Genomic DNA, 70,306 nt, shown 5'->3' on the forward strand with positions numbered 1-70,306 from the left:
TGTGTGTCGTTAGCGAAGAATAGTGAGGCGGAGAGATGCTCAAGCTTCGACTGTCTATGGGGTCGTATTTACACTCTGTCATCAAGTGTCCTTTCCCAGGTCCACGATAGCAGAGCATCCTCTCACCTGTCTGCCCCAACGAAACAACATTCAACCATAAGTGACCTTCCAAAGGAAGCAGAAGTTCTCACCTCAGACTTTCATTTGGGCCTCACGCCTTGCTCAACATGAGAAAAGCCATTAAAGAAACTCTGTAAATGTTAAGAATGTAGGAGGACCTTCCTTCGGGGCTCAGAGGTTGGCATCAGAAAATCCTTACTGGAGAAAGAAAGTTAGGGCAAGGATTGTAGAAAGATCTGTTGTCATGATTCAGAATTTAGTATCAGAAAATGCCCAGTATGAGGAGTCCCTGCAAATGTGAAGATGGTGGGAACGTGTTTCTGTAGCTCACAACTTCCTTGACATTAGGGGATGCTCAATAGTGAGGAAACTCCCAAAGAACGGGAAGTCCTTTCTCTGGGACGACAGCTTACATAGCATAGAACAGACCATACTGATGACTCTCGTGTTTGGTGAATGGCAGAGAACTGGTCATCTCTTATTTTCATCAGGGTATGGGAGTGCTATTAATCATTCCTTGTTTTGCTCAAGCGTTTACACTTCCCTGGGTGGGTGGTGCTGAGTATGTAATCTAGCGTTCTGCGATCACTAAATGTGCTCTCTCCTAAGCTGTATCCTCATCTCCCAGAGTATTTACATTTTGAGGTATTCTGCAAACAGAAGGATGTCTGAGACACTCACTTTCGGTGTTGTGAAACCTTTTGGTATAAAACACAGATGGGCTGGGGGAGGCAGCTCAGCGGGTAACCCTGGGAGTTGCACAAGCTGGAGGACCTGGGTTCAAATCACTGGAATCCATGTAAGAAGCTAGTTGTCTGTCACCGTGCATGTGTCTATTTCCAGTGCTGTGGTGGAGAGGGGCCTGGGGACAAGACTTCTGGGAATTTCGCTTCCTCTATGTCTTAGTCACTGTTCTGTTGCTGTGAAGAGACACCATGACCAAGGCAATTCTTACCAAACAAAGCATTCAACTGGGGTCTTGCTTACAGTTACTATTATGTTGAGGAAAAATATGGCTCAAAATCAGGTAAGGTGTGGGAGCAGTAGCTGAGTCACATCCCGATATGTAGGCAGCAGGGACAGAGACAGACAGACAGACACTGGGTGTTGGAAGAGAAACAGGCTGGGCCTGGTGTGAGGTTTTTAAACTTCAAAGCCCACCCCTAGTGACACATCTCCTCTAACAAGGTCACACATCATCTTCCCCTGATTTAGGAGCCTATGGGGGCCAATCTCATTCAAACCACCATAACTATATTCTTTCCTTTCCAAAAATGGAATTATTGATGAATGTGGCGGTGCCTATCTGTAATCCCAGAACCAGGAAAAGGGAAGGGGGATAGGATTTGAGTTTGTGCCAATCCAGGTCCACGCTGATTGTGGCAATAGTTGGGATGGTATTACTGAAAGACTAGCCTACTCATTTTAAGGAGTCACACCAGCATCGGGAAAGTATACACAATGGGTAAACAGTACATGACTTGACTGGTGGCCCTATTGACTTTGAGAAAAAGAAGGCGGAGTTATGGCTTCACTGTCATCTTGGACAAGGGCAGTCTCATGGCTGGCAGCCATCTTTGTTATGGAGAAATTCTTACTTTCACCCGCAACTCTATGTATTCATGCCAAAATAAAAATAAGGTATATTTAATAATAAAGTATATGTTTTCAAGGTTAAGCCTAAGATGGGTAACTGGACTCAAGCTAAGTCGATCTATTCAAATATACTGTAAATAGATAGATGGTCCTTAAATCCTCAGACAGGAGTTGGTGGAAATGGCTTCTAAAATCTTTAATGTCCACAGAGTGACAGAGACAGAGCTTGGCTTGGTGGTACAGCTAGCTGTCTGATTGCTTGTGGATCTCAAGTCTTCACTGATCTTCACTGAGAGAAGCACAGCCAAGGACTTCTCTTGGTGTTCCTGTTGGTCCCTCCTGCTGACTCTTGCCAAAGTGGAGTCCTAGCTGTCTCTGCTAGGTTGGGTCACCAATATTGCTACCAAACTGAACTGCTGGTGTATCCATGCAGTGTTTGTTAGTGGATCGAGCTGCTGCTTCTGGCCTGTGAACTGAACTGCCGACTTCCAGACTACACAGACAGGAGTTGCTCTATAGAACCTTTCTAAACAGGTCCACTTCCCCCATATCCTTTCTTTCCCACTACCTCTGGTGGATGGTGGGCTAAAAGGGAGGTTAAAGCATTTAAGAACTATCATTAAAAATAAGGGTTGAAAAAAATTAAAGTTACAGAAAAGTTAATTATCTTTTTGTAAACTTAAAATTCTTATAAGCTTCAGGGAACCGGCCTCTCACAGGTCAAGGGACTCTATATACTATCAATTCACAGCCTGTCCTCCCCCTCCTGCCCTCCAACACACACACACATACATACCTGACTATCCCTGAGGGTGGGATTTAGTTCCCTTTCCCTGGTCCTGGGACCCACCCCACCCCCACCCCACCCCTCCTCTAACTACCAAGACCATGGGCCTAAGAGTTTCAGATGTACAACCAAGAAAAACTTTTCTTCCCGAACTCCTTAACTTTTATCTTCTGGCCCTAACACCCAGGTGTTCCCTCAAAGCCTGCATCCAGAATGGCTCCAACACAGTCACCCACAGGTGCTCTGGCCGGGCCTTACTGCTTCACCCGGGGTCACACACTCCTACCACCAGACGGCCCCACGACCTGGATGCAGTGAAACCACCAGCCTTTCTGGACTTGGTCAACATCATCCCACCTTTTTGCCCCTGCCCCAAACTGTGCCCCAATGTCAGCAGGAAGTAGACACAGATGATTTCGCCACCCTTTATTCAGTTATAACCAACAAAAGGTTGGGATGTTTTGTTTTGGACCGGGGACAAGGGATTGAGGTGCATATTTTACACATCAAAGCAGACCTGGCCTCCAGCTCCCCCAACCCCTCCCTCAGTCCCCACCTGGCATGCCCTGCCCCCAACCCTGAACCTGGGGGCTGGGCTGCCCTTCCCCCAGAGGCTCTTCCCTGTATAATCCAAACATTTTGGTCTCCTACTTTCTTTCTCCTTTCTCTTCTCTCTGTGCCCACACTTTCTCTCTCTCTCCCCTCTCTCTCCCCATGGTGACTCCTTGGCCTTGGTTCTTGGGGTCAGGGAACTCACCCAAGAGCAGCTTACAAGTAAACTATTCACCCAGTTCCTGCTAGGATGACCCTTAAGCTCTGGGTATAGCATTCATCTGCTTTTCTAGTCCAAAGTTCCAAAGTCTTCCACATTCCTCGAAAAACCTGCATAGGCTGTCTGTCAGCCATGGCCCAGCCCCTGGTACTGACTCGTGAGATAGCTACATTTCCAGGGCTGTGATAAAACACCGAGTCCAAGGAAACGTGTAAGAGGAAGGGTGTATCTGGGGCTCACGGTTCCAGAGGGATGAGAGTTCCAGGTAAGTGTGAGCAGACAGGCAGTGTCTGGAGCAGCAGCCGGCTTCGAGCTGAGGGCTCACATCTTAACAGTGCAAGCGCGAAGCCAGAGCAAATCAGCAATGGTAGGAATCTGAACTTTCAAAACCTGCTCCAGTGACAGAAGTTTGCCAGCAAGGCCACACCTCCTAAATATCCCCAAACAGCAGCACCAACTGGAGATCAAGTGTGCAAATGCCTGAGACTATGTGGCCATGTCCAAATATGACACCATGCACAACACACATAAACATGGGCTCATTCCCTTAAATCGTATAAACTGAAAGGTACCAGAAACTGAAATGATAAATCGTGACGGGAGCCGGTGGCTAAGAGGACTGGCTGCTCTTCCAGATGATCCTGGATCAATTCCCAGCACCCACCCAATAGCTACCAACCATCGGGAACTCCAGTTACCTGGATCCCACGGCCTTTTCCAGTGTCCCTGGGCATTAGGTAGCCACATGCAGAGGCACACGTGGTATACATACATACATACATACATACATACATACATACATACATACATGAAAAACCATACACATTAAAAATAATGAAAAAAAATGCAACCGAACTAAAACTTAACCATGTAAAATTTACTTAAAGAAAAGCTTTAACATTCCAGGTAAATTTCAAATCTATTGTAACACTGGGCTCATGTGTCCAGAAAAGAAACAAAGAGTTGGAGCCCAAGTCTTGAAGGCTTCTAGTCTGACAACTTAGATCCCTGAGACCCCCATCGTAGGAGAAAACCTAATCCTCCACGTGTACGTTGTAAAATACATAGTCCACACACACACACACCCCACACATACATACACACCGGCACACATGCACGTACATACAGACATGCATGCACCCACACATACACATGCATGCACACACAGGTGCACACGCAGGCACACATGTCCACACACACACACCCCACATACACATATGCATGCACACATATACATATGCACGCACACACAGATACATACGCATGCACACACACACCAATTTATACTTTTTCCAGGAACTTCCTGTTCAATGCTATCCTTATTTAATTCTGTTATGAGAATTATGCTAGCACGATATGGCAAATTTTAGGTAAGGCTTTCCGTTCCTTTATAGTACACCCTGATTTACTCTGACACCATTTTCAATTGAATTTTAAAATGCTTTTCCATTTTCTGTGGACTCTTGGAATGTTCCAGAAAAAAAAAATCATTAATGTTCACCTAGAAAATAAGCCACCAGCATATGACACTTGTCAAAATATAATTTTTGCACATATATTACCTTGAAATGTACCTTCTTTTTTTTTTTTTTTTTTTTTTTTTTGGTTCTTTTTTTCGGAGCTGGGGACCGAACCCAGGGCCTTGCGCTTCCTAGGTAAGCGCTCTACCACTGAGCTAAATCCCCAGCCCCGAAATGTACCTTCTAAATATATACTATTGCCTCTTTAATAGCGGATAACTGATGACCAATTAGTACCTTCTCGCTTTAAAAACCTTTTACAATTAAACCTCTGATTTTCTCAAAAAAAAAAAAAAAAAAAAAAAGGAATGTCATAAGCTATCAGTTCTCAACCTCAGAACACAACCATCAGAACGCATTTCCAGAGGTCTTCGGAACCCCCTTCTTGCTGCTGCTTGATGAGTAGAATGGAGCAGTGCCTCAGTGCCTAAGGCCATCAGGAATATGTATTTCCGACGGCTGTGACCTACAGGTGGGGAACCGCATGCAGCTCTAAGCCGTGAACCCCAGATAAAGAATTTCCCATATCCGTTACATATTAAGGTTCCTTGTTAAGATCTAAGCAGTGGACACCACAAAGTCACACCACGTGACAGGTCTCACCTGGGAGGTTTATTGGGGAGGGCGAATACAGAGGCTGCCTCTGGGCAAGGGTGGAGGGAAAAAGACCAGGGAGAGGAGGTGCAGCCTCAAGCTTTTCTACCTGGCCTGTTTCTAGAATGACTCTGAGACTTCATGTTTTAGGAATAAACCTATGCAGTAGGCTTGGGCTCGCTCCTTGACTGGCTTGTCACTTACTTAACTGTTAAACTACTCTGTCCCCCTCAGGGTTCGGAACCTGTCCTCAGTTTCATGCTGGGGGAATCTCCTGCCTCCATCTAACTCCCTAAGTTCAAATCTCTCTCTGCCAGATGCAGATTTCCCACGTTCTATTTTTTTTTTTTTTTTTTTTTTTTTACCAATTTCCTTCCATTTCAGCTAACAGGTAGTGCCCCCACACAGAGCACAAGGGATTCTCTCTACACGGAGCCACCAGCTTTTTATGAGGATGCAGTGCATGTGCATGGGGAAGATGTGGGGCCGTGGCAGTGGTGCAAATGTGTTGCATCTTGGACGTATCCTGCTGTCGCTGGGTACCTGAGGTAGATGGTGGAGATGCCTGGTTGCTAACCGTCCTCCACAGCTCATGTTTTCTGAGGTGATTTAGTATTCCTCGGATTACTTTGCTTCCCCAGGATGAAGGTTCTGGTGACGAGTAAGGCCTGCACCCCAGACTCAGGGCTTCCCACCAACGGGGATATCCTAGTGTGGGTATAACATACACCACGAACAAGGGTTTCCTACGTTCCGCGGACATCCCATCATTTCACACCAATATGGACTTTCTGATGTCAACATAGTTGTGGTCTTCGAGGAAAAACTTTACCACATTCTGACATTCATAAGGGCTTTCGCCAGTGTGAACTCTCTGATGTTTGGTAAGATGTGCTCTCTGACCAAAGTCCTTTCCACAGTCCCTGCATTTAAAAGGTTTGTCTCCAGCGTGGATTTTCTGATGGCGACTGAGATTTGAAAGGCAACCAAAACCCTTGCCGCATTCTTTACATTCGTACACTTTCTTGCCGGCGTTAACCACGTAGTAATGAATATTCTGGTGATTGGTCAGGCTTGAGCCACGACTGAAAGCCTTTCCGCAGACTCCACACACATAAGCTTTCTCTCCAGTGTGAATTTTCTGATGTGACGTGAGATGTGATTTCTGTGTAAATGCTTTCCCACATCCGTGGCACGCGTATGGCCTCTCGCCGGTGTGAACTCTGTGATGCCGCGTCAAGTTTGACCTCAAAGTAAAGGATTTTCCACATTCCTTACAGTCATAGGACCTCACGCCGGTGTGAATTCGTGTGTGCACCCGAAGATGTGAATGGAACCTAAAAGGCTTCCCACAGTGCTTACATTTAAAAGGTCTCTCTCCAGCATGGATTTTCTGATGATGACTGAGGTCTGAATAACAACCAAATTCCTTGTCACATATTTTACACTCGTACACTTTCCTCCCAGCATCGACCTCGTGATAATGACTATTCTGATGGCTGGTCAGGCTCGAGTCACAGTTAAAAGCTTTTCCACAGACTCTACACACATAAGCTCTTTTTCCAGTGTGAACTTTCTGATGTGACGTGAGATGTGATTTCTGTGTAAATGCTTTCCCACATCCGTGGCACATGTATGGCCTCTCGCCGGTGTGAATTCTGCGATGCCGCGTCAAGTTTGACTTCAAAGTAAAGGACTTTCCGCATTCCTTACAGTCATAGGACTTCTCGCCGGTGTGATCTCGCTGAAGGTCCGGCATTCCTGAAGGCAAACCAAATGGCCCTCTAGAGTCCTTCCCTCGCTGAGGTGTCTTATGACAGGGAACTTGCTGACCGTGAGTGCGCTCCCATCCCGGAACAAAGGTTTCCCCACACTCCTTGTTTTTGTTCAATTTGTTACCAGGGTGAGTTAGCTGATGAAGACCATGGACAGATCCCACACTAAGGGCTTTTTCACACTGAATTCCGATTGCTCTCTCTCCGGCATTAAGTCTCTGGTGATTAGAAACCTGGTTCTCAGTGATCATTCGTTCATAGGCGACTGCCAGTTGCTCACAATATTCTTGACTTTGATGCTTTTGAAACTGATTTTTGCCTTCCCGGTCGTCTCCAAAACGGAAATCTTCAAGACTTTGTTTTCTAAAATATTCCTTCATTTCCCATTGAGATAATTCTTCATATATGCTGGGTTTCCCCAGTAACTTCTTGTTCTGAGAACTGAAATCTATGTCTGAAAGATAAATTCATAATGTTTACCCAAAACCAGACAAAGCACCCAATATAAGCAGAGTAAATATTAGACTATGATACAGGAGATGAACGGCTTTAAAAATGGCAAAATTACGACTATGAAAAGGGAGCGAGATGTAAACACAAAATTAAAAGAGCTAATAAAACTGAGATGGGCCTGAAAGGCGTGACGTTCTCCTCTGACCACGTTCATCTGAGGAATCAAAGAAAAAACTGATTGCCGAGGAGTTGATTGAGAAGGGAAGAACAGACGTTAGGTTGTCTCACTCGGTGTGACCTACTCGAGTCAGCAAACTAATAATCATGACAAGAGTTCAGAGCGGATACATGACAGCAGGAGGAGGGCGTGCTTGAGATGACGCCAATGATGTCACACACACCAGGGACCGGCAAGCATGAGTGGACAGACCTGACCGTGTGTTAACAGTGCAGCATGCTACGCTGTCTCATCCTCTCCGTCTGCACAGGAATGACGATGTCCCTGACTCCACATGCCTTTTGCAGACTTTGCTATGCTTCCCTGTGGCCCCGCTCCCCCGCACTGTGAAGTTCTCCACTCTCCTTTCCTCCGCTGTGCACGGCCATGTTAATTTTCCCTCACGTTACCTTTTATATCTTGACTTTTTTTTCTGATTTTTTTTTCTCTGTAAGTACACAAGTATGCTTGTGCCAGTCTTTGCACAGACCCTTCCCCTTTTGAGGAGGAAAAAAAAAAAAAGTCACAACCTCAGAAACATGAGAGAAACAGAATCCTTTCACAGTGTGCGTAATACTCAATGCCTCCAAAAAGCCAACAGAGAAACCGCGCCGTGGGTAGCTGGGTGGCAGACCCTCTGTAGTGTGCAGCCCCTCACACAGAGGTTTAGGATCATGCTCCAGTCACAGGGATAACAAACTGTTTCATAATACATGAGGGGCACACGGTTAAAAGACTGAACCAACTGCATAATGGAAACACAAGCTAAAGGAGGAAGATAAAAAAGAATTAACAAGAGGGCTGGAGAGCTGGCTCAGTGGTTAGGAGCACTGGCAGCTCTTGCCAAGGATGTGGGTTTGGTATCCAGCACCCACAGGGTGGCTCACAACTGTCTGTAGCACCAGTTCTCGTGGAGTCGGCTGCCCTCTTCTGGCCTGCTCAGGCACTGCACCCCTGTGGCGCACACACAAACACAGGCAAACACTCACACTTACGAAACCTTTAAATATTCTGTTTTTTTAATTCACAAGGAAGTGGGTAAAATGGGGGTAGAGAGAGATCACAATTTCCTAAGAGAATGATGAAGCTTGTAACTATCTGAATGAAAATGATAGGGGATCAGAGGAAAGACTCGCTGTTGAGGTTGGTCTGTTGCTATGTGTTCAAATGTTCAGTACTGGGCCTGGTTGCCTCAGAGACAAGGGACTTCTCACACACACCAAGTGATGCTGTGTGACCTTGCTCCTTCATTTAAAACTACTGGTTGACTAAAGATGCAGACAGCCTATAGCTGGGCAGAAGAGAAGTAGGTGAGGTTTTTGGTTCCTGGGCTTTTCTCTGAGGAAAGACCATGAAGGGTAAGAGAAGATGTGGAGAGAGGAGACTTCATGGGGTAGATGAGTCATGAACCCATGGCCATGAGGGCTGGCCAACTGGATTTGAGTGGCCCAGATAGAACACACCAAGTTATATCTTGGGGTTATTGATAGAGTAATAGATACTAATAGCTTCTGGGATAGATGTCTGCCCAGCTCCAGTGCTATATATATATATACACACACATATGTATACATATACATATATATATATATATATATTTATTTATTTATTTATTTATTTGTGGTGTCTTTAATCTGGAAACTAAATGATCAAAGAGTTGGTAGAAACCTCTGATTGAGATTAAATATTTTATACAACTTGATCCAAACCATCCCCAGGATTGTGGCTAGTGGAGACACAGTGCAGCATGTCCTCTGTAACTAACGTGAGGACAGAGCATGTAAACAGAACGGAATCTCAAGTGGCAAGAGAGATAATCTGGAAAAGTTTTGCTCTAAAAGTCACGTCTCTCAAAGGCCTTTGGCCACTGAAAAGTTATTTCCACCATATCCTTGCCCACTCAGAAGCTAAGCTATTATGCAGGTTCCTTTTATGTCAACCTGACACAAGCTAGAGTCGCCTGAGAGGAGGGAGCCTCAATTGAGAAAACGCCTCCGTAAGATCAGGCTGTGGAGAACCTTCTTAATTAGTGACTGATGGGGGAGGGCCCAGCACGGTGTGGGTGGGGCCATCCTTGGACTGGTGGTTCTGAGTCCTAGAAAAAGGCAGGGTGAGCAAGCCATGATGAACAGGTCAGTAAGCAGCACCGCTCCCCTCCATGGCCTTTGTATCAGCTCCTGCCTCCAGGTTCATGCCCTAACTTCCTCCAATGACCGACTCTTGATGTGGAAGTGTAAGGCCAATAAACCCTTTCCTCCCCAGCTTGTTTTTTGGTCATGGTATCTCATCACAGCAACTGACACCCTACCTAAGGACAGCTATCATCTTTACTGATGACTGTCTCATTCTACCCCAGCTCTCACTCACCTGGATTAAGTCCTCTTGTCTCATCCCTCAAGATCATCCATGGGTCTTGTCCTTTTTCCAACAAGGAGAACAGCTGTGGCCGATAAACACAAAGTCCTGCCCAGAAGAGTTTTTTAAAAAGGAAATGAGCACGTGGGTAAGAACTGTACGTTTCTCGTCTGGTTCCTTGGTTATTATGAGAGAGACAATAGTAAGAATGACAAGAGAAAGTCAAAAACTATTTCTGAGGGGTGAGGGAGATGGAGGAACCCACCAGGAGTAACTATGGCTAATTCTGTAAAGTACAAGCCAACTTCAGAGGAACTGCTTTATCACTTTGAAAAAGACCCCGGTGCTGCTGCAAGAACATCTAGGGTTGAGCTCAGAATCTCACCCACGGAGACGAGGTGGCTGTAGTTCTCCAGCATCACGTCCGTGTATAGACTCCTCTGTTCCAGGCTCAGACACGCCCACTCCTCCGGAGAGAAGTCTACGGCCACATCTTTGAACGTCATCGGTCCCTAAAGGGATACACCAAAATAACACAGGTGAACGGGGGCTGGGGATTTAGCTCAGTGGTAGAGCGCTTACCTAGGAAGCGCAAGGCCCTGGGTTCGGTCCCCAGCTCCGAAAAAAAGAACCAAAAAAAAATAAAAAATAAAAAAAATAACACAGGTGAACTTAAAGAAAATGTTTAGATGAAAGAGAAAAAACTCTGAAAAAAGGAGAAGTCAGCAGAAAAAAATGAATGAGCATCTAGAGTTGGTAGTCTGGGGTAGGGCAGGAAGAGACATGGAAATGGATCCCCAGTCTGGTTATACAACAAACCTACAATAATAAAAACAGCATGGCACTGGCATAAAACCAGACACGTTGATCAAGAGAATTGCACTGATGACCCCGATATAAATCCATGTACCTGTGGACACCTGATTTTTGGTAAAGAAGCCAGAAACACACACTGGAAAAGAAGACAGCATCTTCAATAAATGGTGCTGATCAAACTGGATGGCTACATTAGAAGAATCCAAATAGATCCATGCTTATCCCCCCACAGGCTCAACTCCAAATGGACCAAAAACCTCAACACAAAGCCAGAATCGCTGAACCTGACGGAAGAGACAGTGAGGAACGGCCTTGAACTCCTCAGCACAGGAAAAAGACTCTCTGAACAGGACACTGTTAACACAGGCATGGAGATCAACTATTAATAAATGAGGTCTCAGGAGACTGAAAAGGACACTGTTACTCAAAGCCGCAGCCTAAAGAATGTGGAACGATTTTACCAACCGCACATCCCATAGAGGGCTAAAATCCAAACTGTATAAAGAACTCAAGAAACTAGGTATCAAGAAAACAAATAACTGAGTTAAAACTGGGACAAGGATCTAAACGGAATTCTCGAGAGCAAACCCAAATGGTTGGGAGACATTTAAAATGTCCAACATCCTTAGTTGTCATGATAACGTGAACCAAAAGCAACTCTGAGACTCACCTTACCCCTGTGAGAAGGGCTGGGATCAATAAAACAATGACAGTTCATGCTGGTGAGATGTGGAATAAGGGGGGACACTCACCATTGCTGGTGAGGTTGAAACCGTGTACAGCCACTGTGGAAATCAGTGTGGTGGTTCCTCAGGAAGATGGGCATCAATCTACCGAGACCCAGGTGTACCACTCACTCCTGGGCACATACCCAAAGATGCTTCATCCTATCACAAAGACACTCCCCCAACCATATTCACTGCTGCACAGTTCCTAATAGCCAGAAAACGCAAACAACCAGATGTCCCCCAACAGAAGAATCGATGAAGAAAATGTGGTATATTTACACAATGGAGTGTTACTCAGTCATTTAAAAAAAACGATTTCATGAAATCTGCAGGTAAATGGATGGAATTAAAAAAAAAAAAACATTGGGGTTGGGGATTTAGCTCAGTGGTAGAGTGTGTGCCTAGCAAACGCAAGGCCCTGGGTTCAGTTCCCAGCTCCAAAAAAAAGAAAAAAAAATCGTCTTTGAGGTATACCGGACCCTGAAAAACAACAATATGGTACGTATTTGCTTATATGTGGATATTGGCTATTATGTCAAGCTATCCCATAGAATCATAGAGGTCAGGTATAGAGGAAGGGACTAGAGGGGACAGAAAGATCTCATTTGGAAAGAGAAACAGAATAGACAGCTATGGATGACTAGGGGTTTTGCTGGCACAGAAAGATCAAGTGGGGAGGATAGGTAGAACTAGGGCCCATTTGAGGGGTAGCAGGGAACCCTGTATACAGTAGAAATGTCCTAAAATGCAAACATATATGTAGGCAATCTAAAAGAAATCACCAAATAATGGGGGAGGCAGAGTCCCAGTCGGCCATCTCTTGTCGCCAAACAAAGCGGCTGCTACTGGAACTGAATTACATCTAATTGACTTGTTGGCACCAGGGGAATTTCCAAACAACCCAGACTGTTGTCAAGCCCAGAGGCTGTTGCCCACAAACTGGTCTCATTGATGAAGACCACGCCTACCCAACTCAATCAACATAGAGAGGTCAGGCTGGTGCCTACACGGAGCCTTCCCTTCTGACACTGTTGGCACAGGAAGGAACTTGGTACACACCAAAAGAGAAACACAAACACGGAGCCAGCCACAAGCCCTTTGATCTACCATGCTGTCCCGCCGGCAAGACATGACAGCAATGGTGGCATGTTGTGGGAGTAACCAACCAACGTGTGCTCTGACTTAAGGCCCACTCCACAACATGGCGTCCATACCTAACACTGCTTGGGTGACCAAAAACCAGAGATTAGCCCGGGAACTGAGGGTAAAATCGAATATTACCATTCTTTAAAGAAAAAAATGTAGCAATAAAAGGACTCCTACTGACATCCTGTTCTTGCTCAGCGCCATCCCAGAAGCTTCCTCCTGCAGCAGATGGGAACAAATACAGAGACCCATGGCCAAAGAGGACACAGAGTGTGAGAGCCAGAGGGGACAGAGGACATCAAGACAACAAGGCCATCTGAATCAACATGAGCAAAGCTCGTATGAACTCACAGAGACTGAGGCAGCATGCACAGGGCACGCACAGGCCTGCACGACGGCCTCTGCACCCTTCATATATGATATACAGACATCGAGGCTTCCAGACTGGCAGGATGGCGACACAGTTTGTGAGAATAATGTGACAGAGCAAGACGGTGCAAAGAGGTTCCTCCATTTTATATTTGTTTGTTTTTGTTTCATTTTTTAAAGGACAGGGTTTCTCTGTGTAGCTCCGGCTATCCTAGAATTCACTCTGTAGACTAGGCTGGCCTCGGACTCAGAGATCCTTCTGCCTCTGCCTCTCGGGTGCTGGGATGAAAGGCGCTTGCCACCACTGCCCAGCTAGAACTTGATCTCCTAGTGAAGAACCCCGTGGAAAATTACCCAACTCTACTCTAGAAACCCAAGGTCAAAACGCCCCAGTTATCTGTGCAAAGACTTCTCCAGCTAAGAGTTTAACTTAGGAAAGTCCTTCCCCCCCACCAGACCTCCCCTCCCCACCACACCCCCTAACAGACTCTCCCCCCAACAGACCCTCCCACCCCCGCCACGCCCCCCAAGTCCTCCCACCCACCACTGAGCACCCCCCCCAATATGTCCGCCCACCCAGTCCACCTCTGCCTCACGGCTGCTGAGATGTCAGACATGGTCTCTGCCTTCAAACCACCCCACCCCACCCCACCCCACCCCACCCCACCCCCGTGCTCTGGACACTCCGTGCGACACTTAGGTCTGGAATATCTGAGTGTACTCCCAGCAGGTTGGAATAAAGGGTTCCAATTGGCAAACTTAAATTATAATAATTCCTTAGAGATCCACTCCTTAATACTTCATACTAAGTACCTTCCAATCAACATGTGCTCCGTGTGCCAGTAATACCCAAGTATAATAATAATAATAATAATAATGATATTATTATTATTATTATTATTATTAATAAACAGGCCACACTTCTCTGTCTCTGAACCGTCTTTCCTGTCCAAAGGCTCATGATGGAGATGTGACTTACAAAGCAGACCCTTTTTGGATAAACCTTTATGCTGCAGATACTACTCTTTCTGCGTTCTGGCTTATTCCTCATGCCACAGACAGATAAACGCAACACTCTAATCCCTGTGAACTCAGTGTCCCGTGGGTGATGTCTACCAAAGGCATCACCAAGGGCCACACCAGAGTCAATTCCAACCCCGTCTTGATTAACTGAAATGTCCTACTCTATGAATTCAACAAGAACACTCCTAGACTCTGTTCCCCCCGTTAGCCACGCAATTCCAACTTGTAAAACTATGGTTTGGAAAGGAAACTGTAGTGCTCCCTTGACAGAAGTGATTTTCTCCTACTTTGGTGCTTTGTCAGAAGGTTAAAACCCAGAAACCATGGGCGCCATATACTGCTTCACAACCATCCCTTAACAGCCAGAAGATACTCAGAAGGGCAGTTTAAGGACGAGTAACAACAGACATTCACAGGCCATTTTGGAAGGCAATTCCAACTTACCTGGGCCATGGCTTAAAACTTCAGGGGTTGACACGTTCTCTTCTGGGTTCCGCTGTCAACAAAGTAGGGCTTGAAAAAGCTATAGGGAAAGAACCATGAGAGGTTAGAGTTTCCTTCAAGTGTGTCTTAGTTACTGCTCTACTGCTGTGAATGGACACCATGATCAAGAAGGACCAAGACAACTCTTTTAAAGGAAGTATTTAATTGGGGCCTTACTTCAGTTTTAGAGTTTTAGAGTCCACAATCATCATGGCAGGAAACAGGCAGGTGTGGAGCAACGGCTGAGAGCTTTACATCCTAATCCAGCAGGCAGAATCACAGAGACAGACAGAAAACTGGGCCAGGCATGGGCTTTCTGAAACCTCAAAGCTCATCCGCAGTGACACACCTATTCCAACAAGGCCACACCTCCTAATCCTTCCCTAACATTCAAACATATGAGCCTATGGGGGACATTCTCGCCCACAAAGCTTTCAAAGGGAAAAATGTGAAGGGCCGTTTTCTTCCCCAGAGGAAAATCTTAGGGACTCTGAGGGAATTCTACCCCCTTGCAAAGCTAGAGTAACTCAATCAAAGAGCGATGATTTGAATTCGATTAGTTATATGCAAACCATGGCAAAGACCAGAATATGAAATGGGATCACTCTGTCTCTCCATAAACCTTCCCTATAACATCCCAGGCCTGAATTAGATACCCAACGGTCATTTCAAAGATGGTGGAAATCTCCCAGCTGAAAGCCCACCCAATCTGCCCAGGGCTCTCCTGTGTACATCCATAACCAGTGCCTTCTACCCAATTCATGGCTGACAACAGTCCAATACCTACAGAGTCACTTTCATTCAGAGCATACAACATGAGGCATACCATAAATTTAAAGCCTAAATAAACCCTGAACAGACTCACCAGACACTTACTGAGATCACTGAGGTGATGGTGTAGCTTTTGGTAAATGTTCCTTTTTTGTTCTTTCGTTTGTTTCTTTTATTTTTAATTACTTTGTTTGTGGGTTCTTGTTCTATCTGTCTCCTAACAATGTCTTCTCTGGACGAGCTCAGCTTCTCCAGGCTTAACTGTTACCTCAGTCTGCCAGCCCAATTCACTTTCAACTGCCTCTTATTTTCATTCTTCACAATCTCTCCTTTCTCCACCCCTACACAACCTTCTTTCTTCCTGCATCAACTGTCCTCTCTGACCCTTCTAGACCCTGCTTCTGCCTGCTCCCCAATCAGCCCCCCACCCCGCTCTCCTACCCACAACTCTCTCCAGCTTACTCTCTCCACTCAGCGCTCATCTTCTGCTGGATTGTGCTCCCAGAAGTCCAAGAGCCAACTGTCACTGACAAGCAAAGGGTCATTTAAAGGGCCAGGCACATAAAGTATTTCATACAGCATGTTGGTTTTTAAATAAAGATGGCCCCCACAGGCTCATACATAGCTGCTGATCAGTTTTGGGAAGGATTCGGAGCTGTGACATGCCTATTGGAAAAGAACATCCTTTTCACCTGTGTCTGCTTCAGTTCCTTCACCAGTCTGCCTTAGCCTTTCAGGTAAACATTCTTCCATATGTTTGCCCCAGCAAAACAACACCCAACTGACTTTCCGAAGAATCCTTATGTTTCCTCTTCAGATGATAGCAATAAAAATACTAAGCAAAATTATGTTTGTGTGCCTGGTGTAGAGACATGTATGTATGTGTGTTCTACTGGACAGATTCCACCCTACCTACAAGTAGGCACGATAGCATTTCCATTCTGTGTTCTTTTCCTTGAGACCAGTGATGTTTTTAGTCTGTTTTAACCTATACTCGCAAGTCAGCTCCGAAACCCAGTTATTACCTAATTAAAAAGACCAGAAAAAGTGTTCAGTGCTTGTCTTAGCTACTTTTCTAATTTACTTCTTAAAATGTGCTGGCACGATTTATGAAACTTGGTTTGCACGTCGAATGAAAATGCTCACATAAAACCCAACCCTGAATTTTTTTTTCTTTTTTTTTTTTTTGGAGCTGGGGACCGAACCCAGGGCCTTGCGCTTGCTAGGCAAGCGCTCTACCACTGAGCTAAATCCCCAACCCCATCCCTGAATCTTTTAACCATGGGTGGAAACTGAAATTTATTAAAAACAAACCTCAGGGATAAAAAGGTAGTTTAGAGCAATGAGCATGGGCTGCTCTTCAAGGAGACCCAGGCTCAATTCCTGGCACTCACATGAGAGCTCACAGCTGTCTCTACATTCAGTTCCAGGGGACCCAATGCCCTCTTCTGACTTTAGTGGGCCCTACACATACGGTCCACAAACATACATTTAGGCAAAATACCCATACACATAAAATAGTAGAATAATAATAAGTTTTAAAAAATGAAAACAAAACCTCATTTTGGTTTTCCATTTCCTACTCATGGGGAGTAGTGAAGGTTTGCAAAGAATGTATGTCCATAAAGAATTCAGTCCATAAAGAATTGAATTCTGGCTGGAGAGATGGCTCAGTGGTTAAGAGCACTGACTGCTCTTCCAGAGGTCCTGAGTTCAATTCCCAGCAACCACATGGTGGCTCACAACCATCTGTAATGGGATCTGATGCCCTCTTCTGGTGTGTCTGAAGACAGCAACAGTGTACTCACATACATGAAATAAATTTTAAAAATGATTAAAAAAAATCAAATTCGTATGTAAACTATGAAAATGAAAGAACCTTTTAGGACAAGCTGCAGAAAACAAACAAGCAAGCAAGCAAAAACCCAAGGTACTAACAGAGAATAAAATTACAACTAAAAAATTCACATTAATGAAAACTTAAAAGCAATACCTATTAGGAAGTCCTGAAAAAACACTTTAGTGGCGTCACTAAACACCTGCACCCTGCGTGCCTCTCCTTCACCGATAACCTTCTGTAGCTGGGCTTTGCTACTTTGCGGGTTCTTTTTTTCCTACCCTCTATCCCCCACCCCTGTTTCACCCCCTAACAATAGATAGGGAGAAAGAAGGAAAGAGGAGAGAGGGAGGGAGAGAGAGGGAGGGAAAGGGAGGGAGGGAGAGAGAGAGAGATCTTTGAATTTCTTCCTCTTGTTTCTTCTTTGAGCATGACTACTAAAAAACTGGGGGGATTGGTGGCAGTTGGTCACTTAGGGGGTAAAGACCAAACACCACCCACCTAAGGAGCTCTGGCATTTACATATGCTCTGAAAAATTCTCAGAATTCCAAACAGCACACAAGCCAGAAACTGGCTCCAACTGGTAAAACCATGCCTCTGCTGGAGCATTAGGCAAATCAGCACATCCACACACCCGGGATCAAAATGAAAACACAGTCTTATAATACTGCTGTGGTTTTTAGAGCCCCAAATTCCAGGATTCTCACTACAGGGTTTCTCTGTGTAGCCCTGGCTGTCCTGGAACTCACTCTGAACACCAGGCTGGCTTCAAACTCAGGGATCCACCTGCCTTTGCCTCCCAAGTGCTGAGATTAAAGGTGTGCTTCTCCTCCCCCTCCCCCTCATCCTCCTCCACCACCACCCCCAGGACCGCAAAGCCACAACCTTCTTTGTTTCTTCCAGCTACTATCATCTCCTCTTGTTTATGTTAGGTTAGGAATGTGGTCTTCTCTCTGTGAGAAAACAGTTAAGGCCCTAAATTTTAATTCAAATACCATCAAGAAACTGAACACCTTGAATTCTAGCAATGGAGTGGCAGAGGCAAGCATATTTTTGTGCTTTCAGGGTCATCCCGGTCTACTTAGTGAATTCCAGCACAGCCAGGGGGTACATAGTGAGAGCCTGTCTCAAAATAGAAGGAGGGGGGAGGAGAAGGAGGGGAAGGAGAAGGTAGAGGAGGAGGAGGAGGAAGAGGAGAAGAGGAGGAAGAGGAGGAAGAAGAGGAGAGGAGGAGGAGGAGGAGGAGGAGGAGGAGGAGGAGGAGGAGGAGGAGGAGGAGGAGGAGGAGGAGGAGGAGGAGGAGGAAAGAAAATGAAAAATATCTGAGCTGGAGAGATGGCTCAGTGGTTAAGAGCAACGACTGTTCTTCCAGAGGTCCTGAGTTCAATTCCCAGAAACCACATGGTGGTTCACAGCCATCTGTAGTGGGATTCGTTGCCCCTTTCTGGTGTGTGTTAAGAGAGCAACAGTGACGGGTGGGGATTTAGCTCAGTGGTAGAGCGCTTACCTAGGAAGCACAAGGCCCTGGGTTCGGTCCCCAGCTCCGAAAAAAAAAAAAGAACCAAAAAAAAAAAAAAAAAAAAAAAAAAAGGGCTGGAGAGATGGCTCAGTGGTTAAGAGCACTGACTGCTCTTCCAGAGGTCCTGAGTTCAAATCCCAGCAACCACATGGTGGCTCACAACCATCTGTAATGGGGTCTGATGCCCTCTTCTGGTGTGTCTGAAGACAGCTACAGTGTATATAATAAATAAATAAATCTTTAAAAAAAAAAAAAAAAAAAAAAAAAAAAAAAAAAGAGAGCAACAGTGTACTCATATACATAAAGTAAATAAATAAATCTCTTTTAAAAAAAGAAAAGAAAAAGTCCCCAAACTAACAGTATCTACAGCCCTTGGTATACAGACAGACAGACTGCAGGTGTGTACTGTGAACTATGGAGCAACCAAGTGCATGAAACCTCTCCTTTCCTGAGACCCCCACCCACCATGCCATCTCTCTGGAGTTGAGATCGCCTCTGCTCGCCTAAGCAAAAAGACAATAATCGGCCTTGAACCCAGGACTTTTCAGGTATTAATCATGATTTGAAGAGGAAATGAGATTTAGAGGGTTCAGGCTGTCCCACTCCCAGGTGATCCACATTCCGGGGCTAATACTTAGAATCATCACATGCACAGATCAAACAGGCACCTAATGAAGGTGAGGTGTTACCCTCACCTCCATTAGGCTACCCAGAACTTTGGTGCCTCCCCATTAATCCATCAATCTTATCCACGCCTAGTTTATCTTAATTCGCTTCCCTTCCACCCACCAGGTCTCACCAAGGTATCACACTCGGACTTCCATTGCTCACTGGTACCCACGGGGCTAGGCAGGCGGCTTCCTCTCATCAGACTGCGGGGTTGGTTTGGCAAACACTCAGGTCTCACACTGGGAATCGCTTTGGGGTTCGGGAACGCGCGACGTTCCTCATTTGATCACTCCACCCCCATTCCCACCCCCACCGCGGGCTCCCAGCCAGCAAGCAGGCGTGCAGACAGCTTCTAACCGGATTCTCTGTGTGTCTGATAACTCAAGCTTAGGGTCCACCACGAGACCCGTCGCTGGCTAAGCCTTGAACTACATTTCCCAGGAGGCCTTGCGACCCGTACGTCATCAGAGGGGGTAGCAGTATCCAACCTCGACTGGGTTGTATGAAAGAAAACTTGCCAGTGAAGTGACTTGCTGGCAAGGTGAGGATGAGCAGGCAAACAGTGAAAGTTTCAATCTTCCATGCCCTTATAGGCTTCCAGAAAAGAGTATGGCCCAGTTTAGAACTGGATTAAAGTTCTGGACCAAAGGTGTGTCTTGCTTATTCGAAGATCCAAAGTTGATCTTCCCATTTCAAATTAAGCAGAAACCCCTCAGAGGTGTCCCCTCTGTTTTGGAGTTTTAGTTAAGTCCAGATGTAACCAAGTTGACAACCAAGAATTATTGACTCTATTAATTGCATTGTATGAAGGAAAAGTTGTTCTCCAAAATAATGACAATAAATTTTATAAAAACAAAACGAAAATTGTCTTCTAAAATATAAGGTACTGATTAGTTAGATATTAAGCAATACTTAGTTATCTAACATGAATAAAATAAAGCTTACCATTCAATAGTTAAAAAACAATATTAAGGTAGAGTTATTAAATAAATGATATTGAAGATCGGGAGAGAGAGGATATGATATGTTTAGGCTTTCATCAAACAGGATAATTTTGAGATAAGTCCGTAGCAAGGTTCATGTCTTGGTTAGGGTTACTATTGGTGTAATGAAACACCATGACCAAAGGAACTTGGAGAGGAAAGGATTTATTCAGCCTATGCTTCCCCATTAAAGTTCATCACTGAGGGAAGGTAGGACAGGAACTCAAGCAGGGCAGTAACCTGGAGGCAGGAGCAGAGGCAGAGGCCATGGAGGAGTAATGCTTACTGGCTTGCTCAGCCTGCATTCTAATAGAACTCATGGCCACCTGCCCAGGGATGGCCCCACCCACAATAGGCTCCCCCATCAATCAATTAAGAAAATGACCTAAAGGCTTGCCTACAGCCAGGTCCCATGAAGGCACTTTCTCAGTTGAGGCTCCCTCCTTCCTGATGTCTCTAGCTCTGGAGTGGCAACTTGGCATAAGACCAGCCAGTACAGAACCACAAACAGGGAGTAACCATTTCAAAAATAAATATAGCATTAACCCCAAAATGAAATTCTCATTGTCAAACATAAAGGCCAAAGCTGGTATTTCACCTTTCGTAGTCACAAGTTTGAATTTTATAAAAATCGGTGTAGGAACATACAACTGGATCAGGCTGAGTTTGCTGAGTTCGGCCCTTTGAGTGGAGATTTTAAATTTAATATAGAAGCTCGCACAGTTTCTTTCTTTTTTTTTTTTTTTTTTTGGTTCTTTTTTTCGGAGCTGGGGACCGAACCCAGGGCCTTGTGCTTCCTAGGTAAGCGCTCTACCACTGAGCTAAATCCCCAGCCCCGAACAGTTTCTTTTTAACGCGGTAGGTCAAATGTTTATTCAAATGTTTGGCTGAAGAATTTATGAAAGCTAAGAGATGCTCGATATCCCTTCGCTTGGTGTCCGTGAAGTGATTTTAAAGCTCGGGAATTGCAATGCTAAAGTGGGTACGCTGTATAAAACCTAAGCCTTCATGGAGAGAAGGCCCGAAGACATGACCTCCACAAATCCTATACAACGTACCCTGGTGAGAAGGGGACCAGCATTTGAAGAGTTCTGTTCTTGCCCTTTTCCTCGTGCAGACCTTAGGGTTGGAGAAGCTGCTGCTCACCTGGAAGAATTCAGTGCAATGAGCTTAACTGAGCCCTGAGGTAGCAGAGGCCTGGTGGTCACATGTTACACGAGGAAGTTGCCCAAATGCTCACGGCTTCTACTCTTACAATGCTGTTTCCTGACAAGCATGCCCCTATAGCCTCATGGTGCGAGGCCTACGCTCTGCTGGCTAAGGAAGAGAAGACTAGGGCCTGGTTTACTGATGGTTCTGTACATGATGCATGTACCACTCAGAAGTGGACAGCTGCAGCATTACAACTCTTTCCTGGGACAACCCTGAAAGACACCACTGAAGGGGAACCTTCACAGGGGCAGAGCTTCCGGCAGGGCACATGGTCATACATTTTGTTTAGAAGGAGAAATGGCCAGATGCGGGATTGTTCACTGATTCATGGGCTTGTGGTCCGTGGACTGGCTGGATGGTCAGGGACTTGGAAAGATCACGATTGGAAAATCGTTGCGAAAGACATCTGGGGAAGAAATATATGGGTAGAGCTCTCTAAATGTGCAAAAGATGTGAAGATGATTGTGTCTCGTGTAAATGATTATTAAAAGGTGATTTTACCCAGGAGGAGTTCAATAATCAAGTAGATAAGATGACCTGTTCTGGGATTGGGGATTTAGCTCAGTGGTAGAGCGCTTGCCTAGCAAGCGCAAGGCCCTGGGTTCGGTCCCCAGCTCCGAAAAAAAGAAAAGGAAAAAAAAAAAAAAGAAGATGACCCGTTCTGTGAAGGCAGCCTCTTTCCCCAGCCATCCCTGTCATTACCCAATGGGCACATGAACAAAGTGGCCATGGTGGCCGAGATGGGGGTTATGCTTAGGCTCAACAACACAGACTTCCATTCATCAAGGCTGACCGGCTAACCTGGCTACAGTTGTGGCTGACTGCCAGATCTGCCAACAGCAAAGCCCCAGATATGGCATTATTCCCCCAGGGTGACCAGCCAATGACCTGGCAACAGATTGACTACACTGGAACACTTCCTTTGTGGAAAGGACACTTTGTCTTTTCTGGAGTAGATACTCATTCTGGTTATAAATTTGCCTTAATGATTCTCCCAAAACCAGCATCTGTCAACTTACAGAATGCCTTATCCAACATCATAGTACTCCACACAGTATTGCTTCTGACCAAGGAACTCATGTCACAGCCAGAGAAGTGCGGCAGTGGGCCCACGATCATGGGATCCACTGGTCTTACCATGTTCCCCACCATCCTGAAGCAGCTGGCCCGATAGAAAGATGGAGTGGCCTTTTGTAGCTACAGTTACAGTGACAATTAGGTGCAGTATCCTGGAGGACTAGTGCAGGGATCTCCAGAAGGTGGTGTATGCCTTGGGTCAGTATCCGGGACATGTCTCAGTTTCTTCCATAGCCATGATCCAAAGGTCCAGGAATCAACAAGTGGAAAAGGAAATACTTCCACTCACTATCACCCCTAGTGACCCACTAGGAAAATGTTTACTTCCTGTTCCTGTGACCTTAAATTCTGTGGGTCTAGAAGTTCTGGTTCCAGAGCGGGGAGTGCTCCCGCCAGAAGCCAATGACTATTCCATTGAACTGGAATCTCAGACTCCCCCCTGGCTACTTCAGGTTTCTGGTGCCCTTAAGTCAACAGCTTTCGATGGGCATAACGGTGTTCAGATGGGTGATTGATCTAGATTACCACGGAGAAATTGGACTGCTTCTCCACAATGGAGATGAGAAAGATTAGGTCTGGAGTGCAGGACATCCTTTAGGGTATCTCTTGGTGCTACCATGTCCTGTGATTAAAGTCAATGGGAAGCTACAACAGCCTAATCCAGACCGGATGACAAAGGGTGTGGACCCATCAGGAGTGAAGGGATACACCACTTGTCCATGAAAAATGCAAAGCCCAGCTGTGGTTTTTGCTAAGGATGGAGGAAATACAGAATGGGTAGTAGAGAAAGCTAGTTATAAATACCGGTTAAGGGCATGTGACCACTTACAGAAAATAGATTATAGTTGATATGTTTCTGTCAATTTTTGTTAGGATATTTGTGTTTCTTTCTCCAATTTTTTATAACAACAATTAAGAGACTATCCACGGTTATAATATTTAAGTTTGAGATACTAAAAGAATGTCCCTCAAGAGCACTGTCACCTATTCTAAATTTATAATGCATTTGCAGTTGCACAAGGTATAGTTTTATTAGACATAATTAAGACCTGCTTATTGCTTTTTAATTTAGAGATTAAGCAACGATATAAGGAGATATGAGTGTGTGTCAAGTTGACAAGCTGTGAGCTTGTGATGGCCATCTTTGGCTATCAACTTGACTACATCTGGAATTATCAAAAATCCCAGCTGCTGAGTGCACCTCGGAAGGATTTTTTTCCTTAACTAAATTACTTGAAGTGGGAAGACCCAATTTTAATCCAGATCTTTTGAGGTTGGAAGATCCACCTTCAATCTGGGCCACACAGCTTCTGCTAGAAGCCTATATAAAGACATAGAGGAATGAAGCCTTGCTCTTTGCTTGCTTGTTCTTGCTTGAAAGTCCATTCCTTTGCTGGATTCTGAAATATACTCATGACCAGACGAGACATCCAGCCTCATAAACTGAAGAACTCCTTGACTCTTGGAAGTTTCCATTGGAAGACCGCCATTGTTGGATGCGCTGGACCCCAGTCTGTAAGCCACTCTAATAAGTCGCGCGCGCGCGCGTGTGTGTGTGTGTGTGTGTGTGTGTGTGTTATAAGCTCTGTTCCTCTGAGAAGTACAGACTAGTACAGATTATAGGTAAAGCCGTGCTTCCCTTCAGCCTTCATTCGGGGTAACAGCTTCTTCCCAGAGGTAGGCAATGCATTTGTCTTAATTACTCTCCTATTGCTATGAGAAGACACTATGACTAAGGCAACACAGGAAAATGAAGTGGAAATTTCTGGTTTCTTTGGAGACTCAGTTGTGTCATGTGATGTGTCTCTGGAAACTGTCCTATGTTTGTGCTGAAGCAGACATGTGGGAGGACATTTTGCTGAGAACAGACATGGGATGTCTTTCTGGAAGCTGCCTGGAGAAGGGATCTGTGATGTTTTTTTTTTTTTTCTTTTTTTTCGGAGCTGGGGACCGAACCCAGGGCCTTGCACTTGCTAGGCAAGTGCTCTACCACTGAGCTAAATCCCCAACCCCGGGATCTGTGATGTTTTGCTAGAGCAGATGCTTGAGAGGACACGTGATGTTCGAAAGGGCATATATGTAACCCCACGGACAGAGGATGATGCTGTGTGGTATTGGCTTGCCTTGCCGTTCTCCGCTGATCATCGTTTGTTGTGATTTCATAGAAGGAAATTCACCAAAGAACTTCTGGTGCTGTTCCAGTGGTTTCTTGCAGCTTCTGCAAACTCCGGCCGATTTGGAAGAGCCTTGAGGTTTCTTCTGGATGGACAAAAGCCACTGCTATGGCTGATTCATGAATGTTGTTTATGAGTGGATTGAGCCAATCCGGGTGAACTAAATGGCTGATATCCTGACAATGAAATCACCCCAAAGAACTATTTCTCCTTTGCCCTATTAACCTTTCCTTTCTACCAACTCTGGTGTGTGGTGGGCTAGAAGGAAGGATACAGCATTTAAGAACACTTAAGTTGGTTTTTAAAAAAATATAAGCCTACAGGAAAAATTTATTTTATTTTTGTTCTTGTTCTTTGTCTTTTTTTTTTTTTTTTTTTTTTTTTTGAAACAGGGTCTTTCTGAACCCTGGCTAACCCTGGCTGTCCTAGAACTCACTCTATAGACCAGCAAACCCAGAGATTCACCTGCCTCTGCTTCCTGTAGGGAAAAAATACTTTCGTTTTTTCAAGACTCCTGTATGACCCTGGGTCTCCTCGAACTTGCTCTGTAGACCAGGCTGGCCTTGAATCTATAGATCTCCCGGTCTCTGCCTCCCAAGTGTTAGGATCAAACACTTCTGCCTGGTTTAAAAAAAAAAAAAAAACACTTTTGTTTGTTTTTTGTTTTTTTTTTTTCTGTGGCTGGGGACCGAAAAAAAAAAAAACACTTTTAATTAGGGGCTTACTGACAGTTTCTGAGAGTGAGCCCATGGCCATCATGGTGGGGAGTATGGCATCAGACAGGCCTGGCAGGTAGGTAAGAGCTCACATCTGATTCACTTGGGCTTTTGAACCCTCAAAGTCCACCCACTGTGACACGCCCCTCCAACAAGGCCACACCTCCTAATCTTTCCTAACAGCTCATGAAGTGGGAACCAAGACTCCCCATCTCCCTCATTTTTCACAGTCAACGTGATCACACTGTCCTTAGCTAATGGGAACCCTGGAAGTTAGTGTGTGTGTGTGTGTCACAAATCATCATGAACAACTACTCAATTACTCCAGAAATATGTAGTGACTCTTCACAAACAAATCTCATGGCTGAAGTCTTTGTTGAGCAACCCCACAGTGGTATAAAATCTCATTACCACAAGTATAAACCATCTCAAATATTGAGGGGGGAGGGAAGGAGAGGGGGAAGGGAGGGAAGAGGAGAGGAGAAAGAGAAGGAGGGAGGGGTGAGAGAAGGTGGGAGGGAGAGAGGGGAAAGGAGGGGATGAGAGAGAAGGTGGGAGGGAGGAGAGAAAGAGAGGAATGGCGGGAGAGGAAAGGGAAGGAGGTAGGGAGGAAGGGGGAGAGAGAGAAAGTGGGAGGAAGGAGGGGGAAGGGAAGGAGGGGGGAAAAGAGTAGAAGGAGGAAGGAAGAGAAGGGAAGAGGGAGAGAGGGAGAAAGGAAGAGAGAGAGGAGGGAGAGGGGAGGGAGAAAATGGGGAGAGAGGAGGAGGGAGGGGGAGGGGGAGAAGCAGTCTTGACCCCTGCCATTGGACTACATTTCCCAAAGTCACCCGGTGCAGAACGCCGCTTCACTTCCGTTTCCTCGCGAGACTTCGAGGTACTAGTGTCGCGAGAGGTTTGTGTCGACAAGTGCTCCGTAGGCACCCAGTGGAGCAGGTTGACTGAAGTCAGGTGTTGGAGCCCCGCGGTGGAGGCGGGACCCTGAACTTCGCTGCGGAGGTGAGAGTGTTGGGAACGCCTGGAGGACGTGTCTGTGGCATTAGGTGGCGGTGTCTCCCATGTGTACGATGCAAACCTGTGTTTCGGAGCCTGTAGCGACCCTGATTTGTAGTTGGCGTGATGTGTGTGAATGAGTTGTGACTCCAAGGGTGTGTGTGATTGTTGCTTATCTCACTGGAGATGTTTCTGGGACTGCGATGGCGTTGTTGGCCCACGCGTGTGGTGGAGCAACGGTGCTGTTATAGCGAGGTATTTGGATGTTTATGTCACTCTGAGGTTGTCAGATGTGCCTGGTATTCTGTGCATAACTGGCTTGCCTGGGAAGACATGTATGATAGTGTCACCGAGACTGCGATTGCTTGGTTCTTTTTTTTTTTTTTTTTTCTTTCTTTTTTTTTTTTTTTTTTTTTCTTTCTTTTTTTTTTTTTTTTTTTTTTTTTTTGGAGCTGGGGACCGAACCCAGGGCCTTGCGCTTCCTAGGGATTGCTTGGTTCTTGTTTCCGTCACTGGTGACTTTATTGTGTTTTCCCATCTGGGTGACCGTGCGTGTGTGTGTTTGTGTGTGCGTAGGATGGTATGTGCTGTTCTCATGATTGTAAAGAAAGTGGAAGTGCACCCTGGTAAAGGAATGTCGCTGACAGTATTTGTCCCTGACAGGATGTTCCGTTATTGTACATGTTTGGATCCTATATAAGAGATAGTGCTCCAACAATGTAGCTCTAACAATGTAATTTGTGATACTAGCAATGTGACTCTGGAAATTTTAGTGCATGTGTCTTCATGTGGCCATTAGTATATTTGTACCTGTAATCCTTCCCTAATGTAGTAGGGTGCAAAGCTGAAATTTTGTTTGGAATTCATAGGAGGTGAGGGCAGAGTCTGCCAAAGGATAGTGAGTTTCTTGTGACTTTGTGTCGCTTCCCAAATCACTCCCAGAATTAAGGACTTAACCTCTGTTTTGAGCACAGTGGCAGCTCATCCATCCATCCATCCATCCATCCATCCATCCATTCATCCAAGGCCAGCATTGAGTCAGTTCCACCATCCCTCCACTTTCCACCTGGGGATAGTTTTGTTGCTGGTTCCCTGTGCTCCCTAATTGTACAGCCAAGGAAGCTGGCAGGAAGGAAGCCAGAGAGTGGAGACAACTCCTGAAGAAGCTATCGGCCTAGGTTAAGATGAGACTTTGACGATGCGAGAGCACGCCTACCACTCTTGTAGAAGACGTGCTATAAAGGCTAGGACTTATGCCACAGCCATGCAGGCTGTCTCTAGTGGAAAGGTTTAAGGCAAGAAATAGAGCCTAAGACAGCCCAACCTTCTCCGTTTCCAATACCAGTGTCCTCACTGCTTTATATTAGATGATGGACGGACTGTGGGACGGAGGAAGAGGTTGTCTCTAATTCAGAGTATGTAGAGAACAACATAGCATCTGATTTAACTTTCTTATTTTCAGGCTATAACATAGAAGAGAAAAAATGGCCGTTGTCCATTTAGAAGGGAAGTTTGAGGTAAGTAGATATTTGTTCCCTCAACAGCCTTTATCATGTCAGAAAATAATCTTTGCTTTAAACTTTGTTGTTTTCCTGAATGTCTCCTACCCACGTCTTCTCTTATACTGGTGGAACAAGTCAATTTATTTATTCTTAGTTATTTTTGAGGCAGGATCTTTGCCTGGTTTGAACCGCCTTATGTAGAGCAGACCGACCTTGAAATCATAAAGACCCATCTTCCTCTTCCTCCCAAGTTCTGGATTAAAGGCAGGCACTCACCCAATGGCATTTGACTTTTATATTTTGAGAGTAATGAAAATGTGTAGCTTGTGATAGAAGTTTTCCAATAGTGGGTGTATTTATAAAGAATGGATTTGATGCTCAAATTCAAAATAAGAGCATTCTTGTACTATTTATGTTTCTTTAACCTTTGGGAGAATTTAGCTTTTGTTTAGTTTGTTTTCTTTTGTTTTGTTTTGTTTTTTTAGACAGTTTCTCTTTGCAGCCCTGCCTGTCCTAAAATTCATTCTGTAGACCTGAGTGGCCTTGAACTCAGACATCTACCTGCCTCTGCCCTCTGCCCTCTGCCCTCTGCCTCTGCATCCTGAGCACTGGATTAAAGGCATGCACCACCACCACCACCACCCAAGGTTTTAGCTTTTTTTAAAATTTTTATATTTATCAACACCATCTTGCTTTATAGCTCAAACTGGGTCAAATTCTTGCTTCAACCTTCAGTTTTGTCTTTCTGTCTATTTAATAGATGAAGTCTTACATTCACGTGTATTTGAGTGAATTTGTTCTGTGTGTGCAGGCACTCAGGGAGACCTCAAGAAGGCATTAGAACTGAAGTTACAGGCAGTTTCGAGCTGCCAGATATGGGAGCTTGGGACAAAACTGGGATCCTCTGCCACTGCAGATTTCATTTTATTTTGTTTTGAGATAGGGTCTTGAGTAGCCCTGGTGAGGATCACCTTGAACTCTTGGTCCTTTTGTCTCTACCCGCTAAGTGCTGAAAGAGTACGGGCCTGGGCTGCCACACCCAGCTCTGTTTTTTTAGATTTTGATTGGAATTTTAAAGTGAGAAAAAGTGTAATAAACCATTAGTACACACACAGCTCAAAAGTCATTACACACCAACCGTTTCCTTTCTTGAGCCTTCACTTAAAGGCTCCAAGGTTTGTCTCCTGATCTACAGTGGTGCGTCTTGGTAAACCTTCTGTGTGCAATAGAAAAGGCTGTACTGTGCTCTCCTGGCCTGAGGTAGAACAGATGTCATTGGGGTCAGGTAGAAGGCTGAGTTGTTTAAATCCTTGCGACCTTTCCTGATTTCTCTTCCTTTAATTTGTTTATTGGATTTGTCTTTTTATCTTCAAAGGTGATCCTGGTAAGCCTCTTAGGGGGAGCCGCCCTCAGCATAGCAGACTTAGTGCACACGGAGAGCTGTGCAGTCTTCCAGGGGAGTTGAAGCCCGCCCACCTCAGCAGTCCTGTCTCATGCACACCGGCATCCCCAGCCCAGGCCCCTCTCCCAGGAGGTCCTTCCCGAGACCTGTCCTTATCACAGGGTGAAACCTGGAAGACAGTTAATCCCCACTGTAAACAGTCCTTTCCCACCTAGCCTCACCTCCATCTTCCTCTCCTTTGTGTCAGTCTCTAAAACGGCGGGAACTCTGGTCCAGTGTTACAGCCTTCTGTGAGTATTTCTTATTGGCAAGTGAAAACTGCAAGCAGTGCTTTGATTCCTGCTCTGACCTTTTGAAATGATTTTCCTGACTCAGTGAAATGGTTTGCATAGAATGAAGTACAGCTGTCCCTCAGGCAGCCTCATTGCATCCCTGGAAGACTCACCTGATAATAAAGTTGTCCAGGAATAAGGAAACAGATAAATTCATCAGGTACAGAAGACCATGCAAAACTACTTCACCTGAGAGGGACCAGACCCAGATGTTTAAAAACATGTTTTTTCCAGGTACAGCCCTATTTCGTAACTCACAAACAATTCATTGTCACACACTGGGGGACATCTAGACAGAAGTTGGCAAATGAATGTATACGTCTATTTTTGTAATAAAGGTTTATTGGTATGTAGTTGATACTCTTGCCTTCTAATGTAGTTATGTAAGATTATTGATACATTGACTATATTTTTTTTTTCGGAGCTGGGGACCAAACCCAGGGCCTTGCACTTGCTAGACAAGCGCTCTATCACTGAGCTAAATCCCCAACCCCGATACATTGACTGTTAACAGTGTTGTTATTTCTACCTTTTTTTTTTTAAAAGAATTATTTATTTTATGCCTATGAGTACACTGTAGACACTTCACACACACCAGAAGAGAGTATTGGATCCCATTACAGATGGTTGTGAGCCACCATGTGGTTGCTGGGAATTGAACTCAGGACCTCTGGAAGAGCAGTCGGTACTCTTAACCACTGAGCCATCTCTCCTATTTCTACCTTTTTAAGGAAAAGGTTTTTTGAACTCATGGTTTGAAGGTCAGCCCATTGCGTTAGATAAGATTAAATGTCAGCAACATGAGGCGGCCGGTCACATGATGTCTACCGTCAGGAAGCAGAGAGATGTTCTGTTGTCTCTATTTCTGATGTCATGCATTTGGATATGTGAGAGCATCTGTTTCATTTTAGAAAGGGTAGAAAAATCATGCTCTCTAATGGGTAGCACTGAGTTTGACTAGGTTAAGAGCCAGTGAGAGGGGCTGGGGATTTAGCTCAGTGGTAGAGCGCTTACCTAGGAAGCGCAAGGCCCTGGGTTCGATCCCCAGCTCCGAAAAAAAGAACCAAAAAAAAAAAAAAAAAAAAAAGAGCCAGTGAGAACAGGACAATGGGGCTCACACCTTTAATCCCAGCATTCGGAAGGCAAAGGCAGATCCCTGTGAGTTCCACTGACTGCTCTTCCAAAGGCCCTGAGTTCAATTCCCAGCAACCACATGGTGGCTCACAACCATCTGTAATGGGATCTGATGCCCTCTTATGTGTCTGAAGTCAGCTACAGTGTACTTATATATGATAAATAAATAAATCCTTTTTTTAAAAAAAGCCATCAAGAGTTGTGATGAAGAGATCAACAAAGACAATTCAGGTTTGGTCAGTTGGAGCCACGCAGAGTTCTGGCCTCATGATCCCAGGTTCTCCCCAGTTCTGCCTTTTCTAGGCGCCATGCTCCTCTAAGATGTAAACCTGGAGGAGGACCTGCCATGTCTGTGTACGGCGTGCCTCAGGTTCACGGCAGGTGGTTGGTTGCTGGGATTTTTGCACACATTCAGTTACTTCCTTTACTAGGCAGCTATGTTACCCATGTGTTCCTGGGGTTCCTGTCCTAGCTGTGCCCTCTTGAGAATATTCTCCCATGCTGTCTCACTCCTATAACTTGTGTCTTTCTTCTCCAGCCTTTATTTCTGTGCCTACTCAACAATAATACATTTGGCAACTTCTAAAAAGAAACTAGGAATCTTGATTTTAGATGCATGAATGGTTTTTCTACATGTGTGCAAGCGTACCACATGAGTGCAGGTACTTTAGTGGCCAGAAGATGGCGTCAGATGCTATGGAACTGGAGTTTCAGATGGTTCCGAGCCATCATATGGTGCTGGGAACTAAACCCAAATCCTCTGAAAGAGCAGCAAGTGCTCTTAATTGTTTTTAAAAGGCTCATTTTGCCTGTTTGAATATTTTGCCCGAATGTATGTAGTCAGAAGGCAATGGAACTCTGAACGTGGATTTGGGAAGGTTGTGAGCCACTACACGGATGCTGGGAACTGAGCTGCAGTCCCCTTCAACATCAGCAAGTGCTTTTTTTTTTTTTTTGGTTCTTTTTTTCGGAGCTGGGGACCGAACCCAGGGCCTTGCGCTTCCTAGGTAAGCGCTCTACCACTGAGCTAAACCCAGCCCCTCAGCAAGTGCTCTTAAACGATGACCTGTATCTTCAGCCCCACACACAGCTTCTCTGACTGATCTAACAAAAGATTTCATAAGATCAAGATCCTTCTGATTTTATAAGATGAGGAAGATGGTGCGTGACAAAAATCTTTCAGTTTCTCAGTTTGTGGCCTTGTTTGTTTGGGACTGGTCTTTTCATGGATCCCATGCTGGTCTTGAACTTGCATATTTAGACTACATTGACCCCCAAACTCTCTGTGTATCCCAGGCTGACCTCGCACTCATCCTCCGTCATCACCTCATGTACTAGGATTACAGGAAGTTCATGATTTATGTACCTTGAGATTAGAAAGTGGCCAGGCGTTGGACACAGAGAGGTGAGCAATGTGTAACTCACCCATACTGATAATTGGATCATTTTGAAACTTAATTATGTTCTGAGGCTGAATGTGTATATTGGAATGGATATAATTTCATCTTCCTATTGTTTAGATGGGAAAAGATTTAAAGAGTGATAAATAATAAGAAATTCAAAGGTAATAAACGTTCTAATAGCATGGAACTTTCATTGGTGAGAATCAGTGTACTTATTCTGTGATTGTAACAGTAACTTGTAATCTGTAATAATTCTCATCTTGGAGTTTTACTGCCTCCATCAGATAGTCCAGGCAGCCTAGCCCTGGGAGTTTCTAGCCTCTATACACTCTTATCTAGGTCTCTAGGTCTAGAATGTTTTCAGCCTCTGAGACTTACTGCTGAATATCACCCTGGCTAGTTCAACTCAGCTGTTCCAGCTCAAAACTCCCCTCCAAGCTGACTGATTCAATCTGGCTTCTCCCGGCCTCTCTTCAATTGCTCTGCTTGACCTCATACTAACTTTAGCAATTGGCTCTAATCTTCTGGCCTGTGTCTAGCTTGTTCTCTCTCTGCAACCTGTCTCTGTATAACCATCCCAGTAAAACTGCCTCCTTCCTCTCTCTGCACTGCCCCCAAGTAGCTTCTCTTTCCTCTTCTTGTGAGAGTTGGGCGTATCCTAGTCTTTCAGATCTTCCTCTGGCTCGTCGCTTTGTCTGTCACTCTATTAGACAGTACTTCAAGCATGGTTGCTTCCTTCTGCAAATGAATATTACCTTCACTGTTTGTGATCAAAGGTGTGTGCTAAGGGCCGAGCCACACCACAGTTAAAGAGTTGGCTGGTTGGTTTTGTCTTATGTTTTGTTTTAGTAAATAACCCAGTCTCGGGGTTCACAGTGTGATCAAATATCCTGCAACACACGATGGCTCTCCTGAAGTCTATAAAGTGATTAAAATCTGGTGATACAGGGGCTGGGGATTTAGCTCAGTGGTAGAGCGCTTACCTAGGAAGCGCAAGGCCCTGGGTTTGGTCCCCAGCTCCGAAAAAAAAGAACCCCCCCCCCAAAAAAAAAATCTGGTGATACCAGAAGTGCGTTATGGTGGAGTACTGTGCGTGATAACTATTCTTGGCTGTCAACGTGACTACATTCTGAAATTAACTAAAACCCAAAAATAGAGGGCACACCTGTGAGGGATTTTTGCTTAATTTGAAGTGGGAAGATCTACTCGTCCAGATCTTTGAGGTCAGAAGCCATGCCTTTGATACAGCTCTAATCTGAACCATTCTGTCTGTTGGAAGCCTAGATTAGGACATGGAACAAGGACGTTTTGCTCTTTGCCTGCTCTCACCTTGCTTGCAAGTCCATTTCCTCACTGGCATTAGAAGTTCCCTTTTTCGGATTCCTTCATGTACAGTTGAAAACCAACTGAGCCAGTGGTTCTCAGCCTTCCTGATGCTTTGACTCTTTAATGCAGTTCCTCATAAAATTATTTTTGTTGCTACCTCATAACAGCGAGTTTGCTAACATTGACTCATAATGCAAAATATCTCTGTTTTCTGATGGTCTTAGACCACCCCACCCCCCACCCCCAAGGAAAGGTTTGTTCTAGCCCAGGGATCACGACTCACAGGTTGAGACCCCTGAGCTGAGACATCTGGCCTCATGGGCTGAGCAACTACTGGATTCTTGGACTTCCCTTTCATAGCCAGCCATTGTTGGACTAGCTGAAACCACAGCCTTGAAGTCATTCTAATAAATTCCCATATATATTCCCTAAGTTCTGTTACCATAGAGAACCCTGACTAATACATTCTGATCTAACCATGAATTTATTTTATAATATTGTGCCAGCCATGTCTTTGCACAGTTCGAAGATCTCAGTTCCTGAGACAAGACTCTGAATCTGGAATATGAATTTCCAGCAGGGGAGGATAGGGATCTGGAGAGCATGCAAGGGCCTCTGGGAACCCAGAGCTCCTCTTGCCCTGAGCTTTTATTAGAAGCAGCTGCATTGACAGATACAATATACACATTAAGCCATGTTTACAAAGAACAGGGTGTTTTGCTTAATCTATCACCAGGAATAGCAAAGACAGGGAAGTGTGGAGGGAAGGCGCTTGTGAACATAACAAACCCTTGTTGAGAAACAGCACGTTGCAGCTTTCTTGAGGGAAGCATCTGTTATACACGTAATTCCCTTTGTCCTTAGCCTGCTACTTCGGAGTGCTCTAGACGGAGAATGTGTTTCTTTGTGGGACAAGGCTGTTGGCAGCCAGGTGTGCTAGCACTTACCTGTGATCCCAGCCCTACAGAAGGTGGGGCAGAGGACGAGGAGTTCAAGCCAAGGTCATCCTGTCCTACAGTAAGGCTGAGCCCAGCCTGGTATATGCAAGAAGCTCTCAAAAACAAGCAAAGAGAACAAACAGGATTTTACAGAACAAAATTCAGTCTTTCTTATTCCTAAACAGAGAGATGAAACCACATTTGTATGATATCCAACCTACATGTCTTTACAGGGTGTTTGTATATGTTGTTTTGTAGGAAAAACTGGGACACTATCTGGACTTCAGTGATTCCCAGAATCACCTGTATAACGCAATGTTTTATATGCAGAAGACAATACAGGAGAAACCGTGTTCTCGCCTCATTGCTTAATATTTGCTATCTGTCCTAGTTGGAGCCTTGAACCTGTTTGCTTGGCAGTGCCATTACAGAGAGCTCCTTTTCATCCCCCCATTACAGAGAGCCCTCCTCCCCCCATTACAGAGAGCCCCCCTCATTACAGAGAGCTGCTTTTTACCTCCATCCCCCATTTAAGGAATTGTGTCCTTTATTTCTACAGCTGATAATTGTGTTTGTTTGTTTTCAGAAATCAGGGATGTTTAATGATGTTGTTTTGACTTCTCTCAGGAAGAATGCAAATACTTGGGCTCTGCTCAGAGGGCTTTATACAGAGATGTGATCTTTGGAAAATGTAGTAACTTGGTGTCAGTTATCGTTTCTGCCCCTTGTGTCTCGTTGCCTAAATTTTTAAAAGATTTATTTATTTTCTGTGTCTGGGCATTTTGCCTACACATATGTATGTGTACAGCATGCATGCAGTGCCTGTGGAGGCCCGAGGGGCATCAGGTCCCCTGGAACTGGACTTACAGATGGTTGTGAACCACCGTGTGGGTGCTGAGGATGGAACCCAGGTCTTCTGCAAGAGCAGCCCTTGCTATTCCCAGAGGAACCAGCTCTTTACATTTACATTTCTGTGTTGTACGTTATTTAAAGTAGTAGTTGGACTTAGTGTTTGTCTGTCGTAGTACTCCAGGGGCAGGAGGACTGCAAGCTCCATGCCAGCCTGGAGTATATAAGGGGGGTGGGGCGGGGAGAGAATATGAATATCAATGAGAATGGAAGACAGCCTGGCTGGTTTAGACCTGCACTGGCCAGTCTCCTGTCCCACGCTGTAGTCCTTGAATTTTAACCCAAACACCAAGCAAGATGAGCCCCCCCTCCCCCCAGCTGAGGACCGAACCCAGGGCCTTGCGCTTGCTAGGCAAGTGCTCTACCACTGAGCTAAATCCCCAACCCCCCCCCCTTTTTTTTTAATTTTTAATTTGCCAGGCATACCTTTCTTTAATCCCAGCACTTAGGAGGCAGAAGCAGGTAGATTCAAGGCCAGCCTGGTCTGCAAAACAAGTTCCAGGAGAACCAGAGCATTACACAGAGAAACTCTGAAAAACACCAAAAGGAAGGAAAGGAAGGAAGGGAGGGAGGGAGGGAGGGAGGGAGGGAGGAAGGAAGGAAGGAAGGAAGGAAGGAAGGAAGGAAGGAAGGAAGGAAGGAAAACTATGTGTTTGACTGCTTTTTCTACATGTATATCTGTGCACCAAATACAGTCATTGTCTATGGAGGCAAGAAGAGGGCATCAGATCCCTTGGAACTGCGATTATAGACAATTCTAGCTGCTATGTAGCTGCTAGAAATTGAACCTAGAGGGCTGGAGAGATGGCTCAGTGGTTAAGAGCACCAACTGCTCTTCCAGAGGTCCTGAGTTCAAATCCCAGCAACCACATGGTGGCTCACAACCACCTGTAATGGGATCTGATGTCCTCTTCTGGCGTGTCTGAAGACAGTGACAGTGTACTCACATACATAAAATAAATAAATCTTAGAAAGGAAAAAAAGAAAGAAGTTGAGCCCAGGTCCTCTGGAAGAGCAGTATTGATCCATCACTATATCCTTCCAAACCAGGCAGAAGTGTTACTATTTAGAAACAATAGTTAAACTGACACCTGAAGATAACAGGTAGAAGACAGTAATATATAGCTGTTGTTCTTGCAGACATTGTTTCCTCCTTGTCTTCTCTGGCATCCTACTTCTATTTTCTGAAGGTTTTTGCTTTTCTCTTATCTTTCAGGCTTCCTTCTGAACAAGGACTTAGCTTCAAAATAGCACACCAAGGGATCTGCGTTGTCTCAGTGGGAAATGAGGGAGAGGTTAAAAAACTGGGCGCCTAAGACTAATTCTAGAAAACCTTTGGAAGTCAGAGTTAGAGAAGGAATAAGACAATTAGAAAGACTATTACAGGCAAGAGATGATAACACATGACAAAATGTCCATTTTCAGCCCAGGGACGCACCTACCTCAGCATCCACAGGGTTACTCTACAGAGAAGCCCTATAAATGTGAGGAGTGCGGGAAAGCCTTCAGGCGAGCCTCACACCTGTCCCAGCATCACAGTATTCACACTGGTGAGAAACCCTATGAATGCAAGCAGTGTGGGAAGGCCTTTAGTCGTGATTCCCAGCTAAGTCTTCATCAGAGACTTCACACCGGTGAGAAACCCTACACGTGCAAGGAATGTGGAAAGGCTTTCACTCAGAGCTCACAACTTATTTTGCACCATAGAATTCATACTGGTGAGAAACCATACAAGTGCGAAGCATGTGGGAAAGCCTTTATTCGAAGCTCACAACTCAGCCGGCATCAAAAGGTCCACACTGGAGAGAAGCCTTTCGAATGTAAAGAATGTGGGAAGGCCTTCACCCAGAACTCACAGCTCACTCTGCACCAGAGACTGCACACTGGCGAGAAGCTTTACGACTGTAAAGAGTGCAGGAAGGTCTTTACACAGCTCTCGCAGCTCATTCTCCACAGACGAATCCACACTGGCGAGAAACCCTATGAGTGTAAAGAGTGTGGGAAAGCTTTCATTTGTGGCTCACAGCTTTCGCAGCACCAGAAAACCCACAATGGAGAAAAGCCGTACGAGTGTAAGGAGTGTGGGAAGGCTTTCATTCGAGGTTCCCTGCTTATGCAGCATCAAAGAATCCACACTGGCGAAAAACCCTATAAATGTGATGAATGTGGAAAGGCTTTTATCCGTGGTTCCCAGCTCACTCAGCACCAGAGGATTCATACTAACGAAAAGCCTTACGAATGTAAAGAATGTGGGAAGACCTTCAGTCATGGCTCCCAACTAACTCAACATCAGAGAATCCACACCGGCGAGAAGCCCTATCAGTGTAAGGAGTGTGGGAAAGCCTTTAATCGCGGGTCACTCCTTACTCGACACCAGAGGATTCACACCGGTGAAAAACCCTACAAATGTAAAGAATGTGGAAAAGATTTTAGCCGGGGCTCAGAGCTTACTCAGCACGAGAGAATCCACACGGGCGAGAAGCCCTATGAGTGTAAGGAGTGTGGGAAGTCCTTTATCCGTGGCTCGCAGCTCACTCAGCATCAGAGAATCCACACGGGGGAAAAACCGTACGAGTGTAAAGAATGCCGAATGGCCTTCACTCAGAGCTCACATCTTTCCCAGCATCAGAGACTTCACACCGGTGAGAAACCCTACGTGTGCAGCGAATGTGGGAAGGCCTTTGCGCGTGGGTTGCTGCTCATACAGCATCAGAGAATCCACACGGGCGAGAAGCCCTATGAGTGCAGGGAGTGTGGGAAGGCTTTTATCCGTGGTTCACAGCTCACTCAACATCAGCGAACTCACACTGGAGAGAAACCTTACGAATGCAGGGAATGTGGGAAGGCCTTTGGTCACGGCTCTCAGCTCACTCTGCATCAGAGGGTCCACACAGGTGAGAAGCCCTATGAATGTAAGGAGTGCAGAAAGGCCTTCGCTCAGAGCTCACATCTTTCTCGGCACCAACGGGTTCATACCGGCGAGAAACCGTATCAGTGTAAAGAATGTGAAAAGGCCTTTACACGTGGGTCCCAACTAACGCAACATCAGAGGATTCATATCAGTGACAAATCTTTTGACTGTAAGGAATGCCGAATAGACCTTAGTCATCATTCACAAATTTTTATATGAGTTAATTTATTCTATGCAAGTAACACAGCTCTCCCTAGCCATTCATTCTTTATCAGTGAAGAATTCTTACAGATGTGAATCTGGGACTCATGAAGTTCAGCATTTGAGAATGTATGTGGGAGAGTGGAAATGCTGACATATCCACATAGGGAAACCGTTTGTTTACATGTTCTCATGGTATTACATTTTAGCGGTTAAAATGGAAAGTGATTCCATGCTGTTATATAGAAGGTCCTTAGCATAGAAAACGTCATTATTACATTATCCAGGTGCTATCAGTTGGTCTCCTTTGTGACATTTGTTATGAGTAACCTGGCTTTCATTGAAGCATTTGTAAGGCAGATCTAAGACCCAGTGTTTTCATAAGAGTCTTCTAAATATCATGTTTTAACATGTAAAAGCACTTGGATCAGTGCCTTTCACAAAGCGTATCATAAATATTAGCTGTATTTTTATTATTTGCATCAAAAGGAGGGAACTTGATGAATGTAGTTATCATTAAGAAATCTTTGATGGGGCTGGAGAGATGGCTCAGTGGTTAAGAGCACTGACTGCTATGCCAGAGGTCCTGAGTTCAATTCCCAGCAACCACATGGTGGCTCACGACCATCTGTAATGAGATCTGAGGCCCTCTACTGGTGTGTCTGAAGACAGTGACAGTGTACACATATATAATAAATAAATAAATTTTTATAAAAGGAGAGGATCATTTAAAAAAAGAAATCTCTCATTATTATTTGGGAAGCTTTATGTGCTGTCATCAGTGTGAGAAAGCTTTCATTCAGATCTTATATATTTATTATAAAAGGAAATTTATGCTATAAGGAAACCCTCGGTATTGGTGGGTTATTGGGTATCATGGTTACAGAATTGACTTGTCAGGGTCCCAAAGCTTATGTGTTTCACCATCTCTAATATCACTCACTCATGATGAACTAAATACTCAAGGTAAATCTAGGAAATGAAGAAACCTTGAAATGGTAGTTTTGTGAACTAAACTGAAAGTACAGTTACACACATAGACTTACAATAAAAAAATGATCTTGTATCAGAGATCGCTATTCTACCCAATTTTCATCTCCTTTTTCAGTATAAAACCTAAGGCAAAAACAAAACAAGCAAAAACAATCCCCTCCCAAAAACACTCAGATCAACAAGATGAAAATGGTGTTGGTATGAACTGAACTCCATCCTCTCTGCTTCTGTCCCTTCTTGGCACTGTGGACACGTGAGGTGGAGTGCAGACGGCCTCGTGAGGCTTTGACGTACTAACTGGGCGTCAGGGCTGACTGAGTCTTCAGGGCTCTTGAATTGGGAACCGTCGTGCTCACTCTGCTCTGCCTATGAGTTTTATTTAAAATGAGCTCTCATCCTTTTTGATACTCTCCTAGTTTACTGAATAATAAAACTTCTCTTAAGGGCATGAAATCACGCTTTATCTGGAAACAGGATGCTGTGGATGAACAGTCTCCAATGCGGCATTGACAGAAGACGGCTGTGGAGACAGAGTGTGAGCCACAAAACGGAATATTCTGATTTTTCAGGCATTTGATCAGCCTGCATCCTGTCTCCTACAGCAGTGCTGGTGCCTGCCATGTTAGCTGTAGGCTGCAGTGTTAGAGGACGTGCAGGAATGATGCAGAACACGTTCAGTAATTCTCACCACTTTAAGAAATATCTTATAAAAGATATTAATTCAGAGTAGATGTGACCAGGGTGATATCATATTGCTTCATTAAGAAACGCATCCACAGATGGGGGATGGCCCATGCAATTAACCTCAGCAAGCAGGAGGGAGACACAGGTGGATCTGTGCTAGTTTGAGGCTGGCCAGGGCTACATTTTTGTTTCTGTTTGTGTAGAGACAGTTTCTTTGTGTAGCCCTGGCTTTCCTGGAACTCATTTGTAGACAAAGCTAGCTTCAGCCTCTGCCTCCTGAGCACTGGGATTAAAGGTGTGTTCCCTCCATGCCTGGCATGTTTGATCTTTTTTTTTTTTTTTTTTTCTTTTTTTCGGAGTTGGGGACCGAACCCAGGGCCTTGCGCTTGCTAGACAAGTGCTCTACCACTGAGCTAAATCCCCAACCCCATGTTTGATCTTCTTAACTGAAACCAATGAACTGACTTAAAGGAAGAACTTAGACAAAAGAGACCACAGCTCACGCCTGCAAAGGTAAGTAGTCTACAGAACAACTTAAAGTTTAATATGCTCCCTGAAACCAAGTGTATTCTACAAGTAGTCCCATTTATCTGAGTGCTTGTTAGAATCCAATCACTATTCTTGGCATTTGGGGTATATCTGTAAGAGATCGTAGCAGGAGGTGGCAAAGGTAAATATAGACTATGTTGACTGTAACGGAGCAGGCATGGTGGCGCACCTGGAATCCCAGCGTGGGGAGCTGAAGCAGGAGGAGTTAAGGTTCTGGGTCACACTGGACTAAACGGTACATTGTGGGCAATCCTAGACTATATAGAGAAACCGTGTCTGCAGAAACTGGTAATAAAGTGACAGCTCATGACAAAAGGAATGGCATCCGTGAAGAACGAGGGCCGAGGTCAGAAAGACAGGCATGAAGTTCACAGACAACACCCCAGGAAGGGTTTCCTGCGTGGATTATATTTACACTTCCCTCTTCCCATGAGAATTCTCAAGCTGAGCTTCATCAGACAGATATGCCCCGTATTCCCAGGACGTGAGTGTGTGTGGAACATCAGAAGTCTAGGAACTCTGTGCAAAGCTCTAATGGGACAGAGGCCAGAGACAGCCAAGGGCTGTCTTACAAAACCCTGTAAGCAGTTTTTACTTTGTTCTGAGTGAAATGGTCAGCCATCAGGGTTTTGAGCAAAAGGCACGATATGATGTACGGCTTAGAAACCTTTTTTTTTTTTTTTTTTTTTTGGTTCTTTTTTTTTTCGGAGCTGGGGACCGAACCCAGGGCCTTGCGCTTCCTAGGTAAGCGCTCTACCACTGAGCTAAATTCCCAGCCCCCCAATGTACGGCTTTCTTTGAAGATAAACTACGCGGTTGGGCTAGAGCAGAGGTCCTCAAGTCTCCTAACGTCGCGACCCTTTAGCAGCTCCTCATGCTGTGGTGACCCCAACCATAACATTATTTTGTTGCTACTTTATGACTGTGCCTTTGTTACCGTTATGAACTGTGATGTAAAAGTCTGCTGGACAGCATATCCGATGTGCGACCCCTAAAGGTCACGACTCACAGGTTGAGAACCATTGGTCTGGACAGTGATTGTGACTGTAGGTAGAGCGAGAAGTGATTCTCTTGACAGTAAGTAAATACAAACTAGGCTTGTATGGCCAGGGGGGTTAGGTTGAGCCAGACAAGTCCTAAGGGAATTTAACTCAGGCTTTGGTTCTCAGCAGTTAGAAAGGTGGCATCAAATAACATGGCGGAAACAGCAGATCTAACAGGAAAACCCAGACTTCAGTTTTAAACATGTCAATTGGGGCTGGGGATTTAGCTCAGTGGTAGAGCGCTTACCTAGGAAGCACAAGGCCCTGGGTTCGGTCCCCAGCTCCGAAAAAAAGAACCAAAAAAAAAAAAAATGTCAATTACTATTCTCTGTGTGTCCCTTGGTATCTACCGTATGTGGGTGGGTGTCTGGAGGCAGGTGTTAGACGCACTGGAGCTGGAGTCACAGACAGGTGGGTGTGAGCCACTGATGTTTGTGCTGGAACCTGAACGTGGGTCCCCGAGAGCACTAGGTATTCCTAACCGCTCGACAGTCTCTGCAGCTCCAAGGCTGTTAATCTCTAAATGGCTTTTAGATCCCAGACAAAAATATGGACTATGCAGTTGGAGGCATAGCAGATTGTGTTACCGCAGACTGACCATTAATTTAGTAGTTATTAATTATACATAGTTAAAATCCTGAAGTAGAATGGGATCATCAGGGACATGAATGTAAAGAACAAAGATTGATCCAGGGAGTGGTGCTGCACACCTCCAATCCCAGCACTCAGGAGGCAGAGGCGGGCGGATCTCTGAGTTCGAGGCCAGTCTAGTCTACAGAGGGAGTTCTAGGACAGCCAGGACTACTCAGAGAAACCCTGTTTCTGGGGGTGGGGGAGAAGGACAGCAAAAATAATTAAAATAGGGAATCAAAGAGTTAAGAACAAAACCAAAAGACTAGAAGTCAGAAGCTAAGTTACAGTGACTAGAACAGACTGGCACATTAGACAATGACACCTGAAAATGGCTGCAAGACTCAGCAAAATAGACATTGTTACATAACTGAGAAAACCTGTCCAGGTTTATTGTTTTGGGGTGAACGTAAAAGACTGAAAAGATAATCTAGTGGAATACAACGAGAACATAGGCATCACTTAGGGGACGACCAGCATCCAGTGAGTGCTACGCAGAAAGCATATTTCCGGGCAGGCTTTGGCTGTTCCAAGACTCACAGTGAGAACACTGAGTGAAGCAGGCTCCCAGGTCCTGGGATTCCCCAGTCAGGGCTCAAGGAAACTGAAAGCCGAGTCTGGAATCACAGAGGAGCTACTTGAAAACCATGCCAGGTTCTTTAAATGTTACAAAGGCAAAAGGAGGGTGAAGTGGAAACTACAGAGCTCTTTAGAAAGTCAGTTGTGTTGGATGATGTTTTACTGGGGCAAATGTGTGAGGGAACATTTCACTAACGTGGGCACGGATAAAAGGCTAACATAGACTTTTTGCTAAAGCAGATGCAGGTGAAAAGATGTTTGCTAAAATAAGCACATAAAAGGACACGTGACAAAAGATTCTTCACTAACAACACATGTATTGATCCACCTTACATTGCATAGTTGAGCTCCTGTTGTCAAGACTCCCTAGAGAGAAACATGGCGAAAGCCTGATGGTGTGCTGTGGCTTCTTGCTGCTTCCGAAGTCTCAGGCAGATTGGCAAAACGTTAGCTGAGACAGACTCACGTGCTGAGGCAAGACCCCTGTCTTGTGGTAATTATTAAAAATACCCTCAAACCCTCGCTTGCTGGCATCCTCGAGCCATATGGCCTTAGCGGGTACATCCATCTCAGCGGCGACTGGTTCTAGGGCACTATGTCACACTACCCACAGCTATTCTCTGTCCCTGGCAGTCTCCGCCCCTGTTGCTAGCCACACGCTGTGGCCGCCCTCTTCCGGCTGGCTCTCTGCCATGGACTCTGCCCACACTCCCAGCAACCGCCCAGCAATGGTTATAATATCAACTCCCCACAATTCATTAAAATCAAAACTCCAGATGCTTGTAGTTCAACAATCTAAGTAATTTATCTCAGTAAATTTACACTCCACAAAATGTCCACACGATAAACTCAGAGCCAATTGACAATGATGTAAACCGCCCACCTGAATAAGATAAACTGACCTATAAAAATCCATCCCTTAATAAATATTCCTAATAACCTATGGCCATTAAGGCCACACGGATCAGGTTGTCCTTCTCTGCCTCTATCTTTGTTTCTCTCTTCCTCTTCTTTCCTGTTTTACAAGAACTTTGTCCCCACCTTACTTTTTACTGTCCAGTTACAGGCCTCACCTTAACTTGTGCCAGCCCTCACCTGCATACAGACATCAACCTACACCCATGGAACATGTATGATATTTGGAGGGAACATAAAGAGGTCTCAATGGACTGTAAATGAGGTGTGGCTTGTCTAGGCTGGGCTTGCTGATAGAGTTAACTGTACACTGCTTGTTGGTCTTGAGTCTTTCCTGATCTTCACTTCGCTGAGAGAGGCCCAGCCAAAAATGTCTCCTGGTGTTCTTATCGGCTTTGGCCCCTCCTGCTCACTCTTGCTGATTTGGCTGAGGCCTGGCTGTTTCTGCTAGGTCAAGCTGCTGCTACCTATTTGTGTATGCTGACCTGATTCCACCGAACTAGACTACTGGTGTATCTGTAAAGTGTTTGTGAAAGACCCCCGGAGCGGGGAAACCCTCACTCAAGTCTCAGGATGATGTGACCCCCCACCCCAAGAGCTCACGTAAGACCGTCCTTGCTGTAATTTACACGAGGTTTATAGATAGGAACCAGTGCACTGGGGTCGAGACTCGTATTCCACACAGGGGCAGAGGAGTTTGACCACAAGTGGCTGGGGGAAGAGGTATTTAAAGGAAGAAACCACAACCCAAGTGGGTGGGGAGGGCGTCATTGGAAAATGTTAAGAATACTAGTGAAAAATCACAAGGAGAAGCTTCCTGCTTCTCAAGATTGTACTTTAAGATTTTAATCTAACTTTATGGTCAGTTAGTTCCTGGGAAAGAGTTGCCAAACCAGCTGGTGTAATTGCAGCCCAACCAGTTTCATTCTTCCACTCTAAACTTTTGTCTAGGGGGGCAACCTTAAAACTTCTACCTTTCATTTGCAAGCAGATCGAACTGCTGCTGCTTACTTGTGAACTGAACTGCTGATATCCTGACAACACAAATTAGATTTGCTCCAAAGAACCTTTCTAAACAGGTCCACTTTCCCCATATCCTTTGTTTTCAACTACCTCTGGTGGGTAATAGATGAAAAGAGAGGTTAAAAGATTTAAAAGCCACCATTAAAAATAGACTTTAAAAATTGTAGTTAGGGATTGGGGATTTAGCTCAGTGGTAGAGCGCTTGCCTAGCAAGTGCAAGGCCCTGGGTTCGGTCCCCAACTCCGAAAAAAAAGAAAAGAAAAAAAATTGTAAAGTTACAGGAGGGAAATTGCAAGCAATGGTGTTGTACAGAGAAAAGGCTGGAGATACGGCAGGACATCACCCCCACTGCCAGGCAGGTCCTGTGTATGCATGCGAAACTGGGGAGTTAGCCAAAGGGGCTGCTGTTTGCGCATGACACTGTCCTCAAGTCACTGTCGTGTTGGTCAATGAGCTGTAGTTAGATTTGCTGCCTTTAGGAAAAGGAAGAGTGTAGGTTTAAATTTTCCTCAGCCCCAATTTTAATAATGGTTCTTAACCGCTTTAATCTCCCTTGTAGCCCACCACCCACAAGAGATAGTGGAAAAGAAAGGTTATTAGGATAGGGGAGAAGTGGACCTGTTTAGGAATGGTTCTTTGGAACAAATCCCATCTGCACTGTCAGGAAAGCAGCAGTTAAGTTCACAGGTCAGCAGTGGCAGCTGGATCCACGCACAAACACACCACAGATACACCAACAGTCCAGTTCTGTAGTCAGGATAGCAGCAGCAGTGGCACAGCCTCACAGGGACAGCCAGGCCTCAGCGAATCAAGTCGCAGGACAGATTAGGACCAGCAGGGACACCAGAAGTTCTCTGCTCTGCCTTTCTCAGTGAAGCAAAAATCAGCAAAGACTGGAGACCAAGAAGCATTGCAGAGCTAGCTATGCAAGTGAGTCCCTCTCACAGTCCACTGAGTCCTATTTATATCCCTACAAACATCATGTGTCCTCCCTGTGTCTTGCTTCAGCGTGTTAGTCTGTTCAGCAAGACTCCACGTGGGTCTGTATCAGCTACCATCACTGTCGATCAGCCTGAGTCTGCAGAAGCATCAAGAAGCTGCCGGAACACCACCGGAGGGGTTTGTGTATTTCTCTCTATGGAGTTACAACAAATGGAGCTTAACAATGTAAGGCGAACTGATTCATTTCATGTCATTAGCAAAGATCTATCACACGTCCTTTCACATGCTTGCTTTAGTAAAACATCCTTTGTCCCGTATCTGCTCCGGCAAAATGGTCCTTCACGAGTCTGACTTAGCCTTTCACCTGTGTCAGCAAAACGTCCTTTCGCTGGTGTCTGCTTCAGGAAAATATTCCTTCATGTGTTTGCCCCAGCACAGCACCGTCCAACTGAACTGACTTTCCAACGAAGCCAGAAGTTTTCACCTGAGAAGAGCTGTGTTACAATTGCCTCGTCTTCCGTTTGTACCTTTTCTCTAAGGCTAAACCTCTAGAGTGAGGGCCTTTGGGGGATAAGAAGAGGTCTCTTTTAGAAAGTTGCTGTCTGTGGCTGGAGGAAGCCACTCAACAAGCTCATGTGGGAATTCCTAACTGTAAGTCACACCTGGCTGCTCGGAGAAAGATATGTGTGTCTAGGACAACCTACGCTTTGATGTGGTCCCTTTTTGATCACAAAAGCCTGGTTTACTCCCTTAGGTAATTCCTCAGTCTATAAGGCTATGCTTTGACACATAAGCCCCCAGGAGAAGAGAGCAGTTCCAAGCACACCAGCGGAGACATATATTTTGGGGCCCCTTTATTAGGTTCTATTGTCTATCCCCCTTCCAACCCTTACTCCACCCCAATCCCTTTCTTTTTTTTTTGGTTCTTTTTTTCAGAGCTGGGGACCGAACCCAGGGCCTTGCGCTTCCTAGGCAAGCGCTCTACCACTGAGCTAAATCCCCAACCCCTCCCAATCCCTTTCAAATCCCCCAACACTAGGTAAGAGAGAAAGGTGGTTAGAGAGGAAAGAGGGCATAGACCTCTTTAGACTAGTTCTTGCTGATTAGGAGCATTGAGTTCCTTGTGAAAAGTCCAATCTCTGTTGTCAGGGATCTCCAAACAGCAACTCAATCCAGCAACAGCAAATGCAGTAGCAGCAGCCGCAGCCGCAGCAGCAGCTGCCACCACAGGCCCTCTGGGGACTCTCCATTTACACCCCCTCAAGAGTCCCCATAATTCTAAACATAAACCATCTGAGGCTAGCAAGAATCACTCCCCTCCTACAGCCCAAGACAACCACAGTTGGTGGCCGGGGACACTCTTCAGCTGCCCTATGTCCCATATCTGGGATTAAGACAAAATCATATTCACATAACGTAACTGGGTTCTTTAGGGTACCAAAATTCTCACTACACAGAGGCAGCCCTGTTCTCTGGTTCAGTCTGGATTCCTTAGAGGGAAAGTACACAAGCACCCACAAAGTGACCTAACTCCCATGCTAGTTAAGCTCTCCCATCTCCCTACTTGGCCCTTCTCAACTTCTCTGATTCCAAGATCATCTACCTCAACCATCTGCTTCATCCTTGCATGGTGTATAGATGGGGTACTGGTCTCACAACATGTCCCTAAGCCACCATGATGGTCATTGTGATATAGACTCCAGGATGTGCAATTCTAACAGTTAGGCTGTAAAGCAGTACCAGCTAGGGGAGCAACTGGCTAAGATTGGATACTCTGTTCTCAGGATTTCCCTAAGACCTGAATGACCCAGACTGAGTCGTTTCTGCCAGTTTGGCAGTAGTCACGACTCCTGGTATGGGGTGGGCACAGTGGGCTCGTCTGTGGATTCCACCTCAGAGTGATAGTTCCCCGAAAGGTACCTTAGCATCATAGTGAGATGCAGCTAGGAAGGTAATGGTCCTTCCAGAGGATGTGAAGATGCTTGGTTATGTCATCAGGAAACTCACTGACCCCATGTCAAGTGCTACCCTGTGTCTTGGCCTAAAACAGACACTGAGCTTGTACCCAACCCCCAAGGCTACTGGTGCTAAGAGCCTTCGAGGACATGTTAATATGAATATCATCAGGATACAGGGAACTGAAAAGAATACTTATGCCCGTATGGATGTGGCACCTGTCAGTAATAAATCCGATGGCCTATGGCTTAGGTAGGAAATAGGAGGTGGGACATCTGAGAGGAGAGAGAATTCTGTGATAGAGCCAGGTAGGAGATCTGCCTGGGGGAGAGGTAAGGAGATGGACTCCTGGTACCTTAGCACAGGTAACCAGTCACATGATAGAATGTAGATTAGGATAAATGGGATAATTTAAGTTATTATCTAATAAGGAAAGCCTAGCAATATGGCCAAGATATTTGCAAATACATTTTGAGTCTGAGTCTTATTTTTGGAAGCAGAGGATTGGGAGGAAGAACCAGACTTAACTTCCACAAAGTACATATAGCAGGTGTCTTGTGGGTCACACACAGAACTGGGATCCATGACAGAAAGTATAACTTTGGAAATGGTAAACCTGTATTCAGAGAGTGACAGTTGAGGTTAAGACTTAAATCCCAGGGTGCTCCAAGGAGAGTAAGGGGACATTTAAACCATGAAAGGGTTATTCTAGAGGCTAAGGTCTTTGCTTTTTAAATAAGCAAGCCCACCCCTTGGACCACCACCCCACATCCATGTCTCCATCACACAGGGCCTAGTTCTCAGGGAAAACTGGGAAAGCCACGCTGGGCATGTGGTGCACACCTTTAATCCCAGCACTAGAGAGACGGAGATCTCTGAGTTTGAGGCCAGCCTGATTTGTACAGCAAGTTCCAGGCCAGCTAAAGTGACATATTATTGCATGGCTTTCTCAGACCCACTTGCAGTTCAATAACATAGATGTGGAGACTTTTATATAATTTAAAGCTTTAGGCCTTTCTGCTGGGGAAGTCTCTCGGCTAGCTTCTAACTTCACCTGACTTTTAGACACTGCGTCTCCACCGTGTGGCTAGCTCTTTATCTCCATACTCTCTGCTCGCGTCTCCCTTCTGTTCCTTTCTTGTTCAAGTCTCCCTATTCTCTTCGCTGGCATCCCTCCGGTGGCTACGGTGGCTACGCATGCCCAGAAGTTCCACCTCCATACTTCCTGCCCCACCTACTGGCCACCAGATTTTTATTATGACCAATCAGCAGTAAGACAACCCCTGGTCCATCTCTTTGGTTGCCTAAGGCATTGAGGGTTTCCTGTCATTGGGGGAGGTGTTTTAGGACAAGCATTTACAAATAAAAAACTTGGTAATGGGCCAGAGATGACAATACCAAAACCTGCTCTCCACCTAACAACCGAAAATACAGGATCCTACTATAATACAAAGTGAAGGAAGGTCACCCCCAAAACAGACCAAGATCTTACCTGAAAAAAGAAAACAAGCAAAAAAAAAAAAAAAAAAAAAAAAGAAAGAAAGAAAAAAGAAAGAAAGAAAGAAGGAAAGAAAGAAAAAGAAAAAAAAAGGCGGAAGCCAGGAGACTAGATTCTGTAAGGCAGCACAAGCAGCAGAACAGAATGGGAAGGGAAGGTTCAGATGGAATGAAAACCCTGGTTTGCTCCTACATCAAGGCATCCAAGGATGTGTGCATACACCATCCCACAGGGCCATCCAGCCCTATGACCAGATTGGTCATTGGAACTGGAGCTGTCTCATGTAAATATGGAATGAAAATTCAAGTTTACAGCAGTCACTTTCTCTCTTCATTAAGAAGTGTAGATGGGCCCGTGTCTCGGAATGTCAAGGCAGGGAGGTGGGAGGGGGAGGTGGATGGGTGGGGGAAGCACCCTCATGGACGCCAATCAGTATCAGGTCAAGACTGGAGGCAGAGTTTGGTATGCGGTAGGGAAGTTGGTCCTCTCTGTTGGATCCTCCTCTGCAGTAGAATAGAAAACATCAGTCTTGGTATGACAAGCCAGGGTCAACCTCCATACCACAGTCAGGCGTGAATGTAGACTTGGATGTAGATGGGGTAAACGCTGCAGAGTGGACAGAAGACAATTAGGTAAAGTATTCAGAGCAGGAGAGCCTCGGAGGATCAACAGGCTAGGATTTTAAGCCAAGAAGGCAGTGGGGATATGCATGGAGGAGCGGCATGCCCGGGCAAGCTACCAGATAAAACAACTGTGCTCTTTGAAGAGCACAACAGGTGAAAAGGCCCTGAAGCCAGAAGCCAACCGCTGTGTGGGAGGAACCTGGGAGAGAAAGGCACTGTGGATTGGATCACATGAAGGTGGACAGCGCATCTGGGGAATCAGCGGCTCTTTACACGGCCCCTTTGACAGCCCTCTATCTCCAAAAATATTTACTCTACAATTAATAAGTAGCAACCAAATATGGCTGTGGGTCACCACTGCATGAGGAACTGTATTAAAGGGTCCCAGCGCTAGGGAGGTTGAGAACCAGTGCGACACTTCTTGGTGTTCCTCCCCTCCACTCCTCAGCAAGCCAGGGAGTCAACCCAGTTTAGCATCTCATTACTAAGGAAGTGATTCTTTATCATTTCTAAAGAGGGGTTCTCACTGAGACGCACACCTAGCTGAGAAAACCTTAGCCAATGATGGCTGCCAGTGGTGGCATGGCAGCCTCTGCTCAACCCATGTACCTGCAGGCATTCAGCTAACTCCCCACCCCAGGGCTGTTGTAACAGAGCTGATTTATGAGGTCACTGAGGAAGGCACGGAGTGTAGAAAACTGGGACCAGGGTCTTAATTTGACCCAAGTGATCTTAACATTTTTACTTCGAGACTTCCTGAGGGTAAGGGAAATTCAAAAGACATGATACTTGAGGTAGGAGACAACATGTTGGTTGCTTTTGACAAAAATAGTTACGGGTAGCTTATAAAGTCCGTTACAGGTAAATGACAGCGGCGAGTCCACGAGCACACTCAAGCTCGTGTCTGGATATGTCGTCACTGTGGTCTTTCTCTCTTGCTTTTGACACAGTTGTCTTACCCTGTAGCTCAGACTGGCCTTGAACTCATGGTGATCCTCCTGCCTCAGCTCTTCCTGAAGGTTGGAATTACTGACATGAAATGCCATACCCAGGCCTGTAGTGTATCTCGCTCAACAGAAGGAACGGATGCGCCCAAGAGGGCAAAGACGCCCATGGGTCTGTTAATGTTTGCAGCAAACAAGTGTCAGAAGAGAAGATGATCCCTGTCGCGTACATTACATTACCATCGATTAGTTGGCAGTGTCCACACTCCACCAACAGGATTTGCCTCAGTGTGAGCTGAGATGATCGTTCTGCTGGAGAACTTGGTAACAGTGTTCCGCCCGGTGTTTTTCCCCATGAGAAAGCTTTAATTGTATCCAATTGACACCAAAAGCTTTCATTGTATCCAATTGACGCCGTTTCTTCTCAGCGAGTAGAAATGTCCTTCCCCCGTAATGGGAATTCAGTGCCTTCTCTGACATCCTTTTCTGAGCAGTGATATGTGTCACTGTTCCGTGGCAGTTTTAGTTACAACAATATACATGCTGTTCTGTGCCACAGAGGCAGTAATTACAGTAAGACACATCCTCGGTATGAGTTCTCCCTCATACCGCTTGGGTGTGAAGACTCTGGTGGGCACTGAGCGCCGACTTCTGCACAAAACCTTCCCCACAGACTACACACTTATGAGGTTTCTCTCTGGTGTGTATTGTTTGGTGCTTATTCATGTTGGACCTGTCGGTGAAGGCCTTCCCGCACTCAGCACACGTGTAAGGCCTCTCTCCGGTGTGAATTCTCTGATGCACTTGGAGCTGGGATTTCTTGGTGAAGGATTTCCCGCAGCCACTGCAATCGTAAGGCTTCTCCCCGGTGTGGATTCTGTGGTGGGTAATCAACTCTGACTTCTGCCTGAAGGTCTTCCCGCACTCAGAACACATGTACGGCTTCTCCCCAGTGTGCGTCTTCTGATGCTTGCTGAGGTTTGATCTGCCACTAAAGGTTTTCCCACACTCGGCACACACGTGAGGTTTCTGGCCCGTGTGGATTGGCTGGTGCACCAGGAGCTGCGACTTGGAGGTGAAGGGCTTCCCGCAGTCGTTGCATCGGTAAGGTTTCTCGCCGGTATGGATTCGTTGGTGGGTGATGAAGTTGGACTTCCGGATGAAAGCTCTCCCACACTCGGTGCACACGTAGGGTTTCTCCCCGGTGTGGATTTTCTGGTGCACAATGAGAATCGACTTCTGGTTGAAGGCTTTCCCACAGTCGAGGCATTTGTACTGTCTCTCACCGGTGTGAATCGTCTGGTGTATGCTGAGGTGTGACTTCTGGGTAAAAGCTTTCCCGCAAATGCTACATCCATACGGCTTCTCCCCAGTATGAATTCTCTGGTGTGTAACCAGGTCTGATCTCTGAGTGAAGGCTTTTCCACACCTTGAACAGACATAGGACTTCTCCCCTGTGTGGATTCTCTGGTGCGTGATGAGGTTTGACCTGTTGGCAAAGGCCTTCCCACATTTACTGCACACGTACGGTTTTTCCCCTGTGTGAATCCGCTTGTGTACGTGGAGTTGAGACTTGGAAGTAAAGAGTTTCCCACAGTGACCACATGTGTAAGGTTTCTCTCCGGTGTGAATTACCTGATGTGCGACCAGGTGTGCCTTCTGGACGAAAGCCAGCCCACATTTTACACACGCGTACGACTTCTCTCCTGTGTGGATTCTTCGGTGCACGGTGAGGGCTGACTTCTGGGTGAAGGCCTTGCCACAGTCCCCACACTGATAAGGCTTCTCTCCGGTGTGAGTTCTCTGATGAATGATTAGCTCTGACCTGTAGGTAAAGGCCTTCCCACACTCAGTGCAAGCGGACGATTTCTCTCTTACCGGAACTTTCTTACGTGTGAAGCTGGGACTAATGCTGAAGGTCTTCCCGTGGTCGGGAGTTACACAGGGCCTCACTCTTGCATGAATTCGCTGGTGGACCTGGAGTTGGGACTTGGAAACAAAGGATTTGCCGCAGCTGTCGCACTGGTGTGGCTTTTCTCCAGTGTGAATCCGTCGGTGTGAGACCAGGTGTGTCTTCTGGATGAAAGCCTGCCCACACTCAATACAGATGTAGGCCCTGTCTCCCGTGTGGATTTTCTGGTGAATCTTGAGTGTGGACTTTTGTGCGAAGGCCTTGCCACAGTCGGCGCAGCTGTAATGCCTCTCTCCTGTATGGATCTTCTGATGGGTCCTGAGGTCTGAGTTGTACGAGAAGCCTTTCCCACAGTGGCCGCACTCGTAGAGCTTTTCTCCAGTGTGAATCCTCTGATGCCTGAAGAGAGAAGACGCTTGGAAAAAGGACTTTCCGCAGTTGCCGCATGGATAGCGCTTCTCTCTAGTGTGGGTTTTTTGATGCGTGAGGAATTCTGATTTCTGAGAACACGCCTTCCCGCATTCAAGGCACACATAGAGCCTGTCTCTTGTAGATTTCACGTGTACGGTCCGCTGTGGCTTCTGGGTAAGAGTCTTCCCAAATTCAGCACATTCGTATGATTTCTGATACCGACAAGGTACTTGTTCATAGCTGAGGGCTCTTTCACACTGACCATGGTCCTGTAATTTCTCTCCTGTGAGAGTGTGATTGGTGTTGGAATAGGATGAAATCTTACCATATTCGGTAATCTTCTGACCTCTCTTTGGTTCATTACTCTCATGACGAGTCTGTAAATTTAAATTATGCTCCGGGTCACTGGCAAGTGGGTCACGGTAACGGAGCCTCGTGGGGGAGGGAACAGTGTATGAGTTCACGTGGATCACCGTTCTAACGCCCGCGTATTCGTGGCGACTCTCTGCATCCACGGTCTTCTTGATGAAGACCATATCACTGGCCGACTTAGGTTCTATTTGCTGATAGTGGTCGCCGGTCTGCTGCAGTTCTTCTAGAATGAAGTATGAGAAAACATCATTTGTAAAAACCACAAAGAACAGAAGCAAAACTACCTCCTTGCTCAATGTGCCAAGAGGCTTTTTCAGAACTGCCCACTGTAAAGACAAGTTCCTTTCTGAGGAAGAAACAAATGATTTTAGTTCACTGCCACTAGATGGGTGCACACACGGCCCATTCAGGACAAGCACAGAGAAGAAGGGGTGTGGGGAGCACGATTTGATGATGAAGGTTGTGAGGGGACAAGAAACATCCAGGTTTACAATACATCAGAGGGAACAGCCAGATACATACGTTATATGTCAGATGTGAGCAAAGTAAAGGGAAAAGCGAGGGACACAGAGAAAGCTGCCATGCCTATAAACCGTTACACAGAAACTTTCTAACGCAGGTGATTTTTGCATGTCTCTGTTATATAAACCAGTGATACGTGGTGGGGAGGGATGAGGATGTGAGGCAGAGAGGAAAAAAGGGAATACAACATCTTATCCTAAGTCTAAGACAGAATTAGAATTATAATTTATACATTTACACTTATACATTTATACATTTACACTCATACATTTATAAATATGGACGAGAAGCCATACATTTATACATTTATAAATACATTTTCTTTTTTTTTTTTTCTTTTCTTTTTTTCGGAGCTGGGGACCGAACCCAGGGTCTTGCCTAGCAAGCGCTCTACCGCTGAGCTAAACCCTAACCCACATTTATACATTTATAAATATGGACTTAATTATAACTAAATGTAGGACTCATCAGTGAAATACAGTAATAAAATAGCAACGAAACTCAACTGACAGGAAGACAGACCCTGTTGAATGTGGATTAACCGGGCAGGATTAAAATGAAGCTTTATAAAGGGGCGATTAAGAATGCCAAACATGGGGCTGGAGAGATGGCTCAGTGGTTAAGAGCACTGACTGCTCTTCTAGACGTCGTGAGTTCAATTCCCAGCACCCACGTGGTGGCTCACAGCTATCTGTAATGAGATCAGACGCCCTCTTCTGGTGTGTCTGAAGACAGTGACAGTGTATACATACACACACACACACACACACACACACACACACTGCTCAGTGAGGCTTCCTGCCCAATCCACGGGGACTCTGCTTACCCACTGAGCGCAGGTGGCTGTAGGTCTCCTGCATCACATCCCGGTAGAGACTCCTTTGAGCAGGGTCTAGATGCTGCCACTCCTCTCTGCTGAAATCTATAGTCACATCCATGAAGGACACTAATCCCTGTAAGAGCAAATTCCTGTTCAGAGTAAACACACTGGGGGGTGGGGGACGGGGGACGGACCATATTTAGAAATAAGGATCCTGGGCTTTGCTTTGTCTTCAGTTCATTCTTGTAAGTCCCTGAGTGAGAGGCCAGCAAGACGGCCAAGTAGAAACTGGAACAGGCATGCCACAAAGTAACAAAGAAACTACTTTGTTTGGATAGAAAGAACTGAAGAGGACAAGAGGACGTCATAGAAACCCAGGAGGGCCACAGGAGAACACAACACAATGGCATGCCACTGCCCTCCAAGAGCCTAGTAGCTGTCAGCTCTAAACCAGGAGGGTAAGATCCCAGCGACCACTGTTACCTTGGACACTACCATGGTTAAGTTCATCCACCTAACACAGTTTAGAATCGTGGGAAGAGCGTACCAGTGAGGGGTTGTCTAGAACAAACTGGCCTGTGCGAGGCTGTGTGGATTATGTTAACTGACAGCAGACACTGCGGTTTGTACCATTCCCTAGGTAGGCGATCCTAGACTGCAGAGGTACTGGCCAGGGGTGGGGAGGCAGAGCAATGTAAACATACATGTGTTTATTCTCTTTGCTTTTGACTGCAGGTGTGACTGTTTCAGGTTCCTCACACTTTGCCATCCCCTCGTGATGACTGCGACTTGCGACTATGAGCCAGATAAACCCTCTCTCTCTTATGTTGCTTTAGTGAGGAAATAGAACAAGGTCAGAAATCTAATCCCCAGTCCAGGGTGCTACCCCATCTTGCTGGGTATGGCTTGCTCCAGGGGCCGGGGAACCACCTCAGCTCAGCCCTTGAAGGACAGGGTGTAGACTTGTGGGGGCAGACAGAAAAGCTTTACAATAGTTTGGTGCCATAGGGTAAGATACAACAAAAGCTGTCTTGGGGACAGTGGGCCAGCAAACAGATGGGTCAGTGGTGAGCCCTGTTCATTTTTATTTAAAGATACTTTGATAAATGTTGTAATTTGTATCCTGTCTTTGCTACTTTGTGGATTCTTCTTTCTTCTATCCCTTTTCCACCTCTTTTTTTCCACCCTTTCAACCCCCTAAATTAGATAGGAGGAGGGGGATAGAGAGGAAATGGGGTGGTGTTATCATTAGACTACTTCCTGCTGATTAGGGGGTATCAAGTTCCTTGGGGCAACTTTGATATTTGTAATCAGAATAATACCAATTTCTCTTTCCTCTTTCTTCTTTTCCCATGACTACTTAAGAAACCATAACCAACCAACAAGCTACAAACCCACCCTGCCTTTGGGGGCCCTACCATTTATACACCCTCTGAAAAGTTCTCAGAATTCCAAAGGTTTCACGCTCACAGAAACTGTCTGCTGCTGGCAAAATCACGCCTCTGTTAGAGCGCGAGGCAAATCATAGTCACCTGCTGTGGACGGTCTGAAGCAGCCCCATATCCCACCCCTGGGATTAAAACAAAAGACACATTCTAACATTTCTGTGCTTTTGAAAGACACTAAAATCCCAAAATTGTCACCACACTAATTCTTTGTACATTATTACTATTCTAAGTAAAAAATCGTCCTCCATCTCAAAGTTGTGTCCCTAAATATGCAACTGTAGGCTTCTTTTGGTTCCTGTTTATCAGCCAATCTTTTCCCACCCCTTTATTTTTGAGTAAGAAGAGCAACTGCTGACGGCGGGGCCTGGTGCTGTCATGTGGGTTTCACTGTTGCTAGGAGCTGTTTGATGGGATTCTCTAGATCATGGTCTTCTCACACGGTGTTAAACACACACAACCTGACCCCACAGGCGGGAAGCATTAAAGACTCCTGCGACCACCTCAGTAAAGACCAACCCAAAACTGCTCTGTAACGTCTGAGCACTGCTCAACTGTAAAATGTAGCCGTCCTCTTATCCCACTTGTAACTGTGTTTTAACGTAGCCATTCCCTGAAGACTGAGACTTCTTCTATATGAAGGAATGCCTAGGCCAAAACCTTTGCTCTGTTCCATGACTCGTTCATGCCTCAGTAACCCAGTTTATTCTATTCTGAGCACACCACATAGATGGTTACCGGCTTCTCAGGTTCACGACTATGCTACTCCTTAGACTTTGGGGCTAATCTCCAGTGCTTATTTCCCAGAATTCCCCCCACTCTCTTTCTCTCTGCTGGAACTCCTGCTTTCTATTTCCTGACTCAGCTCATTGGCCATGGGCTTTTGAATTGACATGTGAATGCTTTTACACAGTGTACAAGACAGTCTCTCTACACGTACTAATACAAACATACATTTTGTACATTACACTTTGTAATTTGCACATTTGTGATGGTTGTGCTCAATTTATATCTAAGAGAAAGAAGCCCTTGCACAAATAGGGGGAGATGTTGTGGGTGGCCCTAGGGCTGTTTGTATTCTGATGCTAACTCTGCTTCCCTCTTATGAATCTTCTCTCCATTCTAACTGATCGAATAAAGGCTAGAGCCTGCGATTGGGCAGTGGAAGGGAAAAGTGGGACTGGAGAACCTAGAGAGTGTGCGTAGGTGGGGGAAGCAGGGAAGAAGGAGAGGAGAGAAGGTGGAGAGAGGACCAAGGAAGAAGTAGAAGCCTACATGGAACGGAACCACGTGACCAAGAAAAACTGCAAGTCTGAGCAAAGGGTCTGTCCCAGTGCTGAGGAATAAGATAGGATAGTGATAGATGTGCCCAATCTAGGCACATAGCTTATAAATATAACTGGGTTGTGTCATTTTTATACGTGCTTACTGGGGTTGGAAATTACTTCAACAAATTGGCACACCAACATATCCCTTAGAACCCAACTAAACTGAGATAAAAGTCCACCCCCATTCCCACCCCCAATAAATGTCTCGGGCTGTGCTTTAGGGCTGCAGCAACGTGTGGGTTGAAAGTTGAGTGGGTCTGGGGGCGCCTACAGAGAGCTGCTGAGATGCTCCCTCCCTATGCCCCAGGCAGACCTGGGCAACCAGGAGCAGCACCCCAACCTGAGCTGGGACTTGGGCAATGCCAGTTTTGCAAAACAGTTGGTGTTCCCTGATCCTGGCAAAGGACAGGGGACCTTGGGGGCAGGCAGTAGTCTTCTCGAAGATACAGTAGGCTGATCTGGGCACCTACCACCAAGGGAGCCCTCCTGTGCTCGCTTCCCCATACCCACTCATCTAAATAGGACACGGGACAGCCAGACCCATTGTCCACTCCCCCAACTGCTTGCACTGCAGACTGAGATCAGTGCACAGGATGCTGGTTGCAACCTAAACAAAAAAGGCAGAGCCGGTTCAGAAGCACAGAAGCATTAGGTCTTTCTACTGTTAGGCCCTCCTTGTCAATACAAGAATAAGAGAGGACTACTGTGTCCTGAATCAAAGAGCAGAGGGGGACAAAGGTACAAAAACCTCCAAATTAAGTAAAAAGAATTATACATTGATAATAAAGAGACAAAGAGATAGATAGATAGACAGACAGACACTTAAAGATGAGAAACACAATAAATACCTTTACCTTTTGAGTTTTAGGGAATGATATTTTGAATGGTTCAACAGGGGTGGATTTAAAGGAAATTGATACCTTGTCGATACAGTTATCACAATATTGAGTAGATTGTTTACTATGTCTTCTCAAAAGACAGGGTCCTAAGATAAAAACTTATAAGCCTTAGAAAAGGGATTAGGGTGTCAATGCCCGTACCAACACGGCACCACCGGGTGTAAGCCTGCGGGATTAAAAAACACACACCTACGGGTCATTCTTGTTAAGTGAGAATGCCAAATCTGTAGCTTTATTCACTGAATGTATACCTCAAGTTCACAGGGTGGAAAATCCCAGGAAGCACAGTGGAAAAACCTGGCTTCAGGAACAAAAGAACAAACACGTGCCCCAAATTTACTGGGGAGGAATCCAGGAAGACAAGCCTAAGTCTCAGGAACAAAGACTGAGAACAAAAGACAGGAACGGAATGGACCATCGCCCAGGTATATGCCCAGGTACACGCCCAGGTATATGCCCAGGTACACGCTCAGGTATATGCCCAGGTATACGCTCAGGTATATGCCCAGGTACACGCTCAGGTATATGCCCAGGTATACGCTCAGGTATATGCCCAGGTACACGCTCAGGTATATGCCCAGGTACACGCTCAGGTATATGCCCAGGTACACGCTCAGGTATATGCCCAGGTATACGCTCAGGTATATGCCCAGGTACACGCTCAGGTATATGCCCAGGTACACGCTCAGGTATATGCCCAGGTATACGCTCAGGTATATGCCCAGGTATACGCTCAGGTATATGCCCAGGTACACGCTCAGGTATATGCCCAGGTACACGCTCAGGTATATGCCCAGGTATACGCTCAGGTATATGCCCAGGTACACGCTCAGGTATATGCCCAGGTACACGCTCAGGTATATGCCCAGGTACACGCTCAGGTATATGCCCAGGTACACGCTCAGGTATATGCCCAGGTACACGCTCAGGTATATGCCCAGGTACACGCTCAGGTATATGCCCAGGTACACGCTCAGGTATATGCCCAGGTACACGCTCAGGTATATGCCCAGGTACACGCTCAGGTATATGCCCAGGTACACGCTCAGGTATATGCCCAGGTACACGCTCAGGTATATGCCCAGGTACACGCTCAGGTATATGCCCAGGTACACGCTCAGGTATATGCCCAGGTACACGCTCAGGTATATGCCCAGGTACACGCTCAGGTATATGCCCAGGTACACGCTCAGGTATATGCCCAGGTACACGCTCAGGTGTGTCTACTGGGCCAGGGTGTTCCTGTTAGTAACAAAAGGCTACCACATGCATCCGAAGGGCTCAGCAGGGGTCAAACATGCAGGGGACCCAGGAGGGTCGGACCTTAGGGGAAACACTAGAGCTAAAGGCACAGGAATTTATAGGTCATGATAAGGAACAAAGAGAGGAAAATGAAGGCTGGAGACAGGAGCTGGAAAAGACGCTAGAACAAAATATGCAGCAGCTCATAGACCAGGCTGAGCCACAAAGAGAAAAATAATGAGGATTGGAAGCAGGGCTTGGAGGAGAACCTTTTAAAATTAATCAATCAGAATAAAATGGACAGCAGAATATCAGAATTATAATATAAAGAAAAATTAAACTGTGGAAGCAGAACCTTGAGCAGAGATTACAGGGCCTCGAGCAGCAGGAGGAGCGACAAAAGGAGATATGAAGCAGCATCAACACAGACCTCAAGGGAGGAATTTCAAATTCCAATTAAGGAGGATACTCAGGTAGAAACAGAAGATAAAATTAGGGAAAGCCAACCGGAGGTTATTAGAAAACAAGATTTAGTCTCTCCAGTTAGTGTGCGACAAAGCCCTCCAGGTGATGATCAACCACAGGGCTATCGGGGGCTCGAATGGCACCCCATGGATGTGTGAGAACTGAGGAAATTTAAGGAGAGTGTCACTAATTTTGGAATGCATTCTCCATTTGTAGAATAAATCCTGACTTCTTGAGCTGTTAAAAATAGAATAATTCCCCACGGACTGGAAGACTGTGGCAAAGACAACACGAGAACCTGTGTCACATTTACAGCGGCTCGCACGGTGGAAAGAAGCGGTGAGGGAGACGGCACCACAGAACAGAGCCAGGGGTAGAGAGATCTCCACAGATCAGATGCTTGATGAGGGTCGCTCGGCTGAGGTAGGGGTGCAGGCTATATATGATGAAGAAACCTTGGCATTGTGTCGCTTGGCAGCCTTCAAGCCCAAGCACCCTTTAGCCCAAGCTAAAGGGCCTCTGTGTGCTGTGGTGGCAATACGGAGACAGAGGGCAAGGCTGTGGGCTCTGATCTCTTCACTTCTGTGGTTGCAGGAAATGAACTTGGGTCTCCAAGCTCATGGGCGAGCAGACTTAATGAGCCATCTCACTGAGTACAATGTTTAAAACCGCAACCTGAAATGAACGGTTGATAGCGGTTAACAGCGGCTCCACTGAGGAGGAGACAAAGTTGACAATGTTTCCCAAAAAGGAAAGCAGCAAAAAAAAATCGTGGAGGAGGAAAAATGAAAATTGGAGACCTACTGAGAAGCAGAAACGTGAGGAATGGAAGCAAGCGGATATTTGTGTCCAGTGTGGCGATTGGAAAAGGAATGATGCCATTTCTTCAAAGACCCTATAGGGAAGTAATTTCTACCAAGAATTTTATCCACAGACAACAGATGAACACCACAGGATGACAAAAAACAGTCATTCATCACGGTCCGCCCTCACTGCCTCTGGAGTGGAGAACATTTGCCCAGGTGTTTCTTGATTTTTGATAAATAGATCAAGATTGGTTCCCTGAGGGGCAGGTTTAGGGGTCCAGTTGCTCCTGTGGCTTATCTGCTTCTCCTCTGAGACTCCAAGGACAAATCAGGGCCATCTACTCCTGGAGGAATGCCCACCCACAAAACCCCTCCCCTCTGACCTCACTGGAGCTCCCAGGATCTTCTGGGGCCAATGATGTAGCTTCCAGGGTTGAAGTCCAGTCAGTTGGCATGATCACCCTGGGTCCAGACCGTGTTCTGTCAGCAACCAGATGCTTAGCGGTCCTCTAGGAGTTTAGTCAGAACTGCGAGGAAGAAGAGCTGTGGAATGTGGTGGAAGATCTGGAGCTGCGAAGAGATACCAAGACACCCAGGGTTAGAGCATTTGCCTAGCATGCTTGAGGTCTTGGGTCCAATCCCCAATTTAAAACAAAACAAAACAAAAACAAAAGAAGGACTGGAGAGATGGCCCAGTGGTTAAGAGCACTGACTGCTCTTCCAGAGGTCCTGAGTTCAAATCCCAGCAACCACATGGTGGCTCACAACCATCTGGAATGGGATCTGATGCCCTCTTCTGGTGCGTCTGAGGACAGCGACAGTGTACTCATATAAATAAAATAAATCGTTTTTAAAAAGGAAAAAAAAAACACAAATTAAAATATTGACATATATTATTTTCATCATGAAGCTAACAGGTTCTAATGTTTTATTAAAAAAAGAAATCTAGCAATTGCTTTTAAAAAGTCAAGGGGTGGGCTGGAGAGATGGCTCAGCGGTTAAGAGCACCCGACTGCTCTTCCAGAGGTCATGAGTTCAATTCCCAGCAACCACATGGTGGCTCACAACCATCTGTAAAGAGATCCGATGCCCTCTTCTGGTGTATCTGAAGACAGCTACAGTGTACTTATATATAATAAATAAATAAATCTTAAAAAAAAAAAAGTCAAGGGGTAAAAACTAGACAAAAGATATAAAACTTGCAAAACGGAAAGATACTTGCGAAAATAAGCTCTTTTACAAACTGATGGTGGACACTGAATTTGCTAATAATATCCTGGAGATACTTAGTCATACCTATTACTAAAAATAACTGGAAGGGGGTAGTAAGGGTTGGTGAGACGAAAATACATTGTATACATATCTTCAAAGAATAAACAAACACATTTTGCAAAAATACACATAAGTGTTGGTAACGATATAACTTCAAACATACAAACCAGAAATGGACAAAGGAGAGATAGACAAATCACCTTTCTGTTGTGAGCAATATACCTCCACCACAACTAAGCAGACAAAAAAAATCTGTAATGTCTGCTGGTGGGGTGCAGGCCTTTAATCCCAGAACTCCGGAGGCAGATGGATCTCTTTGAGTTCAAGACCAGCCTGGTCTACATATAGTGAGTTCTGGGACATCCAGGGCTCCAAAAAACAAAAAGCAAAACCAAAACTGTAAGGCCATGTGATATATAACTCACAATACAACTGGGGAGCGGTAATTTTTATGCAATGTGAAGTCATTTATGAAAATGATTACGATATAGACCATAAAGCATTTTTCAACCTGACCACTACCCAGAGATATTATCTAAAACGGAAAATGCATTTCCAAATGACTCCTGGATCAAAGAAAATAAATTTAAAAAGAAAACCATTTGTATTTAATCAACAATAAAAAGTCTACATATAAATATGTAAGAATATAAATTCTTACATTAACCAACGCTAAAAATTAATGAGCTAAACTTTCGGGTTAGAAAGCAAACTGATCACAGACCCCAGGGGCTCTCGGGTGTTACAGACCCTCAGCCACTCATCACATTCCCTAACATCACATCACTCACAAGTCAGGACAGTCACACGTCACCCGGCCGGCCAACCTCCCTCCTCCAAAACTCAGAATCCCGTTATTGATCGGAGAAATCCTTACCACTGACAACCATCAACACAGCAGACAGTACCCAATACAGTCACTAACTCGCAACATACACACACATTAATGATTCCCTAGAATTCTAGTTGAAATCACCTCCAAGGTGCTTGCTCTTAAGACTTCAATGGAAACCGCGCGGAGGCGAGGGGAGAGGGGGAGGGGAACCATCTTCAAAGACCAAGGTCACTTCCGGTCTTTAAAAGAAAAAAAAATCCTTGGCTATTAGTACTGCGCATGCTCAGCGATACCTGCGACACAGGAGGACTCCAACAACCCACTAGGTGCCTAAAGAGTTTGCAGAACCTTTATATACCATTCCTTAAGAGGCTATGGCCGCGCCCGGAGATGCCGCGTAGGCCACCATCTTTGAAACTTAAGCATTCCGTACAGCAGAGGAATAGCTATCCAGCCAGATTACACAGAATGGGATAAAGAACGTAAATCCAAGCACTGTAGCCCTTGTCTGTGCATCATCCTATAGGAGGAGGTTCCTCTAGCTTTGAGGGCATGAGTTCTGTTATACTTTAAACCTAGTTGCCCGCCCCCTGCTGGAAGAAACCATGAGGTACAGGGGATCCAGCCAAAGAAGGAAAAAAATTGAGGGCTTGTGGGAGAAACCATATGAGGGGAAAAATCAAGGTGGTACAATCACTTTATAGAAAAATCATTCATGAAAAAGGTAGACAATTCAGGATGGAACTCTGCTCCTGAGGAAAAAAACCCCAGCAACCCCAAGATGCATCAGAACCAGTATCAGAAGCAACTGGAAGAATGTCAAAATCTTAAATAGGACAAACCGCATTGGGAAATAGAGTAGAAGCTGGGATAAACCCCCTGGGAGATACCGCCAGGGGTGGGGGTGGGTGGGAATAGAGCGGTCAGAATGTCCTTTGGAAGGACAGAGTAGAATACAGGCATAAAACCCGCTCGTTTCCGTTATTCACCACTCTAAGCACCTCAAGAATAGCTTAATACGAGGCATAGTGGCTCACATTTGCAGGCAGGATGAATCGATAGGCCAAGCTGAGATATGTAGAAGGAGGTAGGGAGACAGGAGGGAGGAAAGAAAGGACTTAGTAAGACCAACATGTGACTAAAAGCACCTAAAATTAAAATATAATTTATACACAGCAATGCCCTTAGTGTGTAAATGAAGCCTTAATTTAATACCATGGCCCACCCCCTTAATACCTAATTAAACACACACACACACACACACACACACACACACACACACACACACACATACAAAATGACATTGCAAGCTGAAACAGAGTCTCAAGCATTAGGTGCTCATACTGCTGTTGCCTAGAACCAGAGTTCTGTTTCCAGCCCCCACCACAGGTAGCCCACAAATCTGTCTGTAACTCTTGGTGATGTGGCATCCCCTTTTGGCCTGTACAGACACATATGTATGCATTAAAGCACATACCCATACAGAAAAACAGTAAAAACAAAACTTTTTAAAAGTACTGACAAAAGCCAGGGATGGTGGCACATGCTTTTAATCCCAGCACTAAAGAACTAGAGGCAGGCAGAATCTGTGAGTTCGAGACCAGCCTGGTCTACAAAGTGAGTTCCAGGACAGCCAGGGCTATACAGAAAAACTCTGTCTCGAAAAACCAAAAGGGAAAAAAAAGATAAAAGAATGGTAAACAAATGCTTATATCTGCTTTATTAAAATCAATTAATCTAGAGATTACCACAACAATCACAAACATGTGACTGGATATACAAACTCGTACATATAACTCATAAAACAATATTGTTCAGCTAAGAAAGGAAATACCTATGTAGAAATGAGTCCCATAAACACCAAAGCAAAAAAATGTACCTAGTATTGGACCTTCCCTTTAGTCTAAGTGTTTGTGTGACACGGACAGACTGATCTATATGAATTCAGTGCAAACCAAGTCTACTGAGTGACTCGCAGGTCGGCCTAGAGTAAGACCCAGACTCAAAATAAATAAAAATTCGAAGACAATTTTTTTCACTACTCTATAACAGAACGCTCTACCTCCTCGGGAACAACCACTCGTTTACAATTCTTTGTAAATCTGCTAGATTTTAATAACTAATATTCATTTTTTATGCCACCTAAATGGATCATAAAAATCCTATGCTGGGCCTCGCCAACAAAGAAGGGGAAGACGGGGAATCTGTCGTCATCCTGAATATTGCTACAGTGAGTTACAAGGCCCAGAAATATCCAGACTCAGGGTGTGGTATCTCAGAAATCATTTCAGCAACTTTGTTCCAGGAGACCAGTGCCACGCAGTTCCTTTTCTAGACTACATTTCCCAGAGACACATGCGACTCTACACAACTTCCGTCGCAAACCTACTCCAAAAAACATACAGTGATTCGGTGAGATTGGCCCCTAATGATGCAAGGGGCTCGTGCCCAGGGTGTCTGCCCTACGTATTGTGAGAGTTTCGATCCCAGTTTGTATCTCTGTCTAGGAATTTTCCGCACAAAATTCCAAATGCGGAGCCAGATCCTCGGCCTGCCTCAGGCCGTGCCCTGGCGGGAAATCCAACAATGGTTGCCATTTTCCCCGCCAGTTCCCATCGCAGACTACATTTCCCAGAAGCGCCCGCAATTTCTAGGCAGCCCCTTCTTTTGCCTGCGGGACCCTCATCGTCCGGGGACAGGAAAGTGTACGGTGAGCGTCCTAGGCCCTTTTTAAGGCTCCAAAGGTGCGGCCCTGGGGTCTGAAGGGAAAGACCAGTCAGTATCTGAGATGTCAGGTCAGTGGGAGCTAGTCTAGCCGGGTGAGCAGCAGTAAGGCTGTGGCTGTGTGTAAATGTGACCTTAAGTGACCCTAGGACTCCGTGAGTGCGTGGCTATGATTTTTTAGGGTTCTCTGGTGGGTGTGTCAATGACCTGTGAACATGCGCAGAGCTGTGTGTGTACGTATGCCCATTTTCTTTATTAGTATGTGGTTAATAACTTTGTGGCAGTACGGGTAAGTGCGATTGAGTCCCCGTGTGTTTGGACCTATTGCGTATAACAGTATAACTCTTGTGTATGAGAGATATATCAGGTAATCAGTAATTACGCTTACTGTTAATCTGAGAGGGGCAGTGTGTATGTTTGTATACTATGTGTACTGGGTGCCTGTAACTGAGGCTGTTTGAGTGTGATTATGTAACTTTATGTGGTACAATGAGCCTGGTTGAATGTAGCTGGTCTTTGCTACTTTGTGGGTTCCTCCCCCCACAAATAGATGGGGGGCGGGGGGCGCGGAGGGGAGGTCCTTGTATGTAATTTATTTCTTCTTGTTTCTTCTCTGAGCAACGACTAAGAAACCGTAACCAGATCCTCTGAACAACCAACAATCATCAATCCTGCTTGTCTGGACCCTAGCATTTATGTACCCTCTGAAAAGTTCTCAGAATTTTAAATGTCACACAATTGCAGGAACTATCTACAGCTGGCAAAACCGTGCCTCTGCTTGAGCAGGAGGTCAATCAGCTGCTTTGAGTACTTTGAGTAGCCCAGGATCCGCACACCTGGCATTAAAACAAAAACATACTCTTAGACTATTTCTATGGTTTTTGTTGTTTTTTTTTTTTTTTTTTTTTTTTTTTTTTTTTTTTTTTTTTGGTTCTTTTTTTCGGAGCTGGGGATTGAACCCAGGGCCTTGCGCTTCCTAGGCAAGCGCTCTACCACTGAGCTAAATCCCCAACCCCTCTATGGTTTTTTTTTAAAAGATTTATTTATTATATATCTGTACGCTGTAGCTGTCTTCAGACACGCCAGAATTGGACATCAGATCTCATTACAGATGGCTGTGAGCCACCATGTGGTTGCTGAGAATTGAACTCAGGACCTCTGGAAGAGCAGTCAGTACCCTTAACCATTGAGCCATCTCACCAGCCTTACTTCTGTGTATTTTAATGAAACCAAAATTTCAGAATTCTCACTATCATCGGAGGATGCATGTGAATGTCAAGCCGACAGTGTTTCTGTCTTAGCGACTGTTCTGTTCTGTTGAACGTGTGTAGTGTGTAATTCCAGGAGGACAAACGAGGTGATTTTGACTGTTGCGTGGCTCCGCAGTGAGTGTGCTGTTGTGGCCATTTGTAGCACAGTGGTTTGATGTGGTGTTGGATCCAAGGGTTCTATAAATGTGGATGTGGTTGCAGGATGGATGTGTGACTGTGAGTGTGCAACCATACATTATGCTATTGTTTGGGTAGAGCGTGCTTGTGGGAATCAATGTGGTTGCATGGTGGGTGATGGACAGCAGCTGTGGGTTTGTAGATTTGGCGTGCCTCTGACAGCCCGGGTGACTCCAGTTTTCTGTCCTAAGAGACCCCAGTGAGATGAGAACAGATTCCAGTATTGGACATAGGCTTCATTCCTTCTCTTGACTCTAGACATTATCATGACAACCTAGACTTCTCCCTGGGTGACAGGTATGATTCTAGGTGGCCCTTTATTAAAAAGGCTTAGGACTTCACGACTCTTTGTTCCCCAGCTCTGCCCCTCCAGAGGTACCCAGTGGAGAGAGGAGGAATGGCTGCGGACCATGCCAAACATAAGGTACACTGGGGTTTCTGTTGGGATGACCCACAAATACTGTATTTTCTGGCTATAGAAAGAGTGTGTTCTTATTTTTCTATTGTTATTTGGAGCTGGTAACAACTGGCTATCGGGATTTATAAATGTTGTATGTAAGGTGACCTTCCACTGCCTACACTTTGAATAAGAAATGTTGCTTTTTGCATAATAAAGAGCTGGTGTGGGAGCAAGAAGTAAGAGGGTGGGACTTCCAGGCAAGCCAAGTTACCCCAGGCGAAGGTGGAGCCCAAAGGTCTCCAGGACTGGTAGAAGCAGGTAGTGAGAAAGAACCACTTGGAGAGACAGAATTAAGGAGAGGTCAGGATAAGTTAGTAGCTGAGACACTGACCCAGCAAAACTTAACAACAGCTTTAAACTATGTAGATGTCACCATGTCTTAACACAGCCTCACAAGTGAGCTGGTTCTTCAAACCTCCATCCATGAGAATGGTGGGAAGCTCAAAAGACACACGCAGCCTGTGTTCTCCCTGACTTGCTTCAGTTTAATGGTCACGTGTTAATTTAGGCATTAGACAGCTCAGTTTTTGTTTCTTTCTAAATGCGTATCTATAACACGGTTATTTCAAAGAATTTGGGAAACAGGACCAAGTTAAATCTCTGCCACACAAAGATAGCCCCTGTTCCTTCACGTTATGGTCTAGGGTGGGGTCTTACAGCATCAGTCATTCGTATATTTGGACTGAAAACTGTGTGTGGCAGTTGGGTGGTTCGGCTGTTGTTTGCTTCCTTTTGACTTTTGAGACAGGCTGGTCTCAAACTCTGCATGTAGCTGAGGACGATCACATACTTCCAATTCCCCTGCCTGCACTTCCCGGAGCTGCAACTGCATGTATGTTCGTATAACACCACATACAAGCAGTGCTAGTGGAGGCCAGAAGACAGTGTGAGATTCACTGGAACTGAAGATACAGAAGGTTGCGAGCAGGAAGTACTCTTAACCACTGAGCCAGCACTTAGCCCCCATTTTGAGTTTTTTGTTTTTTTTGTTTTTTTTTAATTGGCTGTATTTAGCTCTGAAACAGGGCCTCAGTGTATAACCCAGGCTGACTCCAAGCTTTAAATCAGTGATTCTCAATCTTCCTAACGCTGCACCCCTTTGATACAGTTCTTCATGTCGTGGTGACCCCCCCAGCCATAAAATTATTTTGTTGGTACTTCATGAATGTAATTTCGCTACTGTTATGAATCATAATGTAAATATCTGATACGCACAATATTTGATTATCTAGAACCGCTGCTCTGGATTTTCCTGCTTCAGCCTCCTGGGTACTGAGTTACTGGAATAAGTCTCTGTGCCAAGTTCTGTACAAGGGTTTGAATCCTGCTTTTCTTTTAAAAATCCAAGCCAGGCAATGGTAGCACATACCTTTAACCCCAGCACTCAGGAGGTAGAGACAGATAGACCTCTCTGAGTTTGAGGCCAGCCTGGCCTACATAGTGAGTTCTAGGACAGTCAGGGCTACACAGCAAAAGCCTGTCTCAAAACAAACAACATCAGAACAGAATTTACTAGATGAGAATCAGACTGATTTCTGGGAGTTTAAGGCTAGCTTGGTCTATGTTGAGGACTATATACTGAAACTCTTTTGTCTAAAAAAAAAAAAAAAAACTAGGGTTGCCTTATCATAAATAACAAGAAACCTTATGCCTACACTTCATACTGTACAAAACCATCCCTCCAACATGTACCGATTTACAATATGGTTTTTACAAGTTAGATTTTCATCAGTGCTTCATAAAAATTATCACTGTGTCTTCTAATCTTCGATTCTTTGGTATTGCAATGTGGGGTGAATCTAATAAGAAAGTAATAGGTGATGATTCAGAACAATAACACAGGGTAGGGATGTGCTTCAGGTGGTACAGTGCTTACCTAGTTTATACGAGACCCTGGGTTCAAGTCTCCAGCACCAAGGCTCCACAGAGGTGCAGTCCTATAATTCCAGTACTTGAGAGGTAGAGGCAGAAAGACTAGAAGTTCAAGGCCATGCTTGGCTACATGGTGAACTTAAGGCCATCACACACACATGAGATCCTATCTAAAAAAACAGGTCTGGCAAGACGGCTCAGCAAATAGTGTGCCTGCTGCCAAGCCTGACAGCATGGGTTCAAGCCCTGTGACCTACGTGTTGGAATGAGAAAACTAGCACTCTCACACTCTGGCCTCCATTCGTGCACAATTGAAAACATTGATTTTAGAAG

General features: G+C 45.4%; 4 protein-coding genes across 21 annotated transcripts in view; 2 read left to right on the forward strand and 2 right to left on the reverse strand.

Moving 5' to 3' along the window:
* Positions 1 to 2,914: 2,914 nt before the first annotated feature.
* Positions 2,915 to 19,990, reverse strand: Zfp790l2 (zinc finger protein 790 like 2). 5 transcript variants are annotated; one of them, XR_590116.4, is made up of 6 exons: positions 19,682 to 19,969; positions 14,716 to 14,794; positions 10,575 to 10,701; positions 10,202 to 10,297; positions 4,976 to 7,618; positions 2,915 to 4,849 (listed from the first exon to the last, which is right to left on the reverse strand). XR_590116.4 is itself a non-coding variant. In XM_006228763.5 (5 exons), exons 2-5 carry the CDS (start codon positions 14,722 to 14,724, stop codon positions 6,162 to 6,164), a joined length of 1,689 nt encoding a protein of 562 aa, XP_006228825.1. In that variant the 5' UTR covers positions 14,725 to 14,794; positions 19,682 to 19,990; the 3' UTR covers positions 2,915 to 6,161. The 5 variants fall into 5 exon arrangements, 4 of the variants coding, with proteins under 4 accessions (XP_006228825.1, XP_006228826.1, XP_006228824.1 ...); XM_006228763.5 differs by having other exon boundaries at positions 2,915 to 7,618; positions 19,682 to 19,990; XM_006228764.5 differs by lacking the exon at positions 19,682 to 19,969 and adding an exon at positions 15,988 to 16,062 and having other exon boundaries at positions 2,915 to 7,618.
* Positions 19,991 to 26,539: 6,549 nt separating this feature from the next.
* On the forward strand, positions 26,540 to 39,850 carry LOC134478826 (zinc finger protein 420). 5 transcript variants are annotated; one of them, XM_039093721.2, is made up of 4 exons: positions 26,549 to 26,709; positions 28,166 to 28,220; positions 29,581 to 29,897; positions 36,866 to 39,850. In XM_039093721.2, exon 4 carries the CDS (start codon positions 37,043 to 37,045, stop codon positions 38,777 to 38,779), a length of 1,737 nt encoding a protein of 578 aa, XP_038949649.1. In that variant the 5' UTR covers positions 26,549 to 26,709; positions 28,166 to 28,220; positions 29,581 to 29,897; positions 36,866 to 37,042; the 3' UTR covers positions 38,780 to 39,850. The 5 variants fall into 5 exon arrangements, with proteins under 5 accessions (XP_063133799.1, XP_063133803.1, XP_063133805.1 ...); XM_063277731.1 differs by having other exon boundaries at positions 26,553 to 26,709; positions 29,581 to 30,173; XM_063277729.1 differs by lacking the exon at positions 29,581 to 29,897 and having other exon boundaries at positions 26,540 to 26,709.
* Positions 39,851 to 49,880: 10,030 nt separating this feature from the next.
* On the reverse strand, positions 49,881 to 64,238 carry Zfp27 (zinc finger protein 27). Of its 3 annotated transcripts, none has more exons than XM_008759225.4 (4): positions 63,611 to 64,238; positions 61,746 to 61,932; positions 55,184 to 55,310; positions 49,881 to 54,058 (listed from the first exon to the last, which is right to left on the reverse strand). In XM_008759225.4, the coding sequence occupies exons 2-4, from the start codon at positions 61,815 to 61,817 to the stop codon at positions 51,744 to 51,746; spliced, it is 2,514 nt and encodes an 837-aa protein (XP_008757447.1). In that variant the 5' UTR covers positions 61,818 to 61,932; positions 63,611 to 64,238; the 3' UTR covers positions 49,881 to 51,743. The 3 variants fall into 3 exon arrangements, with proteins under 3 accessions (XP_008757447.1, XP_008757448.1, XP_017445996.1); XM_008759226.3 differs by having other exon boundaries at positions 63,512 to 64,238; XM_017590507.3 differs by lacking the exon at positions 63,611 to 64,238 and having other exon boundaries at positions 61,746 to 63,493.
* Positions 64,239 to 65,759: 1,521 nt separating this feature from the next.
* Positions 65,760 to 70,306, forward strand: part of Zfp420 (zinc finger protein 420) — an 11,388-nt gene continuing 6,841 nt past the window's right edge. For 2 of the 8 annotated variants that reach the window (XM_039093746.2, XM_006228749.5), the window contains exons 1-2: positions 66,161 to 66,264; positions 68,001 to 68,065. In XM_039093746.2, the coding sequence (XP_038949674.1) occupies positions 66,258 to 66,264; positions 68,001 to 68,065 (72 nt within the window). In that variant the 5' untranslated portion in view covers positions 66,161 to 66,257. Of the gene's footprint in view, positions 66,483 to 68,000; positions 68,066 to 70,306 lie in introns of all 8 variants that reach the window. The other 6 variants (XM_039093741.2, XM_006228747.5, XM_039093752.2 and 3 more) reach the window with 6 other exon arrangements.

Source organism: Rattus norvegicus, chromosome 1 (genome assembly GCF_036323735.1).
Source record: "Rattus norvegicus strain BN/NHsdMcwi chromosome 1, GRCr8, whole genome shotgun sequence".
Taxonomy (NCBI): domain Eukaryota; kingdom Metazoa; phylum Chordata; class Mammalia; order Rodentia; family Muridae; genus Rattus; species Rattus norvegicus.

What these genes read in the sequence shown, in the direction of transcription:
- Zfp790l2 (XM_006228763.5), bottom strand. An exon ending in CAGCCACCTCGTCTCCGTGG is followed by an intron (nt 10,298 to 10,574) that starts GTGAGATTCTGA and finishes TCTTCTGGGCAG; the next exon opens with GACTTTGTGTTTATCGGCCA. An exon ending in GACAAGAGGACTTAATCCAG is followed by an intron (nt 7,619 to 10,201) that starts GTGAGTGAGAGC and finishes TTTATCTTTCAG; the next exon opens with ACATAGATTTCAGTTCTCAG.
- LOC134478826 (XM_063277729.1), top strand. Translation starts at nt 37,043, where the DNA reads ATGATAACACATGACAAAATGTCCATTTTCAGCCCAGGGACGCACCTA.
- Zfp27 (XM_008759225.4), bottom strand. Translation starts at nt 61,817, where the DNA reads ATGCCAACTGACTGGACTTCAACCCTGGAAGCTACATCATTGGCCCCA. An exon ending in ATCCTGGGAGCTCCAGTGAG is followed by an intron (nt 55,311 to 61,745) that starts GTCAGAGGGGAG and finishes TTGCTCTTACAG; the next exon opens with GGATTAGTGTCCTTCATGGA. An exon ending in CAGCCACCTGCGCTCAGTGG is followed by an intron (nt 54,059 to 55,183) that starts GTAAGCAGAGTC and finishes ACTTCATTCTAG; the next exon opens with AAGAACTGCAGCAGACCGGC.